Source organism: Eublepharis macularius, chromosome 6 (genome assembly GCF_028583425.1).
Source record: "Eublepharis macularius isolate TG4126 chromosome 6, MPM_Emac_v1.0, whole genome shotgun sequence".
NCBI lineage: Eukaryota > Metazoa > Chordata > Lepidosauria > Squamata > Eublepharidae > Eublepharis > Eublepharis macularius.
Window position 1 is genome coordinate 103,809,312 of NC_072795.1, and position 71,730 is coordinate 103,881,041.

Genomic DNA, 71,730 nt, shown 5'->3' on the forward strand with positions numbered 1-71,730 from the left:
CACTCACACCCAGGACTGCAATGTTTGAATGTTCCATTTCTTGTTTTACGATGTCTAGCTTACCTGTTTTCATACTTCTCACGTTCCATGTTCCTATTATGTGTGTCACACAGATTTGGATGTTCCTTTTGCATCTATTCATGTCCACAACTGGACATCCTTTCAACTTTAATCCAGTCCCATCATTAAGAATAGCACTATTCGTACATGCCCTCAGCTCTTCCCCAGTAGCCAATTGACTGCCATCCGACCTGGGGGTCCTGCACTATATCTTTTTTCATTTTGGATTGTCTTATCATGGCAGAAGTGGTTTACCATTGCCTTCTTCTGCTGTGCAGTACTAACCAGGGTTAGTTGAAGTGACACTGCCATTGTCTGTGAAAGATTCTCTGCCAATGTCACCTTCCTCTACTGCTGCTGCCCAGTAGCTAACCTTCAAGAATTCCTCCGCTCCCATCGCCATTGGAACATTCAGTTCACTTCTACTGATGTGACCATTGATTCCTGAGGGGGGTGGATGCATCTGGTGTCTCAGCTTTGACCATTCCGCCTTGTGTGACTCTTCCGGAAGTTTAGACTCTTGACCAAGCCCATGCTCCTGACGCTGTTGCTCTCAGCTTCACTGACACACTCAAAGCCCCTCACTGCGTTAAGGTTTGTGTCCAAGAGGGGGTTGGTTGCTAATGGATTCAAATTTTGTTCTGTACTGCCCAGTTCACTTTAGTGGCTTTCTGAACCTAGGGTCTCTGGCTGATGCCAGATTCTCTGTTCAGCAGTGCTGAGATACTGTTTTTAAGGACTGTGCAGGAATAATGTTCACAACGCTGTGACTTGTAGCAAGTCTTTGGAGGCAGTTATGATTGCACAGCTTACAGTAACAGTTTATGTGGTCCCACCCTACACAGAGGTGCCAGTTCTTAAAAAATCGTCCTCGGGTGTGAGTGGAGTTCTTCAGCCCCTTAAAAGTAGATTAAAAGTATCTCAGTTTGGACCTGTGCAATGCTGGAGGATGTGTCTTCAGGAGGGGAAGTGAAGTTGGTTCTGCTTTATAATGGTCACATGAGCTGTTAAAGAATGAGAATATGAACTCCTTCAAGAGGATTTTCTTGAGTTGGTTTCAGGCATTGAACTGTGCTTTGGTTGCTGCTGAAAAACTTACTGTGTTTCTGTTGTGATAATGTTGTGATAATGTGGCTGTTGCGTTCAAGTGGGTTTTAATGCTTCTCCACAACTTACTGGGAATATGGACTTGAGGAAGGCAATGAATAACTGCATGGAGAAACAGTCTACTTATGATGTAAACATCGTAGTGAAAAAAGCCCATCCTTAGTGTCTACCAAGCAAGTTCTGAGAATAGTAAATAAATTACTTGCCAGCCCTGGGCCACCTTGAGGAGAAAGGTGGTTTATAAATTATGTTAAATATGATAAAAAATAGTTTGAATGTGCTATCAGCACTTCTCAACAGCTCTTTCAACAATCTGGTAAGGCAGGTTGTTCCAGATTGCTTCCATATAGTTATATGAAGGCCCAGAAAAACTGACAAAGAAACAGAAATGGATTTTTTCTCTCTCCAAAGACTTTCCTTGAATTTTGTCAAGAACTGAAATAAACAACGCCTATGTTTTTTTTTTCTTTTTGTGATGAGGGAAATATTTTCAAGGTAAGGTTTCACTTAATATGTTGTATAAATTTTTCACCCTATAGCATTAGATAAAGATTCCTACGTATACTATAGACACATATCCATAATCAATTACATAATATTTTTATACTTTAAATATGAATTGTAGCAAAGATTAATTTGATATAATGTTAATGATAATACATCATTATTAATAAGTCATTGTTTTCAATGTTGTAAATTTTAGCATGATACCCAAATATGCTGGTAGTCCTGCATATTGTAACTGTATGGCAGTGTTTTGCCCAAATAATACACCATCTTTTGAATACTACAGAACTTGTTTTCTGCCTTCAATGGTTAGTTTTCCAACCTCTCTGTTGGCAAAAATTAAGATATATATGCTAATATAGCATAGGAATCACCAGTTTTGCAACTTTGTCAGTTATTGGTCATATTAGCAATTTTTCTTATAGAAAATGAATACTTTAATTTTAAATTTCATAAATATTTCAAATAGTACACTTTTATATGCTAAATTATAAATTATGCATATATGTTGTTATTTCAATAAAATAAATTTAGGTTTTATAGGAAAGTGCATAATGGATGTATTTCAGTTTCCACCAAAATATGTTTCTGAAAATGTAACATCTTTACATATAGTCCAAGTGTACAGGACTGAGATGAGAGAATACTGGATTTTCTAAGGCCAAATAATGGCTTTGCAGCAGAAATAAGATTTGGACCTAGCCTTTCTGGCTCATTTCTTAATGTTACCCCCTGCATAAATCCAGATTTTACTCTTCATCTTCTGTTTTGTTAAGCTGTGTTTGTCAGGGCCAAGCTAGATGTGCAGGTTTTTAAAGAGTAGGGTCTGGGTTTCCACAGCCAGGGCTTTTTTTCAGCAGGAACGCGGTGGAACGGAGTTCTGGAACCTCTTGAAAGTGGTCACATGGCTGATGGCCCCGCCCCCTGATCGCCAGACAGAGGGGAGTAGATTGCCCTCCATGCTGCTAGCGGCGTGGAGGGCAATGTAAACTCCTCTCTGTCTGGAGATCAGGGGGTGGGGCTACCAGCCATGTGACCATTTTCTCCAAGGCTAACCCACTGAGTTCCACCACCTCTTTTCCCAGAAAAAAAGCCCTGACCACAGCCATACAGCAATTAAAAAGTAATTGACTATTAAAAAATAAAAGAGATCCCAAATGGCCTCAGAATGCCTCCATGGGGACGGAGGGGCTCCTCCCTGCCCCCTCAAGTCATTTCCCTACAGTACCACAGAAGGAGTTTTCCCCCTGTTTTTACTCTTCCACATGCACAGTATATGCCACATGGAGCAGAAAAAACAGGGACAAAAACTCACCTGCTATTTTGACAGGGGGAAACAGCTTGAGCAGGGAGGGAGGAGTCCCTCTTCTACCCATGGAGGCATTCTGAGGCCATTTAGGGTCTCCTTTATTTTTAACAGCTGCTCCCGAACCCAGACCCAACTTTTTAATAACCTGCACGTCTAGCTTGGCCCTCAGACAAAGTCAAACCTGATGATCTTCATTATAGGATCTCTGCTTGGTAACCAGCATCAGTGCATTCCTAGAGGCCAGAATTTATGACTGTATACTGCCTTTGCCCTAATTAAGGTAGGACCCTATAAGTTTTAAGCTTCCTTGTCAGTATGGTTGCCGACCTCCCTGTGCTGCCTGGAATTCTCCAGAAATTATAACCAATCTCCAGACTGCAGAGATCAGTTACCCCGGAGAATACGGCAGCAGCAGGCGGGGGGGGGGGGAGGTTGGAGAGGGATATTATGGCACCACATCCTCGCTGATCTCTTGCTCATCCCCAAATTCTGTCCTCCTCAGGTTCCACCCCCAAATCTGCAAGAATTTCCCAGTCTGCAGTTGGCAAACCTACTTATCAACCACTGTTTTTATGGAACAAATTTTGGCTTATACTTGGTGTTCTTTATGCATTTGTTTGTTCACTTTATGGTAAATTATTAATCTGTTTTTTGTGAAGAAGCATTCATGTAAGAGAGGAATTTTGGTTTTTATGTAGGTTAAAAGATGTGGCTTTTAATTGTGTCAAGCTTGGCCCAGGGTCTAATAAGTTCAGAAGTATTCGGGCAAAGAAGCAATGTTGATCCAGAAGCAACCATGAATATTGTAAGTTACTAATCCTGTGATATTTATATTCTCTTTTATATATGGTATCTTTACCTGTCATAATTGTTGAATAGTGCTCAGCTGAAAATTTCATGTGCAGATTGCCATATCAGGAGTGTAAAAACATTTCTTTCACTCAGTTAAACATTGTTTGTGCCTGTTTGTGGTCATTGTTCTCTCCATTCATTAATCCAAGGGGGAAATACAAGGAGAGTGCATCCCTGTTGTCCAGGCAACTGAAAACCAAAACAGACGAGATATCTGATGCGTGGAGGACATACTTTTGTTTCCCACAAGGTTCCACAGGAAATGTAGTGAGAAAGAATCTCTGCCAGGGGGAAGAGGGAGATTCTCCCCCTCTTTTCCCTATCAGAGGTTCTTTCTCTAGGCGCCTCATCTACTCGGCTCCATCTCGCTGCAGCCAGCTCTCCTAAAACCAGAGGGAGCATAGAGCCAAGCTACAAGTGACGAATTACACTTGCCTGGCAAGTGTAACTCGTGGAGCACAAGTGGAGCGCAAGTGAATGGCAAGTGAACAGGGAGGAATACATGTGAGTCTGTTCACTTGCCAGGCAAGTGTAATTCGTCACTTGTAGCTTGGCTCTGAGTGTGCAGGAGGCAGTGAGAGGGATCTGATTGTGCCACAGGTGGTCAGAGGGAGCTGGCGGTGGTGATAGGCTCCTTGTCCCTCTTGCTGCCGCTAATGAGCTTGGCTCCCTCTGGCTGCTGATTGCATTTTGGGGAGTAGGCGTCTTGTCTGCTTGTCTCTCTCTTGCTACTGCCAGCTCCCCTTGCTCCCCTACTCAGCAGCCAGAGGGAGCCAGAGGGAGCCGAGCTCGCTGGTGCCGGCAAGAGGGACAAGGAGCCTATTGCCACTGCCAGCTCCCTCTGACCACCTCCCGCACAATCAGCTCCCTCTTGCTCCCGCCCACATACTCAGCTCCCTCTGACTGCCGAGTGCTTTTAGGGGAGCAAGGGAAGCTGGCAGCAGTGAGAGGGAGCCGAGTAGACGAGGTGCCTAGAGAAAAAACCTCTGACGGGAAAGGGGGAGAATTCCCCCTCTTCTCCCTGGCAGAGATTCTTTCTCACTACATTTCTCATGGAACCTTGTGGGAAACAAACATGTGTCTCTACACATCAGGCATCTCATCTGTTTTGGCTCTGAGATGAAGTTTTCTGTCTTGCCAGTTTTGTTGCCCACAGTGTAATGCAGTAAAACTTTTCACTCTGATCCATTGTTGGCAGTATCTGGTTTCTGCATAGATAACTGGGGCACAATGTGGATAGGGTTGGGGGGGGTGCCCATCTTATTGATAGTAATGCAGTATGCAGATGCAGATGTCCTCCATCCCTTTCCATGGAATGAGCATCCAGGTCTTGTGTTATATTGCTGTCAGTTGGTGGCATGTTTGGATGTGCATCCACATTCTTATAGACTAGTAACCCAGCCCGTTGTATAAATGGCAAGACAACTCCCTCCAGAGGGCTGGGCTGCCATGCTGGGCCTCCGGAAGGCAAGCCGTGTTGCCCACGACTCACTTTTTATCCCCATGGAGGGGCCTGCAAGTGTGCTTGCATGGGGATAAAAGGCAAGATGCCTTGCCTTTTATATAGTAGGATTGTCAGAATCATGGCAGAGGAGCATCAGTCCCATTGTGTCTGTAATGATGAGGCGCTCCCCCTTTGTGATTCCTTGTACGTAGTCACTAGGGTTGTGAACATTTCCAAATGGAGAGAGGGAACACTAGGTAGGGGACAGAACATTCCTCTCAGGCCCCTGAGTCAGGGAAGTCTACTTGTGTAATAACTAAAATTGATTTTACTATTAACAAAATGCAAATAGGGAAAATGGAATGGCCTGCCTGATGAGGTCAGGAGGGCTCCCATTCTCCTAGCTTTCTGCAAACTGTGCAAAAGAGGGCCTTTCTACATATGTAATAGGGTTGTACCATACAGAATGATTTAGAAAGCTGCTTAAGTAAAGATTTAGGGTACTATAGTCTGTACTAATGTGCATAGCCTGTACTGTACTGTACAAATTCTTGATGCTGTAAGTAGGATCCTACTATAGAATTTTTTTTCATTGTTTAATGCTGAAGATTTATATGCACAGCAGGGAAATCAGGGATTGGCCGTGATGCATGGATGGCAGAGCTAGAAGAATACTTCCTCGTCTAGTTCTGTCCTTCAAGAATACTTTCATAATGCATTTTTGGACTTAAACTACATGTGCCTGTAGAGTTCTGTGACTGGAACTTCAATTGTGTTTTGGCGATATAACTCATCCCAGGATTTAGGCCAACTGCATTATATAGGGTGGGAGGTTAACTTTTCTCCTTCCTGTGTCAATCCTGTGTTTGAAAATGTGTTCCTCTCAACAGTTTGGCCATATTTGTGTGTGTGTGTGTGTGTGTGTGTGAGAGAGAGAGAGAGAGAGAGAGAGAGAGAGAGAGAGAGGTGGTAGTTATCTGTGGCACTTCCCTGTGTGTATGTGTGGTGCCCTCAAGTCATAGCTGATTTATGGCGACCCCTAGTGGGGTTTTCATGGCAAGAGACTATCAGAGATGGTTTGCCATTGCCTACCTCTGCAATCCTAGTCTTCATTGGAAGTCTCTCATCCAATTACTAATCAAGGCTTAGCTTCTGAGATTGGGCCATCCAGATCAGGGTGGTATTTCTCTACTTCTGCTAAAAAGAGCTGGGGTGGATTTTCAGTCAGAGAAAGAGCAGTAGGGAGGGGACAAGCAAATCCCCTTGCCCCCAGCACCATGGCTTCTTTTTTGTCACAAAACTCCAACATTAAGTCCAGTTTGATCCTTAGTTAGGCTGAATGATGTATGAAGACAGTTTCCTCTGTATTCCAGTTGCTGTTTCCCTGACCATTCCAGTTTCCTTTTGATTACTCTTGTAAAACACAAAGCTTAAGGTAACTTGAGTAGCCTTGTATATTTCACTTGAATAGTACTACTTGCAGAAAGATGAACAGGCTCAGGTTTATAGTTGTGTGTTGGTTCTTAGCAATTTATTTAAGGACACCTGGCTAAGACATGCAAATTGAGTACCCCAACAACTGTTTAGATGTCTTGAAAGTTGACAAATAAGTGATTGTCTTGGGCATTACAAGAATGCTACCAGCTTTTTTTTTGCTGTCTCATTATTTTTCTTGGTGCTCCCCATCTGGCTTCTTGGGGAAGAGGATTAGAAAGAAAGCCGAAAACTTTGCCATCATTTATTAACCACATCAGCCTAAAGGTGCCTGTGCTATTCCTTCTCCAGAGTGAAATTATTTCCTTCAGAGGATATCCCAGTGAGGAATATGAAGTAGTGACAGATGATGGCTATATCCTCAGCGTTAACAGAATACCTCATGGGAAAGGCGTTCAGTGGAACAAAGGTATGTCTTAGATATATATGTGGAGCATTTTAACACTGTGCGGAATGTGGTTTTTAGAAAAACGATCTGTTTTGCTTTGGAGAAGTTTGACATGTCAAGCGGGGCCAAGGCAAGTATATGAACTTTTATGATAGTGATTATTTTTATTTATTTATTTAATTCAATTTATATTCTGCCCTCCCCGCATCAGCAGGCTCAGGGCGGATTACAATCAGTATAGTAATTTAAAATACATATAACTTTAAAACCAATACAAACAACATAAATATTTAAAAAACACAGCAGCAGACTTCTCCAATAACCAGTACCAGGGCCGGAGTGCCCATTGAGGCCAGGTAGGCGGTGGCCTCAGGTGCGGAGTGCCGGAGGGAGCGCCGGAGGAGGCACGGGGGGCGGGAGCACGCGCCACAGAGCTCTCCTATTCCTCCCGCCCCGCGCCGTCCCCTTCCAACTCCGTCTCTCTTTTTTCCAACCGTGGTGGAGATGGACGGAGCCCCGCTGAGGCTGCAGCTCTGCTACACAGTGGGGCAGGTAAAGGGGGGGTATGTGTGTGTTGGGGGGGGGGGCTGGGAGGCCGTCGGCTGCACTTGCCCTTTGCCTTGCCCGCAGGAGGAGTTAGGTGGGCTGCGCTGGCTGTTCTACCCGCATGCCGTCAGAGCTGTCAGATCTGTGGCTAAATAATAGCTGTATCCAGACTACCTTCTGCAATCAGACAAGAGTCCGTTGTTTTCAAAAGATTTACTGAAAAATGCAACCATTATAGTCCACTGGCCCAGATGCAGTATCTGGGTTGGTACACGTGTATTGTTACGAATGAAAGGCAAAGAATACAGTACAAAGTATCAAGATTCAGTAGGCCCAGCCTCCCCCCACAGTTCTCAAAACAATCCCGTTGAAGCTGAGACAGTGAAAGTTTCCCAGGACTGGAAAAGCTGTAGCCAAAACATTCCTCTTCTGAGAGATAGCTGCTAGGGAGCATCTTGGCACCTGTGAAGAGAGCACTTAGAACACTAACAGAATTAAAATGGAGTTTCTTTGGTTACAATATATTCTGAACCTGACAAGAGCTGCCCACCACAGAGATCGGTCTGGCGGTGGCACGCGTGTGTGTGCTCCCGTGATGAGGTCACACGTGACATCATCACGCAGGGCGGAGCGCATGCGGGGAGGCGCCCGGCCAGCTGGCCGCGAGCGCCAAAAAACCTTGCGCTGCCCCTGACCACTACCCAACCATCTCCAAAGTATTTAACAGGGTGGGTGGGTAGGGGAGCATGTTTTCCTCTAGTTGGCCAGTGGGGAGGCCCAACCAGCATCAACCATATGCCTGCCGGAACAGCTCTGTCTTGCAGGCCCGGCAGAAGGATAACAAATCTGGCCAGGCCTTAGTCTCTTTAGACAGAGCGTTCCACCAGGTTGGAGCCTAGACTGAAAAGGCCCTGGCCCTGGTTGACACTAGGCGGTCCTCCCTGCGGCCAGGGACCATTAACAGCTGTTTGTCAAAGGATCGAAGCATCCTCTCGGGCTCATATAGGGAGAGACGGTCCCGCAGATATGCTGGTCCCAGTCCACATAGGGCTTTATAGGTTAATACCAAAACCTTGAATCTGATCCGGTACTCCACTGGTAACCAATGCAGCTGGCGCAATACTGGTGTAACGTGCATTAGAAGGCACTCCGGTGATGACACACACCACCGCATTTTGGACCAGTTATAACCACCAGATCAAGTTCAAGGGAAGCCCTGCGTAGAGCATGTTACAGTAGTCTAACCTAGAGGTGAGCATTGCCTGGACAACTGTAGTTAAGTTGCAGGTCAAAAGATAGGGGGCGAGTTGTCTGGTCTGTCAGAGATGGAAGAACGATGACTTGGCAACTGCCATGACCTGGGCCTCCATTTTCAAGGAGACATCCAGGATCACCCCCAGGCTCCTAACTCTCAGAGCCAGTGTAAGCACCGCCCCATCGAGTGTAGGAAGCATGGGCCCCAAATCCACACGCCCGCAACTCAAGTACAGGATCTCCATCTTCGAGGGGTTTAACTTCAGCTGACTCTGCCTCAACCATCCAGCCATGGCTTCAAAGGCATGCTCCAGGAATCCAGGGCCGATCCAGGCCGTTCGTCAATCAACAGGTATAGCTGGGTGTCATCATTGTACTGATGACACCCAAGCCCGAAACTTTTCACCCAGGACATCCAGGGCCGATCCAGGCCGTTCGTCAATCAACAGGTATAGCTGGGTGTCATCATTGTACTGATGACACCCAAGCCCGAAACTTTGCACCAGCTGGGCGAGGGGGCGCATATAGATGTTGAACAATAATGGGGAGAGTATTGCCCCATGTGGCACACCACACACTCGTGGATAGCAGGATGACAGCTTCTCCCCTAGTGCCACCCTCTGTCCCCGACCGTGGAGAAAGGAGACAAGCCACTGTAACGCCGTTCCTTGAATTCACACATCGGCAAGGCGGTGGGTCAGAAGATCATAATCGACCATATTGAACGGTCCCGAAAGATCTAGTAAAATCAGCAGTGCTGTTCCACCTCTTAAACAAAAAATAGAATAATAGATTTAAGCTACAATAAAAAATATAATATTTCTCCTCACCCGCTCCTCAATTACTTATATACCCAAAGTTTTGTACTCAACATTCTATATTCAGTCCTATACATCACATTTTATATTCAACATTTTTAAAACCTTAGTTTTAAAATTAGCTAATCTGTGTTAACTATTCTTAATATTAATTTCCTGCTGCGTATACAAAGAAATCTCTGAGGGGAAAGGAGGCTTTTGAGAGACTGAGGAAAGAAGGGTTGGAGATGCTGCTTGGAGAGGCAGCAGAAAGATAGCTGGCTGTTAATCTGTTTTTTTTTAAATTTTGAAACCTTTCCTGTTCCATCCCAGTATGTTTGGTAGTTTAAAATCAGTTCTGTATTCCATCACGTAAATAAAGTTTGTTTAACCATGGCTGGCCTGAAGTTGTTAGCTGCAGGGTAATATCTGACACACGCACAAATGCTTTGGTCACATTCAATTAAATGGTGGCAGCATATGCTGAGGGGAAGTAACTTCCGAGTTCCCTTTTCCCCAATAGCCCTGGGCTGTAGCTGGGCGAGGAGAGGCAAATATAGGGAACTGGCTGGCTGTCTAGTGGAGCTCCTGGAAGAGGAGAGAGGGGACCCTGTGAGGATTTTGGTCAGGTTTCTCTGTCTGCCGCAGTGGAGGCTAGACGGGTAGTGGTAGGTGGCAAGGAGCGTGAAAGGCTTGTGCGTCTGTGTGCGGTGGGGTCTACCCACACACATCACCATCACCACCATAGAAGTTGATGTGCAATGTCTTTTTTTTCATCTTTATTTTTGGTTCTGTGGGGTTTTTTTAGTCATGGACTGTAAAGATCATGATGCATCCATGTAGCCTCCTTCCTTTGTTTAAGACCCAAGCACCCTCTCTTTTGTTTGTTTTCGTCCCAATGTTGGCTCAGCCTCTGCTGCACTCACTAGGAATTAACTATATTTGTCATTTATTTTTCACATGTGTATTTCAGAACCCTAAAAATATGTCAAATTAGTTTACAGCCTTTGGGTCTCATGACTTCCTGCAAAGATAACAAACTACTTCAAAGTGCATACTGATTGATTTGCTGTCCTGATAATTATGCTAAATGTCCATAGATCCAGAGGAGTTAGCCGTGTTCCTCTGTAGTAGCAAAATAGAAAAGAGTCCAGTGGCACCTTTAAGACTAACCAACTTTACTCTAGCATAAACTTTCGAGAATCACAGTGCTCTTCGTCAGATGCATGGAAGGTAAGAAGAAACTGGTCAGATATATAGGTTGAGGGGAGGGGGGAGTAGATCATAATCGATCATTATCAGAAGCAAACTGATCCCATTATCAGAAGCAAACTGATCCCATTTGCAGAAGTTACTGATTGCATCTAGTCCCCCTCCCCTCTCAACCTATATATCTGACCAGTTTCTTACCCTCCATGCATCTGATGAAGAGAACTGTGATTCTCAAAAGCTTATGCTACAGTAAAGTTGGTTAGTCTTAAAGGCGCTACTGGACTCTTTTCTATTCTAAATGTGACACCCTCAAGGAACCTTTGACTTCAAAAGCCACCTTTACGGTGGTCACAGAGAAATGGAGTCCTCATTTGCAGATAGCTGCACGCATTAAACAGTTGAGACTCTCTGCCCACCAAAAGCTTAGCCACTAGCACAAAATGGAAATGAGGTTACTGGGCTGCAAGATCCTTCATTTTTGTGCTCTTCTGAAACGTTGTCAGGAACAAAGAACAAAGAAGCAATAGAATAGCCAGGTCATCCAAGAGTTTGTGAAGGGATTTTCTTTGAAGTGAAAGCTGCACCATGAAGCAAGACTGGAGGACTGAACATCTGTTACCAGAACTGCTCTTTTATTATAATGGGGAATTAGCTGTAGCAGTCTGTAACTATTAATATTAAGCGAGGATCATAACCTATGTTTACGGAGGTCCCGATCCCAGACACTCTAGTGAAAAAGAGGCAGACAACGAGTCAGGTCCAAACACGTGTATTGAGTGTAGCGTAAGCCTAGCTTGCACAATCATACAGAGAACACACAAGACCTAAGAAATACAGGGTATGAAATACAGAGACGTTCGCATTAGCTGGTTCCCAACGATGGTAAGGGAAATACTCACAATCCTGGAGCGAAGCAGAGACACGACAGCGAGGGTGGCCCAATGCCAGCACTGGGACCACAGACGGACAGCAAGGAGGTCTGGATAGGGAATGGCCGAGGCACCGAGTGGTCTGAGAGACCAGCTTAAATACCCCAAAACGTACCCTGGGGCTGGTGCTGTACTTGGTGGTTCTCACAGTTTAAAACAAAGGGTCTAATGGGCTACTGAATGGCTTGGATGGGCCACTTTGGTAATCAGATTGTGATAAGTGACACCTCAGGAAGAGGGGACAAAAGAGGGAGGGGGAAATCCAAGTGGGCTGAAAGGATGTTCCAGCGGACAGGGCTTGTCCTGATGTCATCAGCTCTGGAATGCGGAGGTTTCTTTGAGATGCATTCTCTAAGTGCTTGGGATGGTCGGCACTTAGTTCCTTCTCCGGGGCGGCTCCTAAGATATGCAGAGCGGGGCGAGGGGCTCTCACTGCGGACGTGGTGTGCCCGCTTCGCCGAAATGGCTTCTCAAAGCAGTCTTCTTCCCAGGGTCTTCTGGGTGCCTGAGAACATGGATGCTGGCTGGGCATAGCTGGGGCTGGTTAGCAGGCTGCCCGGTAGCGAGGGCAAGCTCGGCGACCTACCCGCGGGAGGCTCCAGGCGGGAACTGACCAGGGAGCGCCTAGCCAGGCTCGCTGGAGGTTTCCCCGGCAGGCGCCCGGCTGCTAGCAGCGGCTTGGGCCCATATGAGGCAGGCTTCCATGGAGGCAGGGGGAACAGCACACAAAACACAGTCCAAAGCAGGGGACAGGCACGGTCCGTGGCAGATGGCAATGCAGGCACAGGGCACACAGTCCAAACACACACTGGGAATTCCAGATACAGGTCAGGGCAGGGCTGCCCAGAAAGAGAGTCCTTTGTGCAGTTAACCAAACATGGAGTCAGTAAACTACACAGTCTATTACAGCAGCAGGGTAATTGACACGCAGGCAGGAAACTGACACGTGTACCAGAACACACACGTGCAAAGCAGTCTTTGGTGCAACAATAAAACAGCAACACAGGAAACTTTAACACAGTTCATAGCAGGCTTTGAAGCAGGGGAGGGGGCCTACTTGGCAACAATTCCCCCCCTCGGAGACCCCGGGACGTCAGGCGCGCGGGTCTCCGAACTTGGCTTCAAAGGCAAGGTGGTCGGCAATGTCCGGTGGTCGAGCTTCGAGCGAAGAAGGAGTGGGAAGGGAAGGAGGGGGAGGCGTCACTCAAAAATTTAGTTTGGAGAACCACCTAACCGAATAAGTGCAATTTAGATCAGCCAATGGGCTGCAGGTCTCTGGGTTCACACCAGGGGGTGTGCTAAGTGCAATCGTCAGAATAAATAGTAATAATTCATAGCAATAGTAATTCATAGTGATATAGGCAGCAATGAGCAATTCATGCATATAAATAGCAATAATTCATATTTGTGTACATTGATCAATTCATGGATGAAGGTAATTCATACGGAATTCATGATGGGTTAAAAGCATTAAAAACCAGGAGCAATTCATATACATGGATTAATTCATAAGCATAAGATTAAAAGCAAGGGCAATTCATGGATACATTCATGAATGCAAGAATAAAAGCAGGCTACTTCATAGGAAATTAAAACAAAGCTCATAGGCGAGGGAATAATTCATATAAGAAAGTGCAAGTCAGGTAGAACAATTCATGGGTGATTAAAACCATAAACACATATATATATAGGATTAAAACAATAATTCAGGAAGTTAAAACCAATTTCATAGAAAAGCAAGTGCGTGGAAACAATTCATGAGGGGGGGGAGCGACGGAAGGGCTCATGGGGGCAGAAAAATAAACTTCGCAATTAAAAGACCAACTCATGCGGCCAGATTAAAAACAAATTCATAGAGCTTAAAATCAGAAATAAAATAACCTTTAAGAGAGACTGCTCAGGAGAAGTCCCGGATAAAACCAAATTCATAAAATGATAGATATGCTAGAATTACCTCGGCGGAGGGAGTCAGGTTAAAAAGGCAATTCAAAAGGTTAAAAATCAAATTCATAGGGATAAAGTTAATAGGGGGTGATAAAAAGGGTCCCAGTTCATGGGGAGATCATGGGCGCACTTGCAGTAGATAGAGGGAGGGGCTAGTTCGGGGCTAAATTCATGGGAGTTAAAATTCACAAGAAGCAATGGCAAGAAATTCATAAGACCATAGAGTAACAAAGATCACAGACGGCTCAGTCTGCAGTACAGCTGCTGGGCTGGGTTGCATATATACAAGAACAAGCAAACTTAGTTCATGTGCTCCAAAACACACTTCCCCCCCCCTTGCTGTCTGTGTCAATCCGCAGGGCAGGGTCGGCAGGCGGCGAGAAGGGCTTCAGGCACACAGTTCTAGTCCTCATGGCGGTGGCGTTGCTGGCGGTCGTTCGTAGGCAGGCCGTGGGCTGGGAGGCAGAGAAATATGTCCCCCCCTAGTCCACAAGAGGGCCTCGGAGCGGTGTCCGGCAGCAAAGCGTCCATGGGGCTGGTTCAGGATCCGTACACATAATAAAATACAAGCATAGTTCATACCAGCCCAAGCAATAAAACAAACAAGGGTTAAAGGAGGGCGCCAAGAATAACCATTAGGGCAAGAGGAGGTCTGGATTGTAATGGTCCAGACGGTGTGACATCTGGAGTTGCTGGAGCTGTCGGCGGCTCCAACAGCCCAAATAAAGTAGTGAGGCACATAACAAAACTTGAAAAGCCAAAATCACAACGATCGGGTGCAACGCCAAATTGTAAATTCCAGTGGCAGTGGGGCTCCAGCCAAAGAGGGTTTCCCACCACGAATGCTCGCCGGTGGTCTTAATCCGCTGGACAAGATCCAAAATCTCCTTTCCGTTGTGGGACACAACCAAAGCAGTGGTGTCCCCGTCCCTCTGGATGCTCTGGAGGGTGCGGTGGAGCTGCGGGTGGGCCAAGAGCTCGTGGATTAGCTCCAGACCGATGCCAAGGGAGACTGGGCTTCACATATCAATAGATGGAGGGTGCCACCAGGATCTCTTCTTGGGTCCAGACCGGTACCGTGTAGGTGAAGTCGCAGGCTGCTACCAACGACAGGTTGCAGAAGCAGCGGTTGACTCCCGGGATCACGGGCTTAAGCTGGAACGAGTTTAGGACCACAAAGACGCAGGCCGTTCGCACGCAGGCACATCCTTTCCCAAGGTAGACCACAGCGGAGCTGTTCTCCCGGACGACCTCGAAAGGGCATTCGTTGAGGGCGTCGACTTGCGGGGCTACACAGGGGTGATGAGGTGCAAAGGCTCGGTCTTGGCAAATGAAGCCGGTCTGGTCTCGATGCTGGCACCCTTGGAGGCTGACGAGCTGCCATCCGGTCGGGGTGAAGCGGGCCCAATGGTCGGGGTGGCGGGCGTAGAGGACTTCGGTGTCGCTGACTTGGAGTCCCAGAGGCACGACTGGATACACGTGGAATTGACTCGTGCGCACTGGCCGTTAATAAAAATAATTTAAGCTCCTGGGTGGTCGGTGAGAATGAGGAATTTACAAGAGACCACCAGGATTCAAGCTCCAGTTCAAGGGGTGACAATTTGGGCATAATCAATCTTTTAATTTCCAGGGGCAAGTGCCCGTCCGTGGCTTGCCGAATTAGCCCCATGGCCACAGCCTGATTTAATTGTTGGGCTTGCATACATGCCATGGCTATTGACACGTTGCGTTCGAAAGACTGCGTTCCCTTGAGCAGCAGAGAAAAATCTCTTTCAATTTGACTCTCCCAGTTAACTAAAATGGAGCTGATCTCGTGTTGCCCATTTGAAATGGAATTTAGGGACTGCACCACCGGTTTACCTAAGTCGGAGATGCTAGTCGTGACATGGGCAAACTTATTAGCGAGAGTCTCAATATTGACCGAATCCATGATTGCTAAGCCTCCGGCTGCAGGAGCAGTCCAGTCGGCAATGCTCCGTCTGGCACGCGAGAGAGAGGGGGAGGGATCGATCCACAGTTGTAGCCATGCATTCCAACCCTTGCTACCGGCCTCCAGATAGGGAGCGCACTGCGGCAGCCTCTGGGTTACATTTAGCTCAGCTAAGTCTATGCGGATCTCTTTTAAAGACATTTGCGGGCGGACTAGAACTCTCTCTCGAATGTCAGTTTTCAAAACATAGGAGCCCACTATATGCGTGCCGCCTTGGCTTAATTGTTCATTGCTAGCAATCAAAGGGTCAATTTGGATGGTGTGGGTCTCCTGGGTCCGGATCAGCAGGGAATAATTGCCTGGTTCATGAGTCAAGTTTACAAAGAGCAGCCCAAGCCGGTGAAATTTCTCTACTAGGGGCTTGGTTTGGCATTCGGGCGTCTGTTGAGCCAGTATCCAATCGGGTGGGCCGTGTTTGGCTAGGTCTTCCTCTTTTACAATCCAGGTCAGGTTCTCCCAGCGCTCTATAGCAAAGGAGAGAACTGTGCCTGAAGGGGGCGTGATAGTGACTGATGCAGATTCAGTGGTAGTGGTGCCTAGTAGGATGGTCATTCTAAAGGGGTCTCCTGCCTTCCATACTGCGGCCGACACTAAAATAACTTCACAGTATGGTCCGAAAGCCTCAGTGACAAATGGCGAGGTTTCGAAGTTGGCAGGGGTGGTATATCTGTCTACCACCGGGACTGCGGTGGGGGCTGGCCTGATACGGGGAAGGAACATACATGGAATCGGAGCGAGAGGTGAAACCGTATCGGTAGGCGAGTAACATACTAATTCTTGGGACATGGTTTTCACTCCTACACATAAAATAACAAGCTCTGGGGGTCGGATCCACTGCTCTTCGCAACTGCGGAAGTTTGTGCGATCTGTAGGGGTGGTCATATTAATCTGCTGCACAACTTTGCAGACCATCATTTCGTTTCCTGCTAGTGTATTGATACATCTCCAGTGGGGGTAGGGCATTAATTTGGACGGGCGTCCCTCTATTAGGGTGCCTGCCAGCACGAGCAAACACAGAGTAGCCAGGTGCCTCATCTCCTGGCCTTCCTTTTCCTTTCTGTAGTGAAAATATCCTGGGGAGACCTGCGGATATAAGTACAGGCTCCCTGAGTTTATTGCAGCAAAATAAAATAAAGTGAAGCAGGGAAAAAGAGGGAGGGCATTTTTCTGCCAGCACTGTCTATTAGGTGGGGCTCGAACGAGAAGTCCCGGAGCACTAAGCGAGCCTTCCAGCTTGTTGCTCTGGGGGAACTCCTGTGCGAAGGTTTCTTTCTAAAGCGTGTATATTTCAGAGGGGAAACGTCTTTACGTCGAGCAAGGGTCGGCTGTACGTTAGGCGGGATTATGCGAACTCGCCCCAGGGGTCCCTGGGTGCCTAGGCTATGTGGCCTTCAGGTGCCCCTTGCTCGGTGGCGGGCTACTTTTATTTCGCGGGCTGAGAGCTATCGGTCCGGCTCGGCCTGGCCTTGCCGTTTTAAAAGGACAAAAAACTAAAGAGCGGTTTCCATTAACTATAAGGGTTGCTGCTAAAGGAGACCTTCGTTCTATTTTTCTAAAATAATTTTTAAGTAGGGGTGGTTAGGGTTGAAGGTATGTTTTATGATGGTTTGCTTTTGCTTTGCCTTTTTCCCTCTGCTTTTTTGCAGGACCTCTTGTATGTATTTCGGCGGACCATATTTTTTCCTAGGATCAATTTTTGGAGGGACTCCCTCGGGAGGCCCCAATTTCATGTTAAAAGAAAGAAACACACAAAGCAAAAGCACACGGGCATGGGTTATTTTCAGGTTGCCCTCACTTGGAAGGCCTGGCAGGGCTTCATTATAACTTCAATATGTCTCCCCCCCCTTCTTTTCCCTTGTACGGTACGGGCAAGGGAAAAGATTACGTGGGGCGGGCGGCTGCTGGCGGAAAGGGCCGAAGTGGAGCCGAAGGTGCTCGGCAGCGTTTATCGAAAAGCGGCGGAGGCGGCCGAGATCTGCCGGCGCCACTGGGTCTGGGTTATTCGGGGGTCATCTTGGCGCGGGGGATCCTGGCTATGTAAATGAGGTACGCTGCCCCTTGTGCGTGGCGAACGCACCTCAATAACACATTCCAGAGGGCACATATTTACAAAATACTGGCGGGTCTTTTACCTTTGCACTAAAGCGTACTGGCTGGTGGTGCCGTATAGCAACTCACCATGACGAATATGAACATTAGTAAAAGAGGGATGTTGGGCTATCTGGGGGTCCTTTTCCAGGGGAGGCACGGCCCTCAAAGCCAAAGCCGACCATCATGCGAAAGCGCGGGTCCGGCAGGCGAGACCCCGAATCCACGCAGATGCGGGACCTTCACCAGCACGGCGGGCGACATACTCTCGAACACAGGGATCACCCCATTTGGTGGTCCCACCATGTTCGAAAGAACACAGTCACCCCTGGGCCAAAGCCTCTCCAAACACTTCCACACACAGCAAATCCCTTTTGCCTGTGCAATTTTTTCCCGAACATGCGGCTAAAAATCCAATTAAGAATCACTTTCGGTGGTGGTCCTACTTGGCCCTGATTGCCGTGTTTCCCCCCAGGGTCCCAACTGTGGGGCCCGCCTAATGAAGTTAAAGAATAGAACTGACAAGAAATAAAAAAACATTAAATAATTATAGGAAGCTAAGTTGGCCTTTTACTTGATTATAGGAAGCTACGTTGGCCTTTTACATCTAAATTCAAAAGGGAATTGGGCTTCAGGTTCACACACACATAAAGTTAAGACTGCACAACGAAAAGGGACAGGGGCTGCAGGGACTTGAACTCAAGTCTCCTTAAGGTGGCTTTTCCACTCCTGGTTCCAATCCCTTCCAAATTCTGACAGGGAACCAGTGATTACATTTATTTAGGCTTACTTCAGCCTGGGAGAGGACAAAAGGACGAACTGGGAGGAGGTCAGAATCCTGGTCTGGCCAGTTTTTCCATTTCAATGAGGGGTGGGGGTGCAGCGCTGAGTGGGAACAGTTTGTTTTAGATGCTGCTAGCAACTGGGAGTCTTTCTGGAGTCTGCTCACTTGCATTATTACATTCCTGACTGCACTTACTGCTGGAGGCTCTACCTTTTCATTAAGTTTTGGGCTTGAGCCTTTTAAAATGAGGAAACAGCTGCACACATGTCTCTGAATTAGCTCAAGCACTACTAAACCACACAGGCCCAACATGAGGTTTTCTTCAGGGGTGTTAGTCCAGGAAGGCTGAGAGAAAGCTATTTGGTGTGTAGTTGCAAGCACTGGATTCTCAAAGCAATTTAATTCTTTTAAAGGAACTGCATTTTTACTTTTGTTTACCTGTTCTTCAGGATCATTGCAAGAGGGCACAGTCACGGTGGGCTGTGTATAGCTTGGCTGGGGGCAGTCTATGGGAGCCAAGACAATTTCTTGGGGAATGACTTTTAAACTCTGCACATGCTCAGAGGCTAAAGTGAATTCTGGCTTCTTGGGCATGGGGGCTGAGGCAGAAATTGGAGGCAAAGGTGACTGACTACCTGTTTCACTGCCTTTGGCGGGGCGGGGTGCTGATTCAATCACTGATTGTTCCTCTAAAGTCTTTAATCTGGCCTCAGTGAGTCTCTGGGATTCCAGGAGATTTTGCATCAGGGTTTTTAAAGTGGCGGTTTCATTATTCTGGTTCTCCAGCAAAGTCTGCATGCTAAGGAATTTACTGTGGAGCTGCTCTTTCTCTATTGTGCAAGCATTTAATTTTTCTTTTAATTCCTCATTCTCTTTATTAAGATCATTTATTTTTAAATTCTGTTCCCTATTTACACTTATGAGTTCATGGATTTTATTTTGCAGCTCTGCCAGGTTTCTTTCAGAGGTGTCTGGCAAAGTTGGTGCTGGGTTCTGGGTGCGAATCACCCTTTGGAATCTTTCCTTCTCTCTTTTAAGTTCCAAGCTATTTTTAGTTCCCGGAGGTCGAAGGCTAGCCTCAACCTTTGGTTTTCTCCCACGGGCAGTTAAGTGGGGAGAAGCATGTGTGACCCCCGGGCATCCCTATTGGAAAAAGGGGTTCCCAGCTGGTGGCGGCTCTCCTCTTACTGTAGCCACTGGCTGTGCATGTTGGGGAGGGCCTTTCCCAAGGGTGTCTAGAAGGGCAGAGAGAAGAACTGAAGTGGGCTGCTGGTGGAAGAGCTCCATGTCTGCCCCATGATCCTTGAGCCGCTTCCAGAGTTCCCAGCGGAGTGAGTCCCTGGCTGGCGGCGGGCTGCCTAGGTCAGAGGGCTCCTCATGGTCCTTTGGCTGCGGTCTCCAGGAGTCAGTCTGACTTGGGGGAGGGTAGACCTGGTGATTGTAGGGGTGAGGTGCCCGAGGGGGCGGTGGTGCCGAGGGCAGCACAGGTCTCCAGGGCTCAGAGGGTCCCTGTGGGGAGGAAGGGTAGTGACTGGGGGTGGGCGCAAAGGTTACTCCTGGATGAGAGTCCCTTTGGCTGCGGCCCCGAGTGAAGCTACCGCTTCTCCCACGCAAGATGCCACCTCTAGGCTCCGAGTACGAGCTATGCCCTTGGGGGCGATATTGGGAGTGGGGACTATGGTTGGCATACGTGACTGTGTTGATGGGCTCACTCTCTTTCCTATGGGAGGCCGGGGACTTCACATGGCGGATGGCGCCGGTTTCTCGCAACAGGCCAGCAATGCTCCTGATGCGGGATTCCAGCTCTCCCCATGTAATGCTCCCGGGCTCTACTCCTGCTAGGGCTAGGCGAGTGGTGCTGTTGAGTCCATCTATAACTGCCCTCCTAAATTCTAAGTCGTCGAAGTCCGGCATGTCGCTCAAGTCTAAGTCTACCTCGTCTGCTAGTTCGGCTAGGAGCTGCTTTCTGGCTAAATATGCCTCTGGATCCTCTCCGGGTTTTTGAGACTCTGCAATATACAGGGCTTTTAAACTCTTGGTGGGCCACAGAAATGCGCACAACTCTTTCATGGCACCATACTGACTGCGAGTGGCTAGTCTCCGGTTAGAAATGTATGCATTAAGAGAGGTGACTATTTCGGGGCTGGCACAATGGCGAGCCAGCTGAGCTACATCGGAGCCACTGGCGGAGGGCTGGGACATGGTCACGTGTGCAAACCATTGTATAGCTGAGTCTCGGTTCAAGGGTCCCATGCGGTCCGCTATGGCTTGGAGCTCATCGGGCCTCCAATTGCGGGTTTCCTTAATGACCCGGTCTGTCTTCCTGCCATCCTCGTCTGTGGTGACAATTTCTTTGGTAGCTATCGGATGGAGGGGCTGTGGAGCTTCCTTGGGCTGGGACGAAGGGGGTGACCAGCTGTCGGTACTACCTTCGGGGAGGGCCAAAAGGGCTGCGGGATGCACGGCGGAAATTACGGCCTGCTGCATTCCCAGGTGCTGCTTTAGGGCCTCTAGCTCCCTCTTACAAGCGGAGTGGTCTGCTGCGGTTATCTTAGCGACTTTCTGCTCTGCCATGAACTGGGCAGCATGGGTTAATTTGGCAATTTTCTCCTGGCCTTCAATTACTGCGTGCTCAGCCATATCGGCACGAGCGGTGGCTACTTCAGCCTTGTGCTGAGCGTCCTGGAGGGCGGTAGTTAGTCCTTGCTTCTCTAATATGAAATTGACGCGTTCGGCGCGCCACTCAACTGCCTTTTCCTCATGGTCTCTTTCCTGTTCGGCTAGTTTGGCCCTGAGACTCTGGATTTCTAGGTGCAGGGCGTCCTGTTCTCGCGCTGCCTTCTCCTCTAGCTCCTTCCTTTCTTTGTCTTGGGCTAATCTGAGCTTCTCTATTTCCTGCTCACTATCTTCCTGCGCTATCTGTAGCTTATTAATTAGGGACACGCTGTCCTGTAGGGCGGTGAAAAGTGCCCAGGCTCCATACCTATCCTTCTTACTGGACCTAGGTTTCTCTTTTTCGCAAAAATCTTGGAAGGCGCTTCTGACTATCTGGAGCGGGTCGGGTCCCTTGAAGGAACCGGCTTCCCAAGGGCAATCTCCCTTCTTCACTAGCCACTTCTCCAGGCGGGGCACGGTGGGGGCTGCCCGGTACATTTTACTTTCGTTTAAGGCTGATCTCGGGGGAGGTTAAAGAGTGGATCAGCGACACCAGGGGTGGGGCGATTAAAGCTGCTCAAGGGTTTTAACAACTTCTTCCTCTCTATGTCCCTTTTGGGAGGTTTATCCTTCCCTCAGGTCCTCAAGGGTTTTTACCAGGGGGCTTTCAAGGGCTCAACTTTTAGGGTTAAAGGGTATTTTAAGGGTCCTACACTCAATCCTCCTCCTCCGGGGGAGAGGGGAAAATTCCTATTCCCGGTTCAAGCTTCCCTACAAGCCACGGGACCAGGAAACGTTTACTGGCTCAGAGGGTGCCCTCAAGCTCTCTAAGCCCAAGAACCAAAAACTTCTCAGTGCTCCCAAGCCTCTGCTCAGAAGCCAAAGCTCAGGGGTCTCCCAAGCCTATACTCGGAAAACCAAAACTCAGGGGTCTCCCAAGCCTATGTGCTCAGAGAACCAAAAAGGGTTCCCAAGCCTCTGCCCGGAAACTGCAACTAAGGGGTCTCCTAAGCCTCTGCTCAGGCAACCAGAAATGCTCCCAAGCCTCTGCTCAGAAACCAAAATGCTCTCAAGCTCTCTGCCCAAGAACTAAACTCCAAAAAGTCCCCAGGCCTCGTGCTCAGAGACAAACGATTAAACTGTCTCCAAGCCTCGACCAAAAGACTGAAAGCGCTCAAGGACTGCCTCTGCAAGTCCCCAAGCCAAAGTGCCCAGGAGTAAAGCTTACTGTACTCCCAAGCGAGGTGCGCTCAAGAGTTCTAACAACTCCCAAACAAAAGTGTGCCCAAGAGTCCCACTGACTCCCAAGCGAGGTGTGCCCACGAGTCTGACTTAAAACTCGCAAGCGGAAAGGCGCCCAAGAGTCTACCTTAAAACTCTCAAGCACGGTGCGGCCGGCTGCCGCGGGGCTTCAGGAACCTGGCTTCAGATTCCCAAAGCTAAACTGACTGAACAACCAAACGGACTAACGATCCCTTCACGTTTCCTCCGGAGCGGGGATTGAAGCCTAAGTGCTGGCAGGAGCGGGGTTTGGACGGACTTAGGAGAGACGGGGGAGGGCGGAAAAGAATTTTATATGTGCTGCTTCAGGAAGTATATATATGCGTATATATCTAGAGCCTACTACTGGGACCCACCCACATAGACGCGTTTAGGCGGCCCGGAAGGTGGCCAGGAACTTCACCAGTTCAGAGGTCCTCACCCACAGTACACCGGTTATAACGGCTGGAGGGCCTCGCGGTGCACCACAAAAGGCAAGTAGTCCAAAGCTGGCTGAAGGAGGAAATGGGGGAAAAGCCAACCCACAAGATAGAAATGCTCGCTAGAGCCACACACACTCACACTTTTAATTCCCTGAGCTAAATTGCGCTCTTTACACAGAGGTCTGGAAAATTTTCCTCTAAGTCAGTTCGTTGAAGACACGCGTGTCGACTCACATGTATTCACACGAACTGGGTTATGCCCGCATTCTCCACCAGTAAACTGTTACCAGAACTGCTCTTTTATTATAATGGGGAATTAGCTGTAGCAGTCTGTAACTATTAATATTAAGCGAGGATCATAACCTATGTTTACGGAGGTCCCGATCCCAGACACTCTAGTGAACAAGAGGCAGACAACGAGTCAGGTCCAAACACGTGTATTGAGTGTAGCGTAAGCCTAGCTTGCACAATCATACAGAGAACACACAAGACCTAAGAAATACAGGGTATGAAATACAGAGACGTTCGCATTAGCTGGTTCCCAACGATGGTAAGGGAAATACTCACAATCCTGGAGCGAAGCAGAGACACGACAGCGAGGGTGGCCCAATGCCAGCACTGGGACCACAGACGGACAGCAAGGAGGTCTGGATAGGGAATGGCCGAGGCACCGAGTGGTCTGAGAGACCAGCTTAAATACCCCAAAACGTACCCTGGGGCTGGTGCTGTACTTGGTGGTTCTCACAGTTTAAAACAAAGGGTCTAATGGGCTACTGAATGGCTTGGATGGGCCACTTTGGTAATCAGATTGTGATAAGTGACACCTCAGGAAGAGGGGACAAAAGAGGGAGGGGGAAATCCAAGTGGGCTGAAAGGATGTTCCAGCGGACAGGGCTTGTCCTGATGTCATCAGCTCTGGAATGCGGAGGTTTCTTTGAGATGCATTCTCTAAGTGCTTGGGATGGTCGGCACTTAGTTCCTTCTCCGGGGCGGCTCCTAAGATATGCAGAGCGGGGCGAGGGGCTCTCACTGCAGACGTGGTGTGCCCGCTTCGCCGAAATGGCTTCTCAAAGCAGTCTTCTTCCCAGGGTCTTCTGGGTGCCTGAGAACATGGATGCTGGCTGGGCATAGCTGGGGCTGGTTAGCAGGCTGCCCGGTAGCGAGGGCAAGCTCGGCGACCTACCCGCGGGAGGCTCCAGGCGGGAACTGACCAGGGAGCGCCTAGCCAGGCTCGCTGGAGGTTTCCCCGGCAGGCGCCCGGCTGCTAGCAGCGGCTTGGGCCCATATGAGGCAGGCTTCCATGGAGGCAGGGGGAACAGCACACAAAACACAGTCCAAAGCAGGGGACAGGCACGGTCCGTGGCAGATGGCAATGCAGGCACAGGGCACACAGTCCAAACACACACTGGGAATTCCAGATACAGGTCAGGGCAGGGCTGCCCAGAAAGAGAGTCCTTTGTGCAGTTAACCAAACATGGAGTCAGTAAACTACACAGTCTATTACAGCAGCAGGGTAATTGACACGCAGGCAGGAAACTGACACGTGTACCAGAACACACACGTGCAAAGCAGTCTTTGGTGCAGCAATAAAACAGCAACACAGGAAACTTTAACACAGTTCATAGCAGGCTTTGAAGCAGGGGAGGGGGCCTACTTGGCAACACATCTTACTCTCCATGTTGAGCTATTGTAGCCATCATTTCTGAAAACTGCTGTTTCTCCTTTTTTGCCTGCTCTTGTTAGAAAGCAACAAAGCTGTGAAAGTATTAATTTGACGCCCTAGTGGTTTTAATTTAATTTAAAACTTTGTACAGCATACATATTTGACCTCCTAATTGTAGGCAGCAAGCCTTTAGAACAATAAGTCCTTCCTTCCCAATCTCAAGGTTGCTTTTAAAGTGCATATCTATTCTGGGCACATTCCAAGGTGCTTATTGCAAAGGTAAATCAAAGCAAGGGTTGGATCCATATTGGTAGTGTTACAGGGTTTCAGGGCATGCAGTCAGAGAGATCCAGTTAATGCGAAAGGTTGTTTTCCCACGTCACTCTGCTGCCTGTGTTTTGATTCCCACACCTGCACATCAACTGACACCTTCATAATTCAAAATATATGTTGAATTTTAAATGTTCCTTTACCTTTCTCAATCAGAAGTAATTCACTGCAGGCCAAAAGCCACCACTTGTAAAAGCTACATGCTGTGTGCCTCAAATCTACAGGTGATGCAGCGTGGTCCATATTCTGGCATAAAAGAGATCATGCATTAGCAACAGAATGTGAATGATGTTAAAATGCTTTCTTTTCAGATCCTAAACCAGTGGTCTTTCTACAGCATGGTGCGATCACAGCTGCCAGTATCTGGGTGTTAAATTTTGACTACAACAGCCTGGGCTTTATGCTGGCTGATGCTGGCTATGATGTTTGGTTAGGAAACAGCAGAGGTAATACTTGGTCTCAAAAGCACATAAACTATACAGTGAAGCAAGTAGAATTCTGGATCTTCAGGTAAAGTGAGCTTACAAAATAACTGCATGTTGCTGGTATTTGGTTATGCGTCCCAGCTAAGTTGTTCTTATTGCACGTAGCAAGGGAATAATATCGGTGTCAAGGGATGAATAAAGGCTTTGATAAAATCATTAGATGTTAAAGCTTTGAATGAAATGTGACTAAATATGATGTGGCCTTGCCGGAAAAGTGAGGACTGATGCCTACCATGTACAGGCTTTAGGGAACTGTGCTTGCTCGGTTTGTCTGTTTCTGTTCACAAGATATAGTGAAGGCATGTAGAGTCCATGTACAGTATGCACTTTGTATGTGCATTGAGTAATTCTCACGTTACTGTCGGTGAATGTACAACCGAATGTGTGATTCAAAATCCACATTTATCTAGGTGTCGTTCCCTTGTTCTCCAATACTTTGGTTTCTCTTCCGATCATATAAAAATAAAGAGAACACACACTGTCTCTTTCTTACAAACAGATGTACAGGCAGCATGTACGGTGCTCACTGTAATGTGAACAGGGCTAATTTCTCTGTTGGCTGGTTCCTTTCCCCTCAAACTGCCTTTTAAAAACTCCCCCCCCCATACCATGGGGGTTTCATCTAATCTTGGAGAAAAACAGATTTTTAGAAAAGTAGTGTAGGAAGGGGAGTGTGATTATAGAAGGATTCTGCTTGGACATCTCTCTTCTGCTTTAAATTGGTCCCCACCCTGCTGCCTTATTGAGATTGTGCTGAGGTTGCCAAGGGGCTCGGAGAAAAGCATCCTGCCCCTTTCATAGAGGTGAAATGGATGGAAATGCATAGTTGAAGCTTTTCATGGCATGGAGGTAAATAACATAAATTGGTCCATGTTTTTTTCTGAGAAAGCTGTTCAGTCATTTCATCCAAGGATCTTAGAGCAATCGTTGAAATTATTCCATTTTGTTACTCTTGCAAGAGCCATGGAAGGTAGGCTGGTCTTAAGTAGAGTGACAGTGGCTAATTTTTAATTTACAAATGCTTTACAACTTTTACAACTCATGCAGTAGGATACTACAATCTCTTTCTTGAGTGGGGGAACTAAACAGGCAAGGTAGCGATGGTGAGTCCGTGGGGGAGGTATGACATGGCCCCTCGTCTCCTAGAAGGAAGCAGGTCTGCCCCACTGGTGGGTAGCAAAGCATTTTAGGAAACTGAGGGCTGGGTGATGTGGATCCTTTTGGCATACGTTAAATGTTATCTGCTATCCCTCTTCCTTTACAGTTTTGATGAAATGGCTAAATATGACCTCCCAGCTTCAGTAAATTTTATCCTGGACAAAACTGGACAGGAGCATATATACTATGTTGGCTTTTCTGAGGGCGTCACAACAGGTTGGTTAACTAGCTTGTTTGTGCCTGTTAGCAAATCTGTTAGGTACAAATTCATTCAGACGCTTGGTGCTGTTTGTCACTTCCTGCAGAGAGTTTGGCAATAGTCCAGTACTTAGAGGTGTAGCGCTGAATGCTAATGAAAGTTCATTTTGTTCTGATAGCCTTCTTGTAAATGCATCTGGTCACCCTTGATTTGCTGCTAAACTGAATCAAGATGAAGCATATTAACCCTGGAATCCTGTACAGAGTTCCTGCAGCCTAAGCCGGTAGATTTCAGTGGAGTATCTCTATAGGATTTCAGCATAAGGCATCTTGGGCTTATGCTGAAAGGTAGTTTATACATGCCACAAATAAATAATTGTCAAGGCACATTATAAAACTTTATAAAAAGATTATGTATGATGTAGAATAGGCCTCTGCATCATGTCTACCCCCTCCATGAGCTTGACAAACTGCTTGGCTTTTTTTTGCTGTTTGCTTGCCAGTACCAAAAACCAGGGATGCTATCAAACACTTTGTGGGTTGCAATAGACAGCATTACTGAAGAAGCATACAATCTTAAACATTTTAAGGCCCTGTTGATTTTTATGGCCTTAAGCCATAAAATGGAGGTATTTTCAGACGCTCAGGGGGGAATTAAAATGCCGTATGTTTGATTGCCTTTGTGATAAAAGTAGGATAAACCCACCAGGGACCTATGAGAAATTCACCTGGAGATGGAGTAAAGCACTTCTGCTACCACTGCTTGTCCACCATGTGTCTCAGGTGTGAACTGGGGTGCCAGTTCTCCCAGATGCAGGCACTTGACTGCCTTCTGTCCTATATAGGGAGTAAGTTCAGAAAGGAAAGCAGCAGCAGCAGCACTGACTCCTCGCCTTCTTCCCACTCCCTGCTCCTTTTTTGCTTTCCCTGGCAGAAGCAAAGCAGAGTGGCGATGGCTAGGGAAGAGAAGAGGAGGCAGTGGCTCTGCTCCTGGCCACGTTGTCTCTACGGCTCCTTCTATGGCTGGCAGTGGCTTCTGCCACATTCTTCTCCCTCCCTTGCCCCCCACCAGTCAGTAGACCAGGACTGCTTGACCACCCTCTCTCCCTGACGGACTAGCTTCTTCAGTTCTGGGGGCTGCTTTCACCACTGCTCGTTCTAGCAATGTTTACTGAGGTTGCTGCGCAACCCTGAAAATGGCAGCCAAGCACTGCGAGCACTCTTTATCCTTTACAAGCCTGACCTAGTGTACTTACACAGTTTGGGGGTTCTTATAAATTCTCCCCCCTTTTAAATATTTGGTATTTTTCAGGTTTGCAGAAAAATCCCCCTTCTCTGGACATGACCTCTATGTGGACTTATTTATCTGTGTTATGTGGCCATGTTCAGAATTAGATGTCATGATATTCATATTAGGTTTGGCTGTAAATTTAATAACCATTTCTCTCCTCTTCTCTGCTCCCTCCACACCAGCCTTCATTGCATTTTCAACCATGCCACAACTAGCTAAGAAGATCAAAATGTTATTTGGATTAGGGCCAATTGCCACAATGAAGTTTTCATACGGCCCCCTGACTGTGCTTGGAAAGATTCCTGAGGTCCTGCTTAAGGTAGGCATTCTGGATAAAGTGTTTTGATTTATAGTGTGAACACTGGTACTAGGGAATGAGTATCTCTCTCATTCTTCATACCTGAAGAAAAGATAGACCATTTGAACAAAAGACTGAAGAAACTGTTGGTTCATCATTGTCTCTTTCTGTGTAGTCCCACATGCACAGGCCAGCTGCAGTGAAAAAGTTTCTAGCTTTAAGACCCAATAGAAGGGGCGCCTCCCCTACCAGTGCCTGCATGGCCCATTCCTGCCAAAACACCATGCTCCTGAAGGGGAGGCACCCTCCCGTTCCCTCAGTGCCTTTTTCACTACCGTCAGGAGAGGTTCTTTTTTTAGCAGCACTGTGTTCACCTTAGGAAAACTCCTTTTTATCTGATTTCATCTAGGAAGAAAAAGTATCATTCAACATATCTCAAAAATTGCTCTTTAAAAGTTGCTCACAGTGCAAGACGAAAATGCTCCACACTGATGAGCACAATTTATGCAAGTCACATAATATGGCCAGGTGTAAGCATTGTCAGCTCTTCAGATCGAAAACCAGAAGCGACAGAGCTTCTAGACTTAAAGCAGCACTTTGGGAGAAAGTCCTAGCTGGCTCCAATACCCTGGCAGGAAAGCTATCTGCTGCAAGGTGCCCCTTGCAGGTCCATCTATGATGCCAAACTACTTGCAGGCTCTGGAAACACGAGCACTGGACTGGCATTCGGATTGATCTACGGTTCCATCTGTCCCAGAACGTTCCTCAACAGAACATCCAGCTAAAAAGCATAAGGACAAGTCCAAATACCATCTGAGTTCCATGGCATCCTCCTCTCCATGAAAAAGAAAGTGTTGTGTCTCGGAACTGACTCCAGTTTCCACCCCAGCTTTCAGGAGTGAGGAACGGATAAAGCATTCTAACACACCGTCTCCTGCTTCGACTCCTTCACCATACACAGGCAAGGAAAGCTTATTTCTACTGGAGGACATCCCTTTGAATCAGACTGTTGCACCCCTGGCTCTGGGAGGTTCGGTCACTCAGCTACAACCATCCATGCCCTCAGTAACGTGGCCCACTGAAACGGCCCCTTCAACTTCAGCCTTCCTGTGCGACCCCATCCCTGCGCCCGATGATCTCTTGGCAGAACTTCATGGGATGGCTACATGTCTATATCACTGCCTTCCCAGTGCCTCTGGCCCTGCCTATACCTTCAGTTCTGGTGCTCATTCTGACATTGGCCCCATTGGCAGCTCCAACTCCTCAGAACCAACCCCCCCTCCCCCCGGCTGTCTTTTCTGAATCCAAGGACAAGGATGTAGCCTCCTACTCAGACTTTACCAAGATGGCTTCTGATGTAGCCCAGGAAGAACCAGTAGGGGAATCTACGCCTATCTTCCCCTCAGATGATGACTGCTTGTTTACAGAGCAGATGACTAGGATGGCCGGAGCTCTGGAGCTAGATTCCAGTCAGCACCAGCAAATAAAGAAGGCTGGAAAGGTGACACTGCGTGGAGGGAGGTCTACTCATCTTCAGCCCTGAATTTTTGGATTGCCAACTACCAGGAAATTATAGGCAGAATTCTTCCATTAGAAAATTTGAGAAAGTCCTCAGACGTTTTCATGCTATATTTCAGCCTTTGGTTGTCATAACATTATTATGTGATTGGGCACACACGAAAATAAAAAAGGTGGTGGTGGTGGTGGTGGTGATGTGATGGCACCAGTGATGCTGACAGTGATGTCAACAGTGATGTCTACACCTCACCACATAACTCTTTTTATTTCATGGTGGTGTGAACAAAAAAAGATGGCACCCACACCGGGATTAGAAGTGGCATGCAGAAAAGTGACCAGAATGAATCTGATCCTTGAGGAGTGAACGCTCAAGAAGGCAGGAGTAAATTGCCCATGCAGAAGAGGCCTCTCTGTCCCCCATGTTTTTATTCTGCCTTTCCTCCAAGGTACTTAGAGCAGCAAATGTGGTTTCCTTACCTCTGTTTGATCTTCACAACAACCCTGTGAAGTAGGTTAGGTTGAGAAAATAAGACTGGCTTGGGATCACCTGGTGACCTTCATGGCTTAGCAGAATTTTGAATCCTGATCTGAGTCCAGCACTCGCACATGAAGCTGTCTTATAATGAATCAGACCCTTGTTCCACCTAGGTCAGTATTATCTATTCAGACTAGCAGCAGCTTTCCAGGGAGGTCTCATGTGGAGGTCTTTCTCATCACCTACTACCTGATCCCCAGAGATTGATTCTGCACGTCAAGCAGATGCTCTGTCACTGAGCCAGAGACCCTTCCTACGCAAATCTCTACTCCACACTGGAATCAAACCATGCATAGATTTTTCTCTTGGATTGTTTGCTGTGGGTTTATGGGTAGATTATCAAATTCTCTGTCATGTTTTGCTCCTTGATTAATGATGTCAGAAATCTTCCAAGTCAAGAAAATAAGAGAATGACCTTGTGTACTCACTGTTCTTGTTTTGGCAGGTAATATTTGGAGAAAAGAAGTTTTTGCCCTATATTGCAGTTATAAGGTGCCTTCTTTCCCACCTTTGTGACCACAACTTCCTTGATACGCTTTGTGGAAATGTCATCTTTTTATTTACTGGGTGTAATGAAAGAAATCTAAACTTTGTAAGTTCCTTGTGAACCTAGCAGATATGTCTTTGCATTCCTCAGGATCTAGGTGTGGATGAAGCCTCTTTGGAGTGAATGGAAAGCAAGAATTCAACTGCATGTGTTCAGTTCTGTAGAGAGAGGGCTGGGCACAGGATCTAGTTATTGATCATTGCCCCTTTATGGAGCCATATATAGTGTTGGCCCCCACATACTCCCCCTGCCTTGAGGCAGATTTTCCCTTCAAAATGTTTGCTGGGGCTGGGCAGCCTCTGGTAGTGTTTTTTCTGGGCATTACTTAAAGTTCTTTTTGCCCCACTCTTAAAAACTTATATATTTATGGCTTATATCCCAGCCTAATTGCTTGGCAGGGGAGAAGCAAGAGCCCATATCTTTCTTAAATGAAATGGCACTAGAGCCTGAGTACAGTTCAAGAGGGCACAGCAGGTTTATTAAACAGGCAGGGTTGTCAGGGAAAGTAAAGCTGAGGTAAATTTTGATTGTAGAACAGAATATAAGCATTAGGTACAATAATCTTCTTAAGGCTTCATTTCAGTAGTTACAGATCTTAAAAGTGAGAGGTTGGTAGTTTCAGACTTAGGCTACATTAACAAGATCCCTTCATAGATTTCATTTTACAGCTCAGGTGTTCTGACTTCAATACAGCACTCTTTTCCCTTTACACCAGACCTAGGGTCCTCCTCAGAGCCACCCCCCTCCTTTTTAGACACTAGGTAGGAATTTTTTTTCTCCAAAAGACATAACCCTGATCACTTGGCTGAAGGGGAGTCCCCTTACACTACCCACTTCCTCTGTCAACAACACCCCCGCCCCCAGTTCCCCAGTCTGTGTAAATCAGTGTTGGATTTCTCATTTAAGTACTTTAACTAAAAGTTTTCTTTAAGCCTAAAGCTGTCCCAGTTAAGTCAAACTTTTCCTTTTTTCTTCACACACAGGATTACTAGTCTGACCCTCCTTATCAGACTCCAGACTTTAACTCCTCCTAACCATTCTGTTAGCACCGATTGTTACCTTCTCACTGGCCAATCACAGAGAGGGGGGAGCAGCCTATCAATCATTCTCCCTTCAGGCATTTTTAAACCTTTTATTTTCCACTCTCTGGGTGCTGTACTTAGTAAACCATTCATTTAAAAGCCCATTCCATCACATCATAGCAAACAATTATGTTAGTGTCTGCCCTGGGAAAAAGTGTAGTGCATTATCAGTTCTGTTCTGAATGTGAAATCATGCAATAATAATTAACTAGAAATGCCATCTTAAAAATCAGCTTGCTTTCATTTGGTTAACTTTATGCTAAGAACTACAGTTAAATTACTGAGTCAAGGTGACTTAGCTGAAGAAATATGGGTGGTTACTAGAGATGCGCACCTGAAAAAAATTTGGCTGATTTGGTTTGGTAAACTTCAGTTTAATATTGCTGAATCAATTCAGTAATACCAAATGTTACCAAATTGAGTAATACTCAGGATTTTTTACCAAACAAATTGCACATCTGTGTAACTTTTGAGTATGTTATATATTCAAATAGGAAGTCACTCGAACTGTTAATTTTCCGCAGTCTACATGATACCCACATTTAAAGTTTGATGTGAACCTGCACAGCATTCATTTTGTTCATACAAAATAAATATTAAAACGGAACAAGGTGGCTCTTACGTTTTTTGATGAATAAATGTATGTTGGTTTTTATTTACCCCTTCTTTTCAAACATACATTTCTTCCAATTTTACAGAGTCGAATGAATGTATATACAGCACATACTCCTGCTGACACATCTGTCCAGAATGTGCTTCATTGGAGTCAGGTACATTTTTAGTAGTTTTTCCTGTTAGTATTGTGTGTTCAGAATCCAATAAATGATTAAGGGTATAAAAGCAACAATACTAGCAGAATTCAGATTAATAGATTTATTGCTTCCCTTGTAAAACTACCATATGGTATCTCAGGAGCACACACCTGGAAAATATTTGCTTGTTGATAAGAAATACCATTTGAATATGGAATGCACGTTTTCTGTGTTTCTTTAGCATATTGGATATGCACTTGAGAAGTTGGCAAAACATGTGGGTCTTTGTACGCCTACTGAGTTTTGGTAGCATAAGACAAGCTAAGCAATATTATGATGGGAAAGCACATTTTGACCTGAACAAGACAACTCTGTGAATACGTGTAGATACAATGACACAAGGTAGAGAAGCAGATCTTTATCAGTCTTCCTAGGCCTCCAGCACAGGGTAAAGTGCTCAAAAGCAGGTAGCAGAAAACCCTTCAGCAACCATATGGAGGACAACAGGGTCCAGGGTTGTGCAAGCTAGAATGAAGACCCTTGTTATATCCAAATGTATAGCAACTGGCCTGATCCCAATTAGCCAGTAAAGGACAGTGCATGTACTCTTACCCAAGATCCTTTACTAGAATGACCTTGAAGCTATGACATCATTGCACCTGGGTAATTTATTCCCAGCTCTGAAACTGCAGAGTAGAGATGGGCACGATCAGCATTACGATAGAAAAATACCCACGATAATGGTGTTCGCACGATCGGGACCCGGCGGATCGGTGCCATCTACGGCGACCGATCCAGCGTTCGGGGGGGGGGCTTCATCGAGGCTTGTTTTGGGCCATCGAGATCTGATTGGGGATGCAGATAATCAGGTGCCAGTAATCTATTCCTGGGGCAACAGAGCCAGGGGAATGCCTGAGCTGTGTTTGCCCTCTTTCTTTCGCCCTGGAAACCTGAATGGAAGCCCAGCTTTCCTTGATTAGCAGAGCTTCCTTCCAACCACGGAGCAGCAACGCACTCAAGAGACCCAGGGGAGGGAGGGGGAAGGGGGTGTTCTGTAGCCATGAGCACTCCAAACGTTTTTTGCTTTTTTAAAAAACGGGGCTTTGTAGGAGGAAAGGCTGTTTTTCTGTCTGTCACTCTCTGTTTTTAACCTGATTTTAAAACACTGTATTTTGTGGGAAAACCTCATTCATGGCTCTGTGTGTGTGTTTAAAAGGGAGTGGGTAAAAGCTGGATCCAGATGATTTTAAACAGATCCTCATGAATTCATATGATTTTTATATTGAAACAAAACAAAAAGGCTGTCATATTATAGATCATGTCCTAGTCTACACAGACAGCAACAAAACAATCAAGCATCCACTAATCCGTGGTGCTGCCACGGCACAAAAACATGCTAAAAAAGCACTGATCCGCATGGATCCTCTTGATTTTTAAGTGGGGCCATCCAAAATCCACCACACAATCACAGACCATGTCTGTTGCCACAAATGGGACCAAAAAATTCATCCATACACTACTTTGTGGAACCGCCATGGCGCAAAAATACGGTTCAAAAGCACAGATCCGCATGGATCCTCTAGGTTTTTACATGGGACCACCCCAAATCCACCATACAATCCCAGATCATGTCCATTGCCACAAAAGGGGCAAAAAAAATCAGTTATCCACCGCTTCGTGGCACTCCCACGGTGCAAAAACATGGTCTAAAAGCATGGATCCTCATGGATCCTCGTGATTTTTATGTAGGGCCACCCAAAATCAACCATACAATACCAAATCATGTCCATTGCCACAAATGGGACCAAAAAATCATTCATCCACTGCTTTGTGGCAGCGCCACAGCACAAAAACATGGTTTAAAAGCACGAATCCTCATGGATCCTCTTGATTTTCACATGGGGCCACCCAAAATCCACCATACAAAACCAGATCATGTCCATTGCCACAAAAGGGGCAAAAAAAATAATTCATCTACTGCTTTGTGGCAGTGCCACGGCGCAAAAACATGGTTCAAAAGCACGGATCCTCATGGATCCTCTTGATTTTTACGTGGGGCCACCCAAAATCCAGTATACTGTCCCAGATCATGTCCAATGCCACAAACAGGACCAAAAGATCTAAAATATGACAGCCTTTTTGTTTTATTTCAATGTAAAAATCATATGAATTCATGAGGATCCGTGTCTCAGATTCATGTTTTTTCATCGTGGCAGTGCCAAATATTTTTGGATCTGTGTTTTTTATATTTCAGTCTGTGGACCTGGCTGTGATATGTGATTTGATGTTTCATTTGTGTTTTTCCTATTTGAAAAACCATAGGCTCTGCAAGGATCCATGTGGATCTTGGTTTTACTTTCTTCCTGTTTAAAATATGCTTTTGGAAGACTGGCTGCTTGCTTTTAAAATCGGGTGGGGAGGAATGGAGGATTCTATCCCTGTTATTTTTTAAAAGCTGACTAAAATATGTTGACGGGGCGTCTCTCTCTATTTGGAGAGGCAGGGACGGGTTAAAAACTCCCCCCCTGCTCTAAGTGTGTGTGTGTGTGTGTGAAAATGTCCCCTCCCTGAGGGGAGGCGGCTCGTCATCGGGTTAAAAACTCCCCCCCCCTCCGCTCTAAGTGTGTGTGTGTGTGTGTGAGAGAGAGAGAGAGAGAGAGAGAGAGAAAACGTCCCCTCCCTGAGGGGAGGTGGCTCGTCGCTGGGTTAAAAACTCCCCCCCCCTCTGCTCTAAGTGTGTGTGTGGGGGCGCGCCCCTCTGCTTTTGCCTCCCAGATCCCGGATCAGAATTGGGACTTGATCAGTGTGGATCGGTGATCTGGGGTCATTGCCGGCGTGGATCCACGTTCAGCTTGATTGGTATTTTTTTTGGGATTGTGCCCACCTCTACTGCAGAGTCATATGACTTTATGGGCTTCTATCAGACTGAAAGGCTGAACTGAACCAAAAAAAAACTGGGACAAGACCGTTTCTTGACGCCCTCTAGGACTGATTGCTGAGCACCCAGTCTCTGATTAGGCCAACCTGAATGATTTGTCGGATTCAATGGAGGGGAAGGTGTAGTTTTGCCTTTGAGCATATGCGCTGGTGCTTATTAGATTGGGGCCCTTCAGACTTCAATTCTATGACTTAGTTCAAAATCTATAAACTGCCATTCCATTTTTTTAAAAAATTGAAACAATTAAAAGCACATAAGCCAAGGCACAGGAAGTGAAAAACAAATTAAAATCTCATCTTAAATCTCATCTCAAAAAACCATTAAAACCAGTACACAAATGCATCATTTAAATAATTTAAAACCAGAGCTTAAAAAGAATACAAAAGATAAAGACAACTGTTAAAACATTGGAGAGGGGGGATCATTGAGGGAATGCCAAGTGGAACAAGAAATTCTTCACCCACTGGCAGAAGACAGCAATAGAAGGGGAAAGGCAGATCTCCCTAGGGAGAGAGTGCCAGAGTCTTGATGCTGCTACTGAGAAGGCCCTCTTTCGGGGTGCCTCCAGCCTAGTCTCAGAAGGTGGGGGCACCTAAAGAAGGGCCTTCAAAGATTGGGTAGATTCATAAGAGAGTAGGCAGTCCTTCAAGTATGTTGGTTCCAAACCATATAGGGCTTTCAATGTCAGCACCAGCACCTTGAATTGTGTCTAGAAACTGATTGGGAGCTAGTGTAGATGAGCTAAGACTGGAGTGATATGTTCCCTGTGAACCACTTCAAACAGCATCCTGGCTGTAGCATTCTGCACTATTTGGAATTTCCAAACACATCTCAGGGTCATCGCCACATACAGTGCATTGTAGTAATCTACCCTAGATGTAACTAGGGTATCTCTCACAGTGGCCAGATCTTTTGTGCCCAGGAAAGGACGCAGCTGGCTAACTGGTTGAAGCTGGGGAAAGACACCTCTGGCCATAGCTGCCACCTGCTTATCCAGCACTAGACCTGGGTCCAACAGCACCCCAAGCTATGGACCTGTTCCTTCAAGGGGTGTGTGCACAACACCGTCCAGAACAGGTGACACTTTAAACCTTGGGTCAAATCAATAGCACCTCCGTCTTGTTGGGATTAAGGTTCAGTTTATTAGCCTGCGTCCACTCCAAAATTACCTCCAGGTTCCAGTTCAGTGTTTCTACAGCTTCCCTGGGATCAGCCAGAAGTGCATGATAAAGCTGAATGTCACCTGCACATTGATGACTACTCAGCCCAGATTTCTTAATGATTCATGCAGCAGTTTCATGTAGACGATAAAAAGCATAGGGGACAAGATGGAGCCTTGCAGAACTCCACAGGCCAAAGGGCTAAGCAAGAGTCCTCCAACATCATTTTCTGAAACCTGCCCTCCAGGTAGGGCTGCAACCACTGCAAAATAGTGCCTCCCATTCCCACACCAGAAAGGCACAGTCCAGAAGGATATCATCACGATCAGTGCTGTCAAAAGCCACTCAGAGGACCAGGAGCATCAACAGAGTTGTACTCCTTTTGTCCATCTCCCAGCACAGGTAATCCACTGGGGCAATGAAAGCTGTTTCAGTCCCATAACCAGGCCAAAAACCAGTCTGGAAATAATCTGAATAATTTGTCTGACTTAGGAAAATTTGAAGTTGTCCAGCCACCACTTGCTCAAGAATGAAACATTTGATACTGGTCGGTAGTGAGATCGAGAGTTCTAGGGTAGGCTTTTTTAGAAATGGGTGTATCGCATCCTGTTTTAAGGGTGGGGCAACCACCCCCTCTCTCAAGGAGGTGTTAACCAGCCCCCCACCCCGCTCCCAAGGGTACAAGATGCCTGCTGTTCATATACCCTCAAATGCCCTGAGGAAAAATAATTAGTCTCACCTCCCCTCCTAAAGATCTTCAATGCAGGCCCCCCTTACTTCTTCAGGGAGCCTTTTCCAGTGTGGGAGCCACGAGGGAGAAGGCCTGGGCTCTGGCTGATGCCAGTCAGGCCACCTTGCATTTGGCAGTCTGGTGACTGTTGTTGGCTTACACGAACATACAAAAGCAGATGATCCTTCAGATTATGTGAATATCTGCAGTGTTTGCTATTTGTGTCTGCCTGTGCGGGTGCTATGATATATTTATAAGGATGCATACTAGTTTGCATTTTTTTAAGATGTTTAGGTATGGGAACTTCAGAGCTTTTGACTGGGGAAGCAAGGTGAAAAACATGGCTCACTATAACCAGGTAGGAATTCCTTACTATTGTTGAGGGTCTTTTCTTATTTATTTATTTATATTTATTTACTATATTTTTAACCCGCCCTCCCTACGCACGGGCTCAGGGCGAGGTACAACATTGATTAAAATACAACATAAAAACAATAATCACAGCATAAAAACAGCAATTAATAAAACCATTCCAAGATGGGCAGTCCTGCACTCCTGCCCATCAGCATACAAAAAGGGGAGGTAGTAGCGGACAGATAGAATACCGTACCCCTTTTTGGGGCAGCCAGCAGTGGACTCTCCACATTTTCTCATAGAAGGAGACCGGTTTCTGATTGTGATTTGGTCAGGTCTGGTTAAATCATATGAATCATATTTCATGTATTTGTGTATAGTGTGCAAAGTAGGCCTGAACAGTGAAAAATTATTGGTGTTTCTCTCAAACACCCATTTCTTTCTGTCTAAAATACGAGTTGACCCCCTTCCCTCCGATGACATGATTTCTTACTGTTCCATATAGCTTTAATCAGGAAACCTTTGCTGTGTTATAAACTACAATTATTTTGTTTCCTCACTTTTTTTTAAGTCAACACCGCCTTACTACAAAATAGAAGAAATGCATGTGCCAACGAGTTTGTGGTCCGGTGGCCGTGACCAGATTGCAGACCCCAAAGATGTCGCCCTGTTGCTGACTCAGATTCCAAACCTGGTTTACTACAAGCACATTCCTGATTGGGGACATGTGGATTTCATCTGGGGCCTTGATGCCCCACAGCGCTTGTACGAAGAGATAATTCAGCTGATACAGAAGAATCCATAGATCTGTGGGGTGTTTGGAGCTGTCATTGTGAAATGCTGCTTCAACAAGTCAGTGTGTAGTGCTTTGCCGTTTCATTAATTCAACATGTGAAGGCATTTCTTCTTTTAAAACACATACAGTATCAGTCTTTCTGTCTGCTTGTAGTACAGCAATGTATTGCAAGAAATAGAATTGTTGTGCTGCTCCTAAGTATTTTAAATCTACACAGCCTCAGTGGATGTGTTAAATTAAAAACTGTGCTGCCCCGTCAGGGAAAATAAAATTCATCTATGGTCTTCAGTGCGCGCACACATTGGGACTCTGCTTGCGGCAGGCTGGCCGCTCAGAACAGGATTTTTCTAGCTTTTAGGGTGTTGAGGGGGGTGACTCTTCCCCTTCCAACCGTCCCAGAGTGGTTTCAATTGAAATGGTCACACGAGTCAGAGGAGTTGCCCCCTTTTTTGGCATTGGGGTAAAGTTTTCTCTTTGCCTAATTTTCTGACTTCTCTCGCCTTTCCCCCCTTTGACTTGTTTTTATTTTCTCTGATCTCCGTGAAAGGCAACAGCTACTTGTCTTTCCTCCCTGACTTGTTCTTTTCTCTCTCTCTCTCCTCGAGCTTCATCACGGTGGACAAGTCTTTGTTTTTGAAGTGTGAGGAATTCAGGGTGAAAATGGTGAAGACCAATGGCCATTTTTTTATGCCTGAGCTGTTCAGGCGGAGGCCATGTAGTTGAGCAGTGCAAACATTGCCAGCTATTTACTCCTAAAGCAAGAGGAAATCGGGCCTCTTGTTTGAAAGCCATGTTGTGGGAGAAAGCTATGTCTAGCACCTCAAGTCCAGTTACAAAAAAAATCTGCCCCAGCAAACTGCTTGAATCTGCTAGCTGACCTTTCACTGGAACCATTCCCTGCCACTTTGGATCTGACGTCTGCCATTGTACCATCGGATCTGATGCCTTCTCCTTGGAAGTGACACAGGCTGTGTTCTAGGTCTCATGAGACCTCAGCTTTGGTCCATTCTAATTTGGTTATCATTGGGGATGCTCCTTCGAGATCATGGAGCAGGAACTCCAGGTTTCCAGCTCTGAGTCATCTTCGGAAGAGTTCATCCAGCACCCCTCCTTGGAAGCGTAAGGGCAAAGCGAAGCACACAGAGAAATCCCACTCTCGCAATCTACTGCTCCTTCCATTCTGACCCACTCCCTGAATCTGATGGCGGAGCCGAGGGCCCCCCCTATCTGATAGGCCATGCTGCTCAGCTTCTTCAGAGTTGGGAGATGACGTATGTGTTCATACCATCCATTCTGAAAGGCAGCATACATATTGCCCGGATCAGCCTTGCCACTCATGTCAATCAGTTCCGTGGTATCTATACTCGCCCCTTCATCTTGTGCTTTCTATTGAGGAAAGATTTACTGACCATACCCCTATTCGGTTCCAGCCCCTTCAGAACCAAAGACGAAACATCAGTCTTCAGAACCTGCTTGGATGCCACCCATCCAACCAAGCACTGTGGGGCATGCCTCCAGACTCAATTCAGAAGTTGAATTGGTTGATTCTGATCGAAATGCTAGCTTCACATCTCATCCTTCACTAGAGAAAGCAGTGGCTGGTTCAGAACCCATTTCTTTTAATACTGACTGTGCACTCTATGCAGGGCAGATGCTCTGTATGGCAACTTCTTTGAATATAAATGTCTCTGCTTCTCAGCAAAACCTGAAAGACAGTATATTACAGCGTATCTACTCAGACACCCTGACTTCAGTGGCATTTCTGATGATCAAAGGATTTGTAGAAATAATGGAGACCCTATGGAAAAAGCCTGCATCCATATCTCCTATTAGGTCAAACAGGACAGTTTCTGTTTTGTTTACCCATCTACTTCCTCATCACTTATTGTGGAGGAGCTGCAAGCTAGACATTGGCAGGGGAGCCTCGCTAACCTCGCAGATAGAGAGGGCAGAAAGTTGAGTGCTGTAGGCAGAAGAATGTATTCCATTTCCACTCTTGATATTAAGATTGCGAACTTTCTAGCTATTAGGAGTGGTTATTAAACTTTTCTTTGGCAAAAAATGACCTAGTATATAGATGTCTTGCCAGAAGATAAAAAGGCTTTAGCAAAGCTAATATAAGCTGAGGTTGTGATTCTTTTCAAACAGCAAGTCAGAGCTAGTAGGCTTGTTTTGGCATTTCTACAAGGAGTCTCGCTACGTCTGTAATATTGCGCAGAGATGTGTGGTTGCGTTCCACTGCCCTTCCCCTGGAGACCTGAAAGAAAGTACAAGATGTGCCCTTTGAAGGCACTTTATTTTCTAAAAGATGGATGATTACCTTTCCAAAAAGAAAAAGGATAGGCAGACAGCCAAGTGGTATGGCATCCTTACTCAGCCTTCACATATTTCTTCTTACAGGGCTCCTGCCAGATGGGATTATCAACCTTCCAGACGTGACTACAGGCCTTACAGATGCCATCTATCAGCCACAGTATCCATTGTACCATGCTCATTATCCTCCCTCAGCCTCAGTCAAAGAGAAAAGAGTCCAGTAGCACCTTTAAGACAAACCAACTTTATTGTAGCATAAGCTTTTGAGAACCGCAGCTCTCTTTGTCAGAAGGTGCTACTGGACTCTTTACTATTTTGTAACTACAGACTAACACAGCCAACTCCTCTGAGTCAAAGAGAAAGATGCCAGGAGGTTCCAAGTCAGCACATCACAGCCAGTCCACCAAGGACTCTGCTCATGGCCAAAAGGGCCAATTCTGACTAGACCTTTCTATGTTGCCCACTTCTGTGCTGCTTAATGATAGGTTATTTTAGTTCCTTGCTGCTTGGCAATGTATTTCTGCTGCTAATTAGGTTTTTCCCGTTATTAAAGTTGGTTACGTTGGAATTTCATACTTTGCCTCCTAAGTATTTGCCTCACAGGCTCTTTGTAATGTCCTCCTCCAGCTGCAGAAGGAGATGCAGTCCTTGTCGGGTTGAAGGTGCTCTTGAACCAGACGCCCCTTCCAAAACCCCTCATAGGTTCTTCTTGCACTTTTTTTCTGGTTGATAAGAAAGATGAGGGCAAAAGGCCTGTTTTAGATTTATGTGCTCTTAATAGCAAGTGTCAAAGTTTAGGATGGTCACTCTTCCCTGGGTCATAAATACGATCACCTGTGATTCCTGGTTTGCAGCCCTCATTTTGCAGGATGCTTATTTCTATTTAATTATACATCCTGATGACAGGAGGTACCTCCAGTATGTTTTGGGGAGCACCATTTTTCAATACACCGCCCTTCCCCTTTGGTTTGGCGACAGTTCCACGAGTTTTTACTAAATGTGTAGCTGTAATGGTGACTCACCTTAAACAATTGAGATGCTCTGTTTGCCCATATCTGGATGATGTGCTAATTACTGTTCAGTCTTCTGAGGTTCTTTGTGTGTTGCTTTTATCCTCTCCTTGTGTAATACTTTGGGATTAGTGGTGAACACTAGATTATACATTTAGAATAGAATAGAATAGAATAGAATAGAATAGAATAGAATATATTTGATTCAGGGGCTAATAGAGAATTCCTACCTGAGGACAGAATTGCCAAATTGACAGCCTTAGTGGATCGCTTCACCTTCTATAGATTCTAGTCTGCACACTCTGTTCAGACTTTACTGAGCCTTAAGGCTTCTTCCACACGGATAGTTCCTTTTGCTCATCTAAAAATGAGATCTTTGCAACTTTAGTTTCTTAAATGATTTGACCTAGAGATTCACTCTCTTCAAACAAAATACTTGATTCCTAGAAGGATAATTAGGTCCCTTTCCTGGTGGTTTGATGTTACTAACCTGAAATGGGGAGTTCTTTTTAGTGTGCTTCGGTATGATATCACTGTCACTACTGATCCCTCTCTGGAGGGATGGGAGCCTCACAGTGAAATGTTTCCATTAACGGCATTTGGTCTGTGGAGGAGAAGCATTTCCACATTAATCTACCTGATTTGTGAGCTGTTTATTATGCCCTTAACTGTCCCTCAGATATGGTGTCCCACAAACGTGTCCAGGTTTTAACAGCAAATACAACAGCTGTTTTCTATATGAACAAACAAGGTGGTACAGCTTCCAGAATGTTATGTCTGGAGGCCATCTGCATGTGGAACTGGGCTATTGCCTGTGGCGCTATGTTGGGCTCTGTGGCACTATATTGTGGACTCTGGGCCAAGCTACAAGTGACAAATGACACTTGAACAGCAAGTGGATCGAGTGGAGCGCAAGTGGAGGGCAAGTGAACAGGGAGGAATACACTTGCCGTTCAAGTGTCATTCGTCACTTGTAGTTTGGCCCTCTGACAATTCTAAGGCTCAGCAGACTGGGCAGTTCTCATCCTGAATGGGTCATTGCTGACAAGTATCTACAAGACATCCGTCATCAGTGGGGCTTCCCAGATGTCAATCTCTTTGTTGCTCAACACTGCAAAGGCACCCCGCTTCTGTTTGAGAGGAGGAAGGGATAAGAACTCCATAAGGGATGCTTCTGATACCTTGGACAGGGGCTTTCTTTTTGCATCTCCTTCTCTTCCAATGCTTCACAGGGTTGTCTGCAAGTTACAGGCAGAGGGGATTTTTATCTGAGGCTAAATTAAACTGGTGGCCAGTGCATCCTTGGAGATGCTCCTCAAGCCTTTGAAATGCCGGAAAATTTAAGTGTATTGGGCTAACTCTAAAACAAAGGAGTATTGTCACTAGTACTTCTGTACCTCAAGGCACTGCTGTCTTTTGGTTTCTGCTTTCGTAGCAAAGCCGAGTATGAACTCCAGGAAACTATTCTGTATCTATTAGCAGCTGCTGATTAATTGGTCACTGTTCAAAATTGGAAGGTAGCAGAAAACAAATGAAATGAAAAGGTTGAAAATGTGATCAGAAAAATCACATACCAAATCAAAGCCTGGGCTGTACAAATCCTGCTGCCATTCATTGTCTGCCTTGGCATACATACCTGTCCAAAAGCGGGATTTTAGTCCAGTGGCACCTTATAGAGGCCAAGAAGATGTTCAGGGTATAAGTTTTCAAGAGACTTTCGAAAGCTTCTACCCTGAAAGTCTTGCTGGTCTCTAAGGTGCCCCTGGACTCAAATCCTGTTGTTCTACTACAGACCAACATGGCTGCCTATCTGAAAATAACTGTCCAACATGCAGTATTTTACTTCTCAGGATTTTTCCTTTGCCACCTCTTGCTCTTAAGCTCAAAGGCAGCAATGGTGTGTTAAACCTTGCCAGCCTTAGTCATTTTTATAACAGGCAAAACACCCAAATTACTTTTTTTAAAAAATGAGATGAAAAAGAAAGTGGCAGATGTTTATGGCTGCCAACAGCCTGGTGCCAAAGAGGCTTAATGAGCTTTTTAAAAATATCAGGTGATGTTACTTAACTCCATTCCATGTGAAGTATCAGCTGTCCATTTCCATATATTAAGCCTGTTAAAGGAATAGATCATTTTTTTCTCTAGACCTGTTTGCAACCCTACACGTGTTCTGAAGTCTACTGCGGGGGGTAAACAACTTCATATTGCTTTGTAATAAGTCAGTCCTAATACTTTTTATGACTACTCAAATGCTGCAACTTGCAAAGAACTGTGGATCTCCAGGCCCAGGTTCTGCTCAGCCAATTTTGTAGAAAATTTTTCCTTTTTTGTAACCATAACTTTTTTAAAAAATTAAGTGATGTCGCTTGCAAAATTCTTGTTATACAGCTTGCAAAAATTCAACTACAAGGGGAAAGGAAGAGTACTGTGCCATATAGAATACTTGGTTTTTTAAAAAAAAATTATCTAGGATTTCCTCAGTATATAAACTGTTAAGCAATCACAAAAATGTCTCTGTCTTGCTGCTTTAATTTTGGCCAGTAGGTGGCACTGATGCATTGGTTTCCTGTAACTTTAAAGGAGTTTGTATATCTGGTAAAAATTTTCTTGGGCAGCTTCAACAGGATAAGGCTTCATGTGCAGTTGTGCCATTAACATCAAGCCACCTTTGTGCTCTGATATGCACCAGTAGGTATGGAAATGGAGAGAAGCTTGGTGCTTTACAAACAAATATTCCTAGATAGGTGATGGAAGATCTTTAGGTAGGAAAAGGTAAAGTCATTACACAGTATACGTAACAGATCAGAGGAGATGGGCCTGTACATGAACTTAGCTGTAAAGGTGCATCTCAAGGGGTTGAGCAGATATCAGTAGTCTGTTATGGTTGAGAATACTGGGTGCATTCATATGTTATTCCACAATGAGATGATTTTTAAAGACGACTACTGGTCAGATAACTATAGGCCAGTATGGTGTAATCATTAGCATATTGAGTTAGGGTTATCAACCTCGACACTGCCGGCGCCAGGGTTTCTGGCGCCTGCGGCCACCCCCTCCCCACGTGTGCGCCACGGATTGTTTGATAATGTCACCACGCAGCGCAAGCCGGGGGAATTGGCCGGTGGATGGCTGCTGCGGCCGGCTGGGGGCGTGTGGCGGCAGCGGCATGAGGCTGGCTGGCTGCAGCAGCTACGGCCCAGCCACGCCAGCTTCGCAGCGTGTGCCTCTGCCCCTGACACCCCCTTTGCCGCCCCTCTGGTGCCCTTGCGCCCTGAGGCCACCGCCTACCTGGCCTCAATGGGCGCACCGTCCCTGAACCTCGAGCTGGAGCCTGGAGATCTACCAATATTACAACTGATTTCCAGGCTACAGAAATAATTTGCCCTGGAGGAAATGGCAGCTTTGGACTCTATGGCATTAAAACCTGCTGAGGACCCTGCCCTCCCCAAGCTCTATACCCTAATCTCCAGGAATTTCCCAAGCCAAGAGTTGGCAACTCCAGGAGTAAGGGTTTGCCTGGCTAAATTGTCCCGTTTCGCAAGGCTCACAGCTTCATCAAAAGCCACAAATAAATTCTTAGTGTAAAGCGTATTTCTTTTACTGAAAAATAACCTGCTAGACAAGAATCAAGTTTCTTCTTAGTTTTAGTTAAACAGAATTAGTCAAGAGAGGAAATTCTGTTTAACTAAAACTAAGAAGAAACTTGATTCTTGTGTAGCAGGTTATTTTTCAGTAAAAGAAATACGCTTTACACTAAGAATTTATTTGTGGCTTTTGATGAAGCTGTGAGCCTTGCGAAACGGGACAATTTAGCCAGGCAAACCCGTTGCTAATCTCCCGCCGGGAGCAGCCGGAGAGTGTGGGCGCTCCCCTGTCTTCTTGATTTGACCCTCGGCATTTGTGAATAAAGCTTTGGATTGCAGCAGCGGTCTTTTGGCGTGTCCTTAGTGTGCCTTTTGCCTTGGAGTTTGGGACCGTTCCCCCTGTCCTTTTGCCAACTCCAGGAGTAAGACTGAGGAAACCCAGTTTAGCCCCCCCCCCATCCATGACACTCATTGGGTGACCTTGGGTCACTCCCTCACTCTGGTCTCGCTCATAAGACTGTGAGGATAAGGTGGAGGGAAAGGAGGAGAAAAATCTACTACTCCTGAGCTCCTTGGAGAAAGGGCAAGTTAAAAATGTCATGGAAATGTAATGGCGCAGGCATCCTGGCATGGAGAACAGTCCACAGTATATGTACAGTCAGTGTGGGACATCCTTGCTTCTTAACAATTTGCAAAGACAGATCAATAAACAGCTGCAAACTCTATGTACATATAGCCAATGAAGGTGTCTCAAAATGCTTCCTGTGCTGGGGAAGTATATGGTTGATGGTGATTCGAGCTCCTCGTTGAAGAAGAAAGAGCTGGTTTGGGAGCAGGAAGGGCTCCCACCAGAGTGAAATTGAAATAGTCACCTGCGCATTGATTTCAGCATCTGCAGTAGAAGAGGGTGAAAAGCAGCTTTAGTGAACGTTGTGTACTGGAAGCTGTGCCTGTGCCTGACTGGCAGTGTGGTTATGAGAGTTACATTGAATCCTTCCTTGCTCCAGGAAAGATTTGCTTTCAGAGAAGCTGAAATGTTCCCAGATTCCCTTCCTTGTAGCTTTTGTGGCATTTTAAGCACACAGCCACTGCCTTCCTTCACAGCAGCTGCTACAGCATTTTAAAAAAACCCGATTCTTCTACTTCCTGCAGTGATATCAGCGCATCATACTGAGAACATAAATATCTCGTATTTGGACCTATATGTTTTGATCTAGTGGGGTAAATAGTGGCTCCATGGAACTGTTTTCTAGTTCAAAATTTTGTATGGAAGGGTCTTAAACCTGTGCCCCCTTGCACCATAGTCCCAATTTCTGTTTCTGAAATTCTGTCTCATCTAGTTTGCCCTCAGTAATTAGGTAGTGAGTGTGAAAATGTCAGGGATAGTGCAACGTAGTCCTCATGGAAAGCAAGGTGCTTCACAGCACTCTCACCCTGTCTGCCCTGAATACCCTTTTGTTTAAGTAGCCAAGCCAGGTCAGCAGCACATCAGTCATTTCTACTCTTGATACCATTTCAGTTGTTATGATGTTGGCAATCTAACCGTGCGTAAGGTGAGATCATATTGTGTGCAATTCTCTCAATATGTGTATTTGCCATTTTTTGTGAGTAGGGTAACATATATTTTCTGGCTTCACTATGCACACCAGATTTTTGAGATTACATGTTCACATGTACCAGAGCTGTAAAATTGCTGTGCTGCCCTATTCACACAACATACCACTGTGTGTATTGGGAGGGTTGGTGGTTGTGCTGTTACGCCAGGTTAGAGTGCAAAATTGTAATGACTGAACAGGGTTTTGGTAAACACTTCTGTCTACATTTGAAGGCATCCCACCAAATCACAAAGGGGGCATTTTTTCACTGGTGTTAAAAATGTTTATGGAAAGCACACACACCCTACTCACTTCCAGCTCAACCTTAGTTGCTCGGTTGTATCAGGGTGGGCGGCTAAGTGCATGCCTTGTGATGGTTGGTTTCTTTGCATGTTTAAAAGGGGAAAGAGATGCAACTATGCAAGTGGTTGTGATGTGATCAATATGAAAATCTGAAGATCCCTAGATCTCAAATAGTTTTATTTTGATCAGCTAGCAGGTAATATCATAAAAAGCGTCACGATTATTTTTTCCACATCTGATCTATGATAGAAGCACAGATGCAGGCTAGTCTGTTTGGCTCCCCCCCCCTTAGATAACTGGTAACCCTATTTTGTTTTTGGGTCAAGGGGGTCACAATGAGAATATAGGGGGGGGGGGAATGATCTGAGGAGTTCCTGGGTCTCCAGTGAAACCGTGATGCGAACTGGGATAACTGATCTTTTTGTGATGGGAAGATAATTAAATAGGGTGTTTAAAAAAACACTCTGGCAGAAAACCTGGTTTACCTTATGCACAAACCACTTTAGCAGTGATAAAACATAAGTGCATTGTTACTATATCGGACATATTGTTTTGACCAGTGACTAATTTAATTAATCCAAGAAATGGTCCTTAACAGAATATTCCATTTCTGTCCATCAGTGTAGGAGAATCTGGTGCATCATTTCTTCTGTGTCTGCTTTGTATCAGAGGTGCCTCAGGCTTTACAAACCTATCATATCAATATGAAACATCGGTGTGCATTGTCCACATACCTTGTTGCACGTTCTCACTGCACACTGGATTCAGTTGCCATTCTACAGCCATTTCTGAGTGCAGCAAAATATACAAGACAGTAGCCTTGTTCACATTACAGTGAATGCATGTATGTGCTTACATGTTTGTAAGGAAGAGCCAATGTGCAGTCACTGTGCAATTGAAATTGGGGACTGGTATCTGGATAAATGTGGGGTATGAATCACACATTCAGCTGTTCATTCATTTAATGTAACATGAGAATTACTCAATGCATATAGTTTTGAAAAGCAAGTGTAAACTGTGTACAATTGTATCAAATTACTTGGTGGTAAGGCTATTCAAAAGTTCTTCCAGAGTCAGAATTCTGAAGCATTTGAAGTGGCATATTCCTAAAAGGTGTGAATTACAGTTTCCAGATGATATCCGTCTGCTGACTCAAACAACATCACAGCTCATTATCTTCACCACATCTGGATATATTTAACGTTGATCTCTCTGCAGATTCACGTGCTTTCTGTGTGCCTCTCTCCGTCTCGTAGAGTTGCAGAGAAAGTTCCTCTAGTGCAAGGCTTGGCAGAGCTTTTTAGAGCCAAGCTACGTCAAAAGCCAAAGCAAGAGATCAACAAAGAGCTAGTTAAGAAACCCTGTCTGTTTTACTGAAAATATAAAGTTTAATGTTACTGGAAAACAGCATACTGATTAAAAATCATAAGAGTTTCTGCAGCCCCAGCCTTGGTTTGCTGCAAGTCCTTTGTTAGCAAGTGGCACACATGAGGTCTCATAATAAGTGAATACACATAGGAGCACAGTGTGTCATTGTTTTAGTATACTGACATAAGTCCACTCATGGGTCATGTGTGGATTGCAGGCGACTGTTTGTCTCTTATTTCCTTTTCTGTAACACATCTCTTAGAAGCCCTTTAGTCCCATAAACATCTTTTCCTGCCATTCTCATCCCGTGCTGGTTATTTTAGCAACTACCCTGACCCTCCAATACACTCTTTTTTAAAGAGCTGGTTTTGTATCCAGTTTGGGGCCAAGCCACATGTGGCGGAAGAGCCATAGGTTGCAGACCCCTACTATAGGGCATGCCTAAATCATACTTGCTCCACCAACCTGTAACTTTCACCAACTGTAATAATACACCTCCACAGCATTGCAGCAATAGACCCACAACAAAAATAAGAGCAGATACGCTGGAATTGCGTATCAGGAATTGCAATTTTGCTCCTCCTCCCCCACTGTAGATTGCCATATTTCTGCCACTGCAGTATTCATTCTGTGTTAAGAGGCAGAGAAAATTAACAAGGAAGAGACAAAGTATAATATAAATGTTTTTATTTCTCGCATACTAAAAAAATATAAATAATTCAAATAGCAAAATAGAAATATATTAAAGTTAGCATTTTCAGGTCAGTGTTCTATTTTTTTTCCCAATGTCAAGGCAAGAGGAACTCCATAGGAATCATTGCAGACATTTTTCGCACCCTCTTTCAACTCATTTCAGCAAACAAAAACTCTCTTCCAATCTCACAAACATACACAGTCGCTTTATAAAAGCTTGGGTAGCCAAATGAAACGAGATCTGTGCTTGAGGCTCCTTCAGATGGCTTAGGCCATTGCTTTTGCCAAACAATGACAGTTCCAGACACTTAACACAAATATATAAATAAATATAATAATAAACACGTGCAAGCTGCCGCTGGTCAGTTTGTTGAGTCCCGCCTTCCCCAACTAGTCTTTGGTGGCCTTGGCAGGTGCCGGCTCCTCCCTGCCGGCTGGGCTGAGCGTTCCAAAGAGCCTGTCCCAGTGGGTGAAGTAGGGCGCGTAGTTGAACTTGAACTTCAAGTGGTGCAGGTCGTGGTGCAGCGAGCCCCCGTAGAGGCCAAAGGGCACCAGCCTGTGCGTGGACCAGGGCAGGTCATAGCCGGAGTGGTCCTCCACAGAGAGCCAGATGTTGGCCACGAAGAAGGCCATCTCCGTCAAGGGGTGGCAGCGCAGCAGCACGGGGACGAGCCCCGCGAAGAGGCCCAGCCACAGCAGCTCCCACAGGCTGGAGTACTGGGTGCTGAGCGCGAAGGTGGAGACGTGCTTGTGATGGACCTTGTGGAAGGTCTTGTAGAGCCAAGGCACCCGGTGGTGCAGCAAGTGCCACAGGAAGTAGAGCGCGTCGAAGAGCAGCAGGCCGGCGCCGAGGTCCAGCAGCAGCCGCGGCGCCTCGGGAGCCCGCTCGGGCAAGCGCACCGGCCGCCAGTACCAGTGGGCCACGGTCACCGGGAAGACGCAGACCAGGTGGTCGAAGAGGCTGCGCGCCAGGCAAGCCGCCAGCAGGCCCGCCGAGGGGGACGCCTGCGGCTGGATCTTGTAGCGCTGCAGGGCGGGCAGGCGCGCGCTCAGCACGTCCAGGGCCACGAAGGGCGCGCAGGCGGCCAGGTAGCTGCCGAAGCTGAAGAGCGCCGGGAAGAAGGGCGAGCGCAGCCAGGCCTCCCGCGCCCGCACGGCGTCCCACGCAGCCTGCAGCAGCAGCGGCGGCGCGGGGGCATCGCTGAGCGCGCTTTGGCTCTGCACGGTCCAGTTCATGTCGGCTGCCGGCTGGCTGCTCAGCTGCGAACTGCGCGCCGCTTTTAGCCCCGGCTTAGGCCCCGCCCCGTGACGACGTGAATGGAGCTCGCGAATGACACCGAAGGTGCCCACATAGCTTTGGAAAAACGCCGCGGCCAGGGATTTCCCGGCTCCAGATCGGCGCCGCTCCGACGCTCGTCATTGGTGGAGCCGCAGTGCCTCTCCTTTACCTTCACGTGAACGAGCCCTTGGGGGGAGGGTGGGGGAGCTGAGCAGCCGGTTGCTCCGGGGGAGAAGGAAGCCGTAAACTCAATAATAAGGGAAGGCGAACGTGGGTTATCTTCATAGCCTTAAACTAATCGGAACGGTTGAACTCTCAAGCGTGGGGGAAATTAGCATTTGGCTGCAAAACAGTATGAAGTTTTAATTTTGAATGGTTTTTTTAAAATAAGAGAGAATAGTTAAGAAAAATGATAGTTAAAAAAGAGATGATAGCATCATTCGTACTAATAGAACACATTACGATAATTGAACATAGTCTTCCACTAGAAGGATTTCAAAGTGTTATGAGCATAGGTGTAAACTACGGGGGGGGGGGGACTGAGGGGCTCAAGCCCCCTTGGATTTGGCCGGGGGGGGGGGGAGCAGTGACAAACTCACATGTGGGACTCAGTTATAATGGCAGAGAAAACACAGGACTGTCCACCCTTTCTATTGTATCATATTACAATTTCCATTATTCTTTGGGGATTTTTTCCTGGTTTTTGCGCTTATGTATTTCTGTGTTTTTAAAGAATGTATAAGTTGCAATTTATATAAACAATTTACAAATTAATGGTACAGAAGAATTAAGAAACTCTGACGGAAGATATATGATTTTGAAAATCAGGCTCCTGGAAGGCCAGATTCACACACTAGCAACAATATATGCGTCAAACAATGCAAGAGAAAAAAATTTATGAAAATGTTTTCCAATCCGTTTTTGATTTTCAAGAAGATAATAATCTTTGGAAACATGAATGGGGCGATGGATCTTAAAAATAAAGGTGAAAAAACCCAAAGAAGGCAAACTTCCCAAAATGTGTTTCATTGTATGGAAATGTTACAATTGGAAGATGCTTAGAAGATCAAAAATCTGAATATTGGAGACTATACTTTCTTTTCTAACAGAGACCAAACACATTCAAATATTGATATATGCTGGATATGGAAAAAAAACCTGAGTTATTTATATTGTTTATTATATGTTTACTCTTTTTTCTTTTTCTTTTGATGTAATTATAATTGTGCTATCATTTTTATTTTCTTTTTCTGTTCTGCTTATATTCATTAAATTAAATTTTATATATAAAAAAGAATTTATACACTGCCTTAAAATATGGCTATGGCCCACACAAAGTAGCTTAGTCCTTAACCGTGGCTGGTTGCACCCACTTTCAATGTAGCAACAGTCAGATTGCAAAGCCTCTTGTTGGGCATAATTGCAACATAATTGCTTGGCTCCAGTTTACATTTGGAAAGCAAAACAATGGACCATAGACTGGAATCACTCAGTCTACATTACAATTCCCTCAAAAGGGGATACCAGAGTGCAGCAACTATTGAACTATTGCGTTAATTTCCTATGCAAGCAAAGTGATGCTCAAGATGCTTACCATATATGTAATGAGAAATACCAAATTTCAAGCTGGATTCAGAAAAGGAAGAGGCACCAGAGATCACATTGCAAATTTACGATGGCTAATGGGTATTTCAGAAGAAAATCAGCCTGTGTTTTATAGATTACAGCAAAGCTTTTGTCTATGTGGATCATGAAAACTCAGGAGACTGTTAAAAGAAATGGGGGTGCCACAACATCTGATTGTTTTGATGGGCAACCTATACTCTGTACAAGAGGCTACTGTCAGGACAAAACATGGGAAACCAGAATAGTTTCCAATTGGCAAAGGTGTCAGACAAGGATTCATATTATCTCCCTACCTATTCAACCTCTATGCAGAGTATATTATAAGGAAAGCTGGATTTGATCTAGAAGAAGGTGGAGTGAAAATTGATGGAAGGAACATTAACAATTTGAGATATGCAGGTGACACCACATTACTGGCAGAAAATAGTGAAGACTTGAAATTACTACTGATAAAGGTTAAAGGAGAAAGCGCCAAAGCAGGATTACAGCTGAACATCAAGAAGACAAAAGTAATGACTACTGAGGAATTACACAGTTTTAAAGATGAGAATGAGGAAATTGAAATTGTCTAAGATTTTCTATTCCTTGGCTCAATCATCAACCAAAAGGGAGACTGAAATGAAGAAATCAGAAGAAGATTGAGAGTTGGAAGAGCAGCTGTGAGGGAGCTAGATAACAGCCTTAAAGATAAAGATGTCTCTCTGGGAACCAAGATCAAGATAATCCCAAAGGTGGTATTCCCCATTACTTTGTATGGGTGTGAAAGTTGGAGAGAGTGAAGAAAGCTGACAGGAAGGAAATGGATTCATTTGAAATGTGGTGCTGGAGGAGAGTTTTGCGTGTATCATGGACAGCCAGAAAGACAAATAAGTGGGTACTAGATCGAATCAAGCCTGAATTCTCCCTAGAAGCTTAAAATGACAAAACTGAGGCTATTGTACTTTGGTCACATCATGAGAATACAAGATTCTCTAGAAAAGTCAACAATGCTAGGAACAGTAGAAGGCAATAGGAAAAGAGGAAGACCTAAAATGAGATGGCTTGATTCAATAAAAGAAGCCATGTCCTCCAGTTTGCAGGATCTGAGCAAGTCTGTTAATGATAGGATATTTTGGAGATCTTTCATTCATAGGGTCGCCATAGGTTGGTGGCAATTTGATGGCACATAACAACAAGACTCCACTGCTAATGCTGTCCCTTTCCTCAGGTTTCAGAACAGGAGAAACCAGAGAGTTAGAAAGATAAGACAGGTCAGGGCATCTGTTTACTGTTTACACCTTTACTGCCCTGAACTATCCTTTGATGTGTACATTGTTAATCTCAGAACATCCTCCTCAGGAATAGATCGGTAGATAGGAATCTATCCACTTTCCTATCAAAGTATGGAATGCCTATAATAAAGAACTCTTCTTTTCTAAAACTAAGGCAAGTATAAGTTTATTTTCTCTTTCACATTCACACCAGCCAGCATGCTTCAACCACCCATCATCATGTTTTCTCTGCAATCAATGCTACTCTGTTAAGGAACAGTTTCTGTTTCTTTTAATAGGGAAAAAGCGAGCCTCTATTTTATTTTACTTTTCAGTTACTTCATCATTACATTATATTTTGGAAATGGAACACTGGGAAAGGGTAGACCCTATGTTTCCTTGTTGAAATAGCTTTGTTTGCTTGCTTGCTGTTTGTGTGTGGGGGGCTGGGTGTGGGAGAACAGTTAAGTTTTTTTCATGGTAGTGGGAGTGGGGGAGCTGCTTCAGCCACTCCTAAGCTCTTTCAATTTCCATTCCATTTTTAAATGGAGAGGTGGTATCTATTGCAGAAAAGGACAATTCCTAAAATGGTAGCCTGAGTGCTGTTTCTCTGAAACAATGAGAAATCCCACCTGCATGAACAAGACTGGAGGAGGGGGATGCAGATCAGAGGTCTATTTAAAATTTCTTTTTGCCCTTTGTGCAGCCTGGAGAAAACATTGGCAAGGAATGTGCACTTAATTGTGATTTTGTTAATAATGTGTTCTGAATGTCTGTGTTTTTAAGATGGAGTTTTTAAGCAGTGTGCTAAGAAAGCAAGATATATACAATCCTAGGTAGTATAACTGTGAGTTTTCTTTGGGGTCATGACTAGCACTGTTCTGAATTGCCTCAAAATGTACTTGTACTCACTTATAGGATATGAGTTTGAAATGAGAAGAAGGAGATTGCTACTACTTTGAACTCTGCACGTTGCTCAGAAATCAAGTGCACCGCAACTGTTTTATATTCTGCCCTGGTTCAGACTTCAACCACACATTTATCAAATGAAGGCATCTGCGATGCCACAGTTTAGTAAATTTCAGTACTAAGTCACCATTATGAATAAGGCAGAATCAAGGCTCCTGTAAATGAATGTCCAGGAAAACTTAAAAAATTTTCCCCTACAGGCTTTTCTGTGTTGACTTTCTTAGCGTCAAATTTGTGACTATTAGTTTGTCCTATACACATGGTATATTTGTAGATCTTGTGACTATCCTAAAAGTGAATTTCAAAAACAGGACACAGCAGGAGATTGCTGAGATAGCACTATAACCACTAGCCAACTCCCACCTTTTCCTAGGTTTGGCCCAGCCCAGGGGCATTGTTAGGGAGGTCCCCATGGGTGCCTGGGTGCTCCTAAATTTGTGGGGAGCCCCTCCCTAAATCCCCTCTGGCCCCACCTCCATAGATGGTGGCAATGGAAGCCCCTCCCTGTGATGTCATTGGCTCCTCCCTATGATGTCACTGGACTCCTGGTTCTTTTAAGGACCGGATATACGATGCCTCTGGCCCACCCCCCACCCCCGGGAAATTGGAAAGTCTACGCCCCTGGTTATGAGTTCAGGAGCTCTGTAGAAATGTTCGTGAAGTCCCAGTAATTAACTTCAGTTCTCTATCTACAATTTTGATTAGGTATATTGGAGAGCCTATTTATGAAGCCATGGGATACTATGTTACTTATTTGTATACCCTTGTATGGCCTTCAGTGCAAATAGCTACTCCCTGCCAAAATACAATTCCCCAAACAGGACCAGCACCCTGACCCTAAATATCAATGCCAGCACATCCACCTGCACACAGTGTAAGAATAGGATCTTCGGATCTGAAGAAAGTAGCTCTGCCAAGAAAGCTTACACCCTGACAATCTTGTTGGTCTCTGAGGAGCCACTGGACTAAAATCCTGCCATTCTATTGCACACCAACATGGCTTCCCATCTAACTATCCTGCACACAGCGTATCATGTTAGTAATGCTCTTGCAAAGCAGCTGATACAGTTAATCCTGAACACTTACAAAAATGTCGATAATGAATAAAATGAGACGTCCAGCCTAAAATTTTCGGCAAATAGAAGAGGGAAAAAAACAATCCACAGGGAATACAATACTAGTCTACAAAATTACAAAAATGTATTCAGAGTGCAAAGGCTACAAAATTTCATCACTGTGTTCAAATAAATACTCTTAATTCAATTTCCAGGCACATTCATGAACAATACAATACTTTTTACATAATCATATAGGGCACATTGCAGTGGACATCCACAGTTTCCACAGTCTTTTTGAAATAATTATAACAATTCTTTCCAGGGCTCCCCTTGGCAAGTGAATGGTGAAGCCCAGCCGTGAAGCAGACTCCAACCCACGCTCAATCTGGGGCCGGCTATCTGTGGCAGATATCGGAATCCTTCATCAGGAGTGTGTGGAATGCTTTACAGCAGAAAAGGAAACTTCCAATGTATTCAAATCCTGCATGCCCAAAACATAAACTTGAAAATCTCTTATGCTTGTTATAATTGTTTCAATTGTTATAATTATTTCAAAAAGACTGTGGAAACTGTGGATGTCCACTGCAATGTGCCCTATATGATTATGTAAAAAGTATTGTATTGTTCATGTATGTGCCTGGAAATTGTATTAAGAGTATTTATTTGAACACAGTGATGAAATTTTGTAGCCTTTGCACTCTGAATACATTTTTGTAATTTTGTAGACTAGTATTGTATTCCCTGTGGATTGTTTTTTTCCCTCTTCTATTTGCTGTTTCATAAGGGAATAGCCATTTTGTTCTGTAAAATTTTCGGCAGGCTGTGCAAGATGGAATAGGGAATAGACAATTCACTAGCAAAGTAAGTGATGATAACCACATTTCCTCCAAGCTAAACTCCTATCCTCTAACGGCGAGGCTGTATAGCTAGATGTGAGCACAAGCAAGACGGGTCATTTTATTACATTCACTTTCAGGAGTGGGGAAACTCACAGTGGAGTGATGTCACTCCTCACATTTTGTGTTTTGAAATATTCTCAGGGTTGGGGTGAGGGACCTGCTGTGATGGCAGTCCCCTATGCCCTGAAAGAGCTATTTCCAACTTTGTGGCTAAACATCCTTTCTCTGAGCCTTGCACGAATGGGTAACATGCCACATTGGACTTCCAGTGTCCTCCTCTGGGTGAGTTTTTAAACGAAAGAAGTTATAACGCTTAGTTGAAAATGCTATCTAGCAGGATATGGCGCAGAAGCCACTGTGCCAGAAGAAAAGCAAACCTGACCACGTAACATGTTTCCCTCCTCCCACCAGATCCCCATCCAATGTTGTGGGCCTGGACATAAAACCATTTTTAAAATAACATAAATAGACCCCATCGGGATAATGAGTTGGGAAGCCATAGGCCCCAGTAAACTGAACCCACTTGGGCCTGTAGTGTGTAGCCACATCTCTATAAGTCTTGCACTCTATCCACTCTAATCAATTTATTTTATTTATTTTTAAGATACATTTATACTCCACTTTTCCCCCCATGGAGACTCACAGTGCAATCATAATAAAAAAGAAAGCTATCCAAGCCCATTGATTTCATTGGTCTTAGAAGGACGTATCTCTGAACAATCAAAAAGAGTCCAGTAGCACCTTGCTACCACAGACTAACACGGCTAACTTCTCTGCATCTCTGAACAATGGCTCCCAAATCCTAGTCTGACATTCTAGGCCTAGATCACACTGGCTGTCGCTTGGCTCACGCGCATGCACAAAGCAGTCCCATTGATCTCAGTGTGATTTATGTTTGTGGAAGTAGATATAGGACTGAATTATTCATTTCTCGGTTCAATAACTGGCCCATTCTACCTTATAGTTACTGCTGCACCACTGTAGATATACTCTGAAATGAAACCATTTCCTCCCATGTTTCTGTAAATGTTTCCCCTTCCTCAAGCGTAAAATCAAAAAGAGTCCAGTAGCCTAATTAAAGGCAATTAGCCTTTAAGCCTAACCAACTTTATTGTAGCATAAGCTTTCGAGAATCACAGTTCTCTTCCTCAAGCGTGGATCCATTTCGAGCAAACTGACTGATTTATGGTTGTATTGTGATCTGGTAACATCATATGCAGGAGGAAAGGTGGCATGCTATAGCTGGATCTCATCAGATCTCGTATGCTGAGCAGGGCCCGTACTTGGATGGAGGATCAGCAGGGAAGGCTCTGCAGGGGAAGGCACTGGCAAACCACCTCTGCTTCTCACTTGCCTTGAAAGCCTCTTGCTGGTGTCACCATGAGTTGGTTGCCATCTGATGGCACATATATACGAACATAACATCCTATGAATAAGACTAATGGCAAGAGGCTGCAAAATACAAATTAGCCTTTAAAATCAGTCTATTCCTATGCATGTATATACTATTTAAATATTTGATGTATAATCTGCTTGCTTCAGGAGTGCAGAGCCCATGTTTGGAAGGTCTTGATAGGACTCAGCAGAGCACCATATTAGCTCCCCCTCCCCTAACTACACAGGTAGGCAGAGTATTGGATCTTGTGGGGGAAATGAGGGGAAGGGGCTGTTGTGCATCCCAAACTCACATTATTCAGGCATGAGAGAAGTGCATAAGCCTACAAATGTCTCGTTATTGTGCCTGTGCTCATAGATGGTAAAGGGGGGTAAACAGCACAATAGAAACCCAAGTGGAATTCCCCTAGAGTGTGCATAACGGTTCAAACAGTTCAATCTTCTGCTAGTACGACCTCTGCATTTAAACAGAGATGAAGGGGGGAGTGGATATCATTCTGCATAAGTGTTAATTGTTCTAATTTTTGGCTTCAGAGGGGAACATGATGCATAGATAATTGAAAGGGGGCACAGGGAGCCAAATGGACTCTAGAGTTCTCTGAGGGAAAGTTCTATTGATCTTGACAGCTATTTTGTTGCAGGCTGTCTTGAACCATGGAAAGCTCCCCCCCCCCCTTGGTGTGGTGTTTCCGCTGCATAATGGATCTGTGATTCATACCACATCCGTGTGAGGCAGCACCACACAGAAGCAGCTCGCACGTGGTTGCATGCTGAGTGAAGGAAGCTGAGGTCTGCCTCAGTCCGCATCCACCAATAGGGCATGCTGAGTCACAGCTGCAATGGAAAGCTGGGCTGAGGGAGTCCCCCCTCCCTCTTCATACTTGAATCGGTATCCAGTTGGGGGGGAGGAAAGGTTTGTAGAGTCGGTAGAAACTTTGTTCTGAAAATGGGGCAAACCACATATGCGTGGGACTTCCCTCTTCACTTGCTGTAGCAAGACCGTTGCGAGTAGGTTAGATATAGAAACTTGTTTGCCTTTTTCAATCAGATAGCTTTGTGTTCACTGACTGTCAGCAATTTCTGCAGTTCCAGGCACACATCAGCTGTCTAATATTCTTATAGGGCAATGTGTTTGCTCTTGTTCCATTTCCTTCTTTTTGACAGTTTCACAGCCTGAAGCAGGTTGCATCATGATATGCCTGCCAAACGTGAATACTTTGAGTGTTTCAAGTAAATAGTATTTTCCCCGTAATTTCAAGAGGTAAGGAGTGTAGACCACTATGGGCTTCCTCGGGGCAGTTTCATTCCTTTTAACGGTGTGTGTGTGTGTGTGTGTGTGTCAGGTCAATACCCAGTCCTCATAGAAATACACAGCGGTATTTCTAATAGCTCAGTTTGCTGAATTCAGGTCCCTTTGCTGAAATGCGATGAGTGGTGGAAACACTTCAAGGGCAGCTAAAGTTTTGTAGAATGGCACTATGTACAGACTGTAATCTTGCTGGCTGGCTGGGTGGGGGGTACTGCAGTGGCTACCTTGGTTCAATGCTTGCATGCAAAATCGGAAGTGTAGGAAGCCAGAAGAGACATACAAAATTAATATATCCTTCTGCTCCAAGATAGCACATCAGCATTTTAGGACACATCCAAGCTAGGCTATTCATTTAACCAAATGGGATGTTTGTCTCAGATGCTGTAACTCCAAAAGGCGCCAGCCAGCTAGCTTTCAGGCAGCCCTACTGTAGAATCTGATTGGTTATTCCACTATTCTGTGTGTAAGTCGCCACATCTGGGTCACATCTGGTAGGGACATGCAGCTTAAATCCTTTAGGGAAGAAAAATAGAGGAGAGTACAGCGATACTTGACACAAGGTTGAGTAACAATGGGCTATCCTCATTTCACTTGAGCAGGGAAAAATATTTAGGCTCAAATCTTCTCCTGCAACAATGTCTCCTTTTGCTAGTACCACCATAAATGGTAGAGGTAACTGGAGAAGACACAGATGAGTGGTTATGCCTCCCGGTGTCACTTTTGCTTGAAAGAACTGCAGTTATTCCAGCCCATGGATGTGGACAACTTGCATGGAGCAGTTTGGTAAATCATTAGTTTGCTCAGCCGTTGTCCTTTTTGTCTGGTTACATCTACCTGCAGATGATGACCAGGTTGTTCTTGTAGGTCATACATTTTAGTCCTAAAGAAACCTTCCAGGTTCAAATATAAAGTTGTCACAAACCAGACTGCATTGGCAAATAATCATAGCTGGAGGGGGAAAACCTTCTGTAGCGACCTACACAATCACTTAGCTGTCCCTTGGAGGTCCTTCGCTGAGTCCCCCGCTTTTGAGGTGAACCAGAAAGTGACCAAGGGTCACTTTCCTGCAACACAGAATTCTCTCTCCTAAGAGGCAAAGCTGCATCTTCACTGGGAGTTCAAGCGTTAGGATCTGTCTTCCCCAGATCTGTCTTTAATTCTTTTGTATGGGTCTCTTCTGTGCAGGTTTCTGTTCAGTTTCTTAAATTGCTTGCTTGCGGCTGGTTTGCCTTAACAAATGTGCACTTTCAATTGGACGGCTTTCAGTATTGTTTTGAAATTCTGAATGCCGTTTAAAGAGATTGTTTTGGGAAAGTAAGATCTAAATGTTTAACAAATGCATTTTCAATTGGACGGCTTTCAGTATTGTTTTGAAATTCTGAACACACTTTAAACAGATTGTAAGATCTAAATGTTTTAGTTAATAAAAAAACTGATGTCAGAAGCAATGGGGGGTTCAGATCTACCAGAGGAGCATGTGCTCTGATCAGGGTTCCCAGATCAACCAGTATGAGGAAGGGAGCTTTGATTCTTGAAAGCTCATTCCTTGCAAATCTAGTTGGTCTTTTAAGGGGCTACTGAACTTGAATCTTGCTCTTCTACTGCAAACCAACATGCCGACTCACCTGAAACAGATCAACCAGTGTAACCGTCCCCAACAGGGCTACCTGTAATGCCTCTGGGGAGGCGTGGAAACACAATTATGTTTCTTGTAAGTTTCGAAGCCTGTCCTCTGGTAACTTACAATGTTGTCCCTTAAAGACTTCCGGTAGTATCAGTTATTTAAGTATGCTTCCACCTTCCATATAAGGGCGGCGGGAAGTATTTTAACATCCGAAAAGTGAAAGTACTGATGATGAAAGTTTGCTCTGAGGGAAAATGAAAAATTTCCACAGCTAGGCAGGCGAGAACGTGTTGTCGAGATAACTGATTTCCTTCTCTGATCCACCACACACATCGAAAGGAAAGTTTGCCCATGGAATGTGAAACGGGCTGCTGTCCCCCAGGTGGGAGAAAAAGCCACCCCCGCTCTGCTCGCAGCAGCCGGCGCAGTCAAGGCACGCACAGCGATCACACGCCCCATTCGTTCCCGCGCCTCCGGCTGCCACAGCCCTTCCCCTGCCCCGTCCCGCTCGTCACGTCAGAACGGAAACGCCAACGGAGAACAATTTTGCCCACGCGCCCCTCCCCAGCCCGGCAGTGCTCTCTGTCTGCTCCACAGGTGAGCGGGGCTGAGGGGTTTTGCAGAAGCCCTCTTAAAGGGTTAAAAGGCGGGGAGGATGGGGTGTGTGTGTGCAAGAGCCGATGCCGAGATCTGAAGGCAGCTTTAAGCCCCCCGCCCTGTTGTGGTCCAGTGTCCCCAAATACGGTGTGTGTGTGGGGGGGGCATGCCGTGTGCCGCCTGAGAAAAATCCCTGCCTGGAAACTGCCAATGTCACTCAAATGCAAAATATGGGATACAAGCCACAAGCATTCCCCGCCCCCAACCCCAAGGTAATTTAGTAATTTTTATTATTTTGTTTGTATTTGGAGGCCCCTCATAATCTGCAGCCCTAAACTATAGTTTACTTGGAGGATAGTGCCCTCAAGCCAGAGTTGACTTATGGCAACCCTTGTTGGGGTTTTCATGGCAAGAAACTAACAGAGATGGTTTGCCATTGCTGGGCTCTGCAATCCATTGCAGAGGTCTCCCATCTAATTATTAGCGAAGGCTGACCCTGCCTAGCTTCTGAGATCTGAGGAGATCAGGCTCACCTGAGCTATCAATCTACTTATTTTGTACATAAATCCAGCTCTGATAAAATGCCTGCTTTTCATCTCTTTCACCTCCTCCAGTTAGCTACTCTGTCCAATATTACTTCAGATTTAGATTCAATGCATGATTTATAAAAGAGGAGGGGCATAGACTAGAATGTTCTTAAAGTCTCCACCTGTGCCATGGACACCTGTCTCTCTCACTCCCCAAGCGAGCAGACATGTTTTTTCATGCGCTGTGTGATCTTCTATTTCTCTCACAATTTATGTTGTCCTGAAAGTCCTCCTGAGAATGATCTCAGGCAATCCTGACGCAGATTAAGCTGTGTGTGAATTTCCTTGGTCAATGGGGTTTCCCACCTCCGGGGGGGCGGCGCTAGAGATCTCCTGGAATGACAACTGATTTCCAAATGACACAGATCAAGCCCCCTGGAGAAAATGGCAACTTTGGAGGGTGGTATTATACCCCACTGAAGTCCCTCCCCTCCCCAAACCCCTCTTTTCCGAGGCTCCATGCACCAAATCTCCAAGGCTTTCCTAACCCAGAGTTCAAAAAGAGTCCAGTAGCACCTTTAAGACTAACCAATTTTATTGTAGCATAAGCTTTCGAGAAGCACAGTTCTCTTCGTCAGATGCATGGAGGGCCAACAGAAACTGGTCGAATATAGAGGAGGGGAGGGGAGGGGGGAGGAGAGGGGAGATGCAAACAACTCCTTTGATATGGAGATGCAAACAGCTCCTTTTGATGTGGGGATCAGTTTGCTTCTGTAAAGGTTCAACGGAGTTTGCCGTGTTAGTCTGTAGTAGCAAAATCAAAAAGAGTCCAGCAGCACCTCCAAGACCAACCAATTCCACTGCAGCAGAAGCCTTTGACCAGTTTCTGTTGGCCCTCCATGCATCTGACGAAGAGAACTGTGATTCTCGAAATCTTATGCTACAATAAAATTGGTTAGTCTTAAAGGTGCTACTGGACTCTTTTTGATTTCGCTACTACAGACTAACACGGCTAACTCCTCTGGATCTCTAACCCAGAGTTGGCCACCCTATTGGTCATGGAAAGTTTTAATGTTACTAGTTTGGTTCCCATTGACTGTTTACCTAGTCCATCAAATTAAGCGGCAGTGTTGTTTAATAATCTGCTGTATTCTGCTGTATTCCTCTGCTGTAAGGGACCTCTGTATTATGTGGGGTGTTAAAGAGACATTTAATTAACCGCTGTTTTTTATACCCACAATGGACAGTGTCATTTTTCTCACAGCTAGCCAAGGCTGCCTGGGGCCCTTCTCTATAGCCATCATGGCATAAGGTGATGAACTAGGATCTGGGAGGCCCAGGTTCGAATCCCCGTTCTGCCATGGAAATTCACTGGGCCAGTCAAACCCTCTCAGCCTAAACTACTTCAGAGGGTTGTTGTGAGGATAAAATGGAGGAGGGAACAATGTGATCACTTTGGTTTTCCATTGAGAAGAAAAGTGGGGTCTAAATAAAGTAAATAAAAATATATAACAGTCCATACAGGAGCAGACAATTGGCATCAAAATCATGATCCGAAATATCTGTTTCTTTATACATCCAGCCCGATGAAGAATTCTGGAGAATGCAAAAGCTTGCACTGTTTCATGTAATTTTGGTTAATCTTACTAAAGAGCATTTTATGGATTTTGCTGCTGGACTTCTCTTTCAGCCAGTGCCTCTTTTGGAACCTTTCGACTGCTTCTCCTCCCCCTCAGGGAACCATGGGAACTGTAGTTCCACAAGAATGGCTAGGGATCTCACAGAGAACCATCAGCATCCTCACCAACAGTCTAATCCTAAGCAAAGTTGCTCCCAAGACCACTGACTTTTGCTTACGATGGCACTGCAAAATACCCAGGGTGCTTTTTCCCTGAGAAGGAGGGGGCCTTAAGAATTAAATTGGTATAAAGACAATATAAATTTGTACCATACATTACTTATTTGTGATAAATGCATTAGTAAGCCTTTCAGGAAAAGAAAACAGCCACCGATCCCGTACTCTTTTACGATTGCAAACAATAAACTAATGAAGACACACCAAGTGATCTTCAGGATGTATCTTCCAATGATGATTTGTTTATTGTTCTTAACTCTGAACGAGGAGGACCCCATGTCCTGATCTGAAATGGATCTATTGTGGGGATTATTCTTATGCAACTTATTTTGTTACTGACCAGCTGTAGCTGCAACGTTGGAAGCCATACGGGTAATTTAAAATAATTTCTGTAGTAACAATGCATTTTTATTTTTTAATTGATCTTCCAGTAGTCTCGAGGTAACTCCTCCCCTCATTGTTTGTAAGTAGTTAAAAGACAGAATGCATTGCAATAAAATACGCTGATCCCCACCCACGCCCATAAATGCTGGAGAACGAAAGCATGCAGCGGTCCAGGTTTAAATTGCCTAGGGCGTTGGTTTCTCTTCCTGCCAGTTCTGACATAGTAGGAAATGGGAGTGGTGATGTAACTTGTTTGGTTTTTTAAATACATTTTATTATTTTTAGAAGGTAAGATAGAGAGAAGAGGTAGGTAAAAGAATAGAAAAAGAAACAAAGCAATTTTGCAAAGTTCATTAAGCTTGCTTGTATCCACATTCTAGTTCTCCAGGTTTATATTTTATCCTAATACAACTTTAACTGTGAATTCTAATATTTCATACAGTATGGCCTTATTATTAGATTTTAGTCTCTATATTTGTTCTTTATCCATTTATAGAAGGGGTTCCAAGGTGTAGCGAAGTCTTCTTCCATTTGTCCTTTCATTAAAGAAGTTAATTTGTCCACTTCTGCAGTTTCCATTATCTTCACTGTTAATTCCTCTTGCTGCGGTATTGTTTGTCGTTTCCAAAATGACGCAAATAATACTCTAGCTGCAGTTACCACATGGATTGTAAAGTACACCTGTTCTTTACTCATATCTGGCATACAATTTAACAAAAATATCTCTGGTTTAAAAGGAATTGAAATCTGTAAAATAGTTTGTATTAAAGTATGTACCATTATCCAAAATCTATGTACAGGACCACCACATATGAAAAAAATGTCCCTGTATGTTTCCCACATTTCCAACACTTATTTGGCATATTCTTACACATTTTAGCCAATCGATCTGGAGTTAGATACCATCTGGGGAGTGGTGATGTAACTTGTAATTCCCCCAAAACAAGAGGTGAAGTGACACAGGGCGGGCCAGAATCAGCTGTGCCCTGCAACCAAAGATATGAGGTCACACTGGTCCTTGCCTCTGGCTGCTATAAGAATCCTTTCTCGTGGCCCCATAGAATAGCATAGATCACTCATGACAGATACATAATGGCACAGGGCAAGATATGTATGGAGATCCAGGGCAAAAACTGCATAAGAGAAAAAAGGTAAAGTGTGTGAAGACCACCTTTGAATATGACACTTAAGGCACCAAGTTCTTTAATGTAGAAATTTCATTACATTTTTGAGGAGTCGCTGTGGAAATGCATTTGTTTCAAAATGAATGAAAAATAAGTAACCCCCCAAAGAGCCATTTATTTATTTACAAGTGGGAATCCACAAGGACTTGTGGAGGACATCTCATTTCCCACTCCCCTACTATGTGCGTTCCCCCTTCCCTGTCCCCCATAGATTATCACCCTTTTCCTGCTTCCTTCTCTCCTTTCCGTCCACCTTTGTCTGCATCCCCCATCTTTACCTTTTCCCCTCCTCCCAGGCAACCTCACCCTTATGGCCCAGTTGCCTGTGCCAGCTGAGCACCAGGTGGGGAACCTGCAAGGACTCTAGCCACTGGACTACATTGGCTTTTGGCGGGCGGGGGGGGCACTGTTGAACAGTAGCAACCAGCCAGGCCTGGATGCAAATCATGTGGTGTCAAGGCAAAAAACATCCCAGGCCAGTGCACAACAGGCATGCTCCTGCAGGCCGTGACATCACTTCCTTAAGTGACATCATCACACTTGTCAGCGGACATGCTCCTGCACTTCTCAGGGGCCCTAACTGTCCCCTTTGAAGGGCAGGAGAATGCCTTGTCAACTGGCGCAATAGTTGATCAACAAAGGTAAGTGCCAGTCCACTCTCTCGCCGGGATGTTAAAGGAACCTGGCAACCCTAGCCCAAACAACACTGGAAAGGGGACAGCCTAATATATATGCCTATAGTGCGAACTATTGTTATTGTACATTATTAACTTTACACTGTCTGTTATTTCCTTGAAAAGTTGTATTGATATCTTGTTTATTAATAAAAAAGAAAAGAAAGGGGACAGCCCTCTCCCTCTGCCTTTTTCGGGCAGAAACCAAGCCTAAAATACTGTTATAGTTACCTTAGTAACAGCCATTGAGGGCATCTGATTCTTAAAGCAACAGGGGCTCTTTTTATTATCTTGAGTTGTTTTGAAACTGCCCCCCCCATATATTTTTTCAGATTTATCTGCAAACCTGGTGCATTTTTCAGGCGTGTAGGAAGAACTGTCTTGTCCATTCGGGGCTCCAGTCTCTGGAGCTAAGCATTCATAGATCAGGGCCACTTGGCTATTAGTATATAAAATGTTATTCAGAGACCACCTTTCCCACTGAGACTCAAGGTAGATTATGCAGTGAAGGCAATATAGCCAGCAACTGGAATATTCAATAAAAAATAAAATAGGGTAGAGGCTGCAGAAATTTGAAAACGAGCAGAAATCTGATACGGAGCTGAATCAATGATGAAACAAAACATAAGAAACTTAACATGACATTTTAAACAACGTCAAAACTACCCCATAGGAGTATACTTACAGCAACACTCAGCACAAAGTACAGTCATCTACAGTCCTTATCCCTTTCCCTAAGCATCTCTCTGAACCATTGCTTACAGCAATGCTTTCTTAAGTGTGTAAAAAATCCCTCATGAGTCATTCAGTTTTGCATAGTTTGCAGAAAGCCAGGAGAGTGGGAGCCTTCCTGAATGTTGCAGCCAGGTCGTTCCATAAGATGATGGCCACAACAGAGAATGTGTGTGTATCGACAGCTGTTGATTTAGCCCATTGGCAGGGTGGTAACTGCAGAAGGCCCTGTTCAGATGAGCAAACCTGCCATGGTGGAGCATAGTGTTAACAGAACTGCTATTTTTATAGGGGAAATTAGCAAGCAGTTCGGCTTGAGCTAGCGCGGATCTTTAACCAATGTATACCAGAGTCAGTCTTTCAGATTACTCAGACAAGAAAGAGGAGGCTAATATTCAAATAAATAATGTTTCCTGAAAGTGTTGCATATGCCTGACATAGCACTTACATACAGCAGACATACAAGAGCTCAGAAATAAAGGTTGGAAAGAGTTACAGAGACATTTGCATTAGCGGGTTCCCGCTTGAGATCGATGGCAGAGAGAGACAATATGTCACCTGATCACGGCGAGAAGCAGAGATTCCAGCAGTGAGGTTGGAGGGGGGTGATGTACAATGCCCGCATTGTACACACAGAGGGTCCATCTGGGTCGGGGATAGTGCACAGCACCCGGCCAAACACAGCGCTGGGCACCAGGCACGGCACCGAGCACCTAGTGTCAGGCAGAGCCTGCTTAAATAGCTAAAATGTGCCCTGAGGCGGGGGCTCTTTGGGGGTGCCTCATGATGGCTCTCAGGATGTTTTCAACAAAAAGGTATAATGGACTAACAAGAGATATGATGGGCTCATATCAGGAATTTGATGAGCCACTTTAGAATCTAATTGTGTGATAGTGACACCCTTAGGGATGGGACAAAAGGAAGGGAAGGAGCGCAGGGCGGGTTGATTGACTCTGACAGGAAGCCAGGTTGCACTTGAGGGGATCGGCTTGGAATGTTGATGTTCAATGGGTGTATTGATAAGCGTCCATTATCTGCCCTGTACAGCCGGCATGTCACTCCTGTCCCTGGGCTGTTGCAAACGATTTGCATATCAGGGCGAGGCATAGCTTCGTATGTGACAGGAGTCTTGCGGTGAAATGGCGGACTCAGGGAGAACCGTCCGTAGTAACTGCCTGTTGCCTGAGAACATGGCTGCCCTCTGGTTTGCTTCTGTGTGTTCGTGGGCTCACCAGTGTGCTTCTCTGGGTGTTATGGCGGGCCCAGGGCTTTCCTGTGGTGGCTTCCCTGCGGGAGCTGGCCAGGGGGTGCCCAGTACATCTCACAGAGAACTCTTCCTTCTTGCATGTCATTGCTAGCTGCTAGGTTCTTGTCCCAAGGTACAGTTCATGCCCAGCACAAGAGATGCAGCAGATCTCATGGCAAGTAAGAGAGAAAGAGAGTCCATAATCCAGGGAGGCAGAAAACAGGCACGGATAACATGGTCCATGATTCTGAAGGAAGGAGACAGGCACAGGTAACATAGTCCATGATTCAGAGGGCAGGAGATAGACACAGGTAACATACTCCATGATTATGAAGGGGGAGGTTGGCAACAATTGTGAGAGAGGTGGTTCCGTATATGGGACCAACGCCATGATGGGCTTTGTACGTGAAAGCCTAAACCTTTAATGAGCCTGTTAACTGATGGGTAGCCAATGGAGTGCCTACAGAATGGGAGAAATATGCATGTTATACCTAGATCCTGATCATAACTGAGCTGTAGTGTTCTGCAGCATCTTGAATCTCTGAGTTGATTTTGAGGGGAGACCTATGAGAGTGCATTATAACACTCTAGTCTTGATGTTACCATGCAGTGGATCCAGGTGGCCAAATGGACCATGTCAAGGTAGGGGGCCATATTCTGGGCTAAACTGTGTTGGAAGAAGTTTTTTTTCCCCAGCATTCATATGCTTCTCTAGCAGCAATGTTAACAGTATAACCCCTAGTCTCTTAACCAAGCCTGGAAGTGTCAGCTGATCCCCATCAAAAGTGAAAAGCACAATGTCCTTCAATATCTCTGCCTTCTCAAACAGCATCACTTCAATCTTCTCCGAGTTCAGTTTCAGCCATTAAATCCCAACTGCCAGGCAGTGACTCAAGACTTCTACTGCATCAGCAGGGGATTTGGATAGAGATAGAGATGCTAGAGATAGAGAGCTGGGCGTCATCTGCATATTGATGACATCCATACATTACATTTACATTATATTTGAATTACATTTGTAAAGGTAATGAAAATGAATGGAAGTAATGGATACAGTTTGTCCCTCTGTTGTGGAGCAGTCTGGTTAGAGAGTTCAAAAGGTCAGAGGTTGGGTAGTCAGGAGAGAGAAGGGAAGATGAAACTGGCACGGAAGCTTTCCAATTAGGAAAGTCAAACAGATCTTACAACAGAAGAGGATCAAAGTGGGAGTCAAAGGGAATGGAAAGGAGCAGGAAAGATTAAACTGATATTCATTTTTTCATGGCAATTAAAGGGAATTACTACTGACTAGAACCACCTCTCTCCCAATTGACTAGCTTAGGAATGAGTACTGACTAGAAGCTCACTCGCTCACGACTTCTTGGACACTGACCGAATTCTTGTGCTCACTATATGCTTTCCAGTTTGCCCCTAGTTTTTTCTGGTTACTCATCATGCCTGTGGTCTAAATTCCAAACCGCAATAATTTCTGTCTGCCAAATAGGTCATATGTTTTATAAACCTGACTAATGTACTGCATTACATATGCATTGGTGATGAAACAACCAGTGCACAGTAACAAATGCCCCCCCCTGAATTAAATTCTCCTCCTCTTTTACTTTGTCACATTCTAGACCTTAGGACCAAGCTGAGGTGCGAGGGGGGGCTTCAGGCAGCCCCATTCTTTTCAATTTTAAGAATATTTGTTATACCTATTACCATTGTGTATATGAACCTTTCTGTGATAGCAAAGTGAATGTCTCTTTGCTTGTGGAGTTCTTTATGCATTCTCCACAGACTGGGTGAACACTGGATAACCAAAAGCAATGTGATAACACCATGAAAACTGTAGAGGTGAATGAAACCCACCTGAGGAATTTGAGTAAGCGTATTGTAACTGTTTTGGCTTTCCTTCACATTCCTAAAGTTAGGATCATAGAACCATAGAGTTGGAAGGGATGTACAAGGTCAGCTAGTCCAACCCCCTGCACAATGCAGGAAATTCACAACTGCCCCCCCCCCGCCCCCAGTGACCCCTGCTCCGTGCCCAGAAAGTGGCAAAAAGCCTCCAGGATTCTTGGCCAAAGTGGCATAGAGAAAACTGCTTTCTGACCTCAAAGTGGTTTCCGGCATTGCTCTGGGCTTCTAAGAAAGGGCTACGAGAACTGAGCGCTGATGTAAGCCTTCCTGCCTTCCCTCTCATGATCTGCCCAGGTTCATAGAATTAGCATTGCTGTCAGATGGCCATCTAGCCTCTGCTTAAAAACCTCCAGCCCATCACCTCCCAAGGAAGCCTGCTCCACTGAGGGAAGGGTCTAACTGTGAGGAGGTTTTTCTGAATGTTTAGCTGAAAACTCTTTTGATTCAATTTCAACCCATTGGTTCTGGTCCAGCCTTCTGGGGAGATGGAAAACAACTCTGCACCATCCTCTATATGGCAGCTCTTCAAGTACTTGAAGGTGGGTATCATATCACCTCTCAGTCATCTCCTCTCCAGGCTAAACATACTGAGCTCCTTCAATCTTTCCTCATAGGATTTGGTCTCCAGACCCTTTACCATCTTTGTTTCCCTCCTCTGGACAAATTCCAGCTTGTCTATATCCTTCTTAAATTGTGGTGCCCAAAACTGAACACAATACTCTAGTGAGATCTAACCAGAGCAGAGTAAAGCAATACCATCACTTCATGTGATCTGGACGCTATACTTCTGCTGATTCAGCCCCAAAATCGCATTTGCCTTTTTAGCTACCACATCACACTGCTGACTCATGTTCAGTGTATGGTCTACTAAGACACTTAGATTCTTTTCGCACCTATTACTACCAAGACAAGTCTTCCCCATCCTATAATTATGCATTTGATTTTTCCTACCTAAATGCACAACTAAGTTGGTCAGGGCCCTTCATATTCACAGTGGATTTTTCTTTAGGTGGCAAAAGGATCAATGTAAGCAAGTCTGCTCCGGGTTCCCATGTTAATTCAAGTGGGCTTACTCCCAGGGATGTCCCCTTAGGATTGCCCTGTAAATTTAAAGAAATTTTAATTACCCTGTTGACAGTCTTTCAGCTTCCTTCATAATTCATGTAAAAGTTTTGTTTGACCACTCTCTCCCCTATTGGTCTCAAAGTTTGCAATGCTGGTTCTATGTAGAGGTCAAAGGGGTTTGTGGCAGAATGAGATATAATGTGGAAAATTCTCTTTAAAAACTTTGTGTTTTGTGGAAGACTCTTGTTTTTACTTTAATGGAGCAACAGAGGATGCTAAATGTGACCGGAACAGCAGTATGGGTGAGCAGTGTTTAATTTTTTTCCTGTACATAATTTTTGTTATCCCAATTGCTGCTATCAGTTTTCCCCTCCCTGCTGGGAAAGTGACTGGC

The 71,730-nt window shown here is 45.3% G+C and overlaps 2 protein-coding genes across 2 annotated transcripts; one reads left to right on the plus strand and one right to left on the minus strand.

Moving 5' to 3' along the window:
• The first annotated feature begins 3,689 nt into the window (after positions 1-3,689).
• LOC129332235 (putative lysosomal acid lipase/cholesteryl ester hydrolase) lies at positions 3,690-38,907 on the plus strand. Its single transcript, XM_054983192.1, has 9 exons — positions 3,690-3,788; positions 7,065-7,182; positions 25,368-25,566; positions 26,806-26,915; positions 28,371-28,507; positions 30,985-31,131; positions 32,867-32,938; positions 38,035-38,106; positions 38,674-38,907. Exons 1-9 carry the CDS (start codon positions 3,690-3,692, stop codon positions 38,905-38,907), a joined length of 1,188 nt encoding a protein of 395 aa, XP_054839167.1.
• A 10,862-nt stretch (positions 38,908-49,769) lies between these two features.
• Positions 49,770-51,000, minus strand: CH25H (cholesterol 25-hydroxylase). Its single transcript, XM_054983792.1, has one exon. The coding sequence runs from the start codon at positions 50,998-51,000 to the stop codon at positions 50,155-50,157; it is 846 nt and encodes a 281-aa protein (XP_054839767.1). The 3' UTR covers positions 49,770-50,154.
• Positions 51,001-71,730: the final 20,730 nt, after the last annotated feature.

Bases quoted from the DNA above. Each gene is read 5' to 3' on its own strand.
- CH25H (XM_054983792.1), bottom strand. From the start codon at position 51,000: ATGAACTGGACCGTGCAGAGCCAAAGCGCGCTCAGCGATGCCCCCGCG.
- LOC129332235 (XM_054983192.1), top strand. From the start codon at position 3,690: ATGTGGCTTTTAATTGTGTCAAGCTTGGCCCAGGGTCTAATAAGTTCA. The intron at 31,132-32,866 runs GTAAGTTCCTTG...CCAATTTTACAG, and splicing joins ATGAAAGAAATCTAAACTTT to AGTCGAATGAATGTATATAC. The intron at 32,939-38,034 runs GTACATTTTTAG...CATTTTTTTAAG, and splicing joins ATGTGCTTCATTGGAGTCAG to ATGTTTAGGTATGGGAACTT.